General features: G+C 38.6%; 6 protein-coding genes across 12 annotated transcripts in view; 1 reads left to right on the plus strand and 5 right to left on the minus strand.

Annotated features, from left to right (window-relative positions):
* Positions 1-8,897: 8,897 nt before the first annotated feature.
* On the minus strand, positions 8,898-20,024 carry LOC110062528 (autophagy protein 5-like). Of its 4 annotated transcripts, none has more exons than XM_089275639.1 (9): positions 19,893-20,024; positions 18,573-18,700; positions 15,682-15,760; positions 14,960-15,001; positions 13,353-13,430; positions 12,993-13,077; positions 11,637-11,731; positions 10,760-10,808; positions 8,898-10,083 (listed from the first exon to the last, which is right to left on the minus strand). In XM_089275639.1, exons 1-9 carry the CDS (start codon positions 20,001-20,003, stop codon positions 9,884-9,886), a joined length of 867 nt encoding a protein of 288 aa, XP_089131765.1. In that variant the 5' UTR covers positions 20,004-20,024; the 3' UTR covers positions 8,898-9,883. The 4 variants fall into 4 exon arrangements, with proteins under 4 accessions (XP_089131765.1, XP_089131764.1, XP_020625115.1 ...); XM_089275638.1 differs by having other exon boundaries at positions 14,960-15,085; XM_020769456.2 differs by lacking the exon at positions 14,960-15,001.
* Positions 20,025-20,054: 30 nt separating this feature from the next.
* Positions 20,055-22,544, plus strand: LOC110062527 (dimethyladenosine transferase 2, mitochondrial-like). The gene has a single exon (XM_020769455.2). The coding sequence runs from the start codon at positions 20,061-20,063 to the stop codon at positions 21,126-21,128; it is 1,068 nt and encodes a 355-aa protein (XP_020625114.2). The 5' UTR covers positions 20,055-20,060; the 3' UTR covers positions 21,129-22,544.
* A 1,339-nt stretch (positions 22,545-23,883) lies between these two features.
* Positions 23,884-28,154, minus strand: LOC110062552 (uncharacterized). Its single transcript, XM_020769480.2, has 4 exons — positions 27,912-28,154; positions 25,732-25,992; positions 24,953-25,150; positions 23,884-24,476 (listed from the first exon to the last, which is right to left on the minus strand). The coding sequence occupies exons 1-4, from the start codon at positions 27,982-27,984 to the stop codon at positions 24,262-24,264; spliced, it is 747 nt and encodes a 248-aa protein (XP_020625139.1). The 5' UTR covers positions 27,985-28,154; the 3' UTR covers positions 23,884-24,261.
* A 2,657-nt stretch (positions 28,155-30,811) lies between these two features.
* On the minus strand, positions 30,812-41,891 carry LOC110062517 (uncharacterized). 4 transcript variants are annotated; one of them, XM_020769446.2, is made up of 5 exons: positions 41,852-41,891; positions 41,539-41,563; positions 34,906-35,875; positions 34,288-34,350; positions 30,812-32,175 (listed from the first exon to the last, which is right to left on the minus strand). In XM_020769446.2, the coding sequence occupies exons 3-5, from the start codon at positions 35,749-35,751 to the stop codon at positions 31,687-31,689; spliced, it is 1,398 nt and encodes a 465-aa protein (XP_020625105.1). In that variant the 5' UTR covers positions 35,752-35,875; positions 41,539-41,563; positions 41,852-41,891; the 3' UTR covers positions 30,812-31,686. The 4 variants fall into 4 exon arrangements, with proteins under 4 accessions (XP_020625105.1, XP_089131801.1, XP_020625103.1 ...); XM_089275675.1 differs by lacking the exon at positions 41,852-41,891 and having other exon boundaries at positions 41,539-41,665; XM_020769444.2 differs by lacking the exons at positions 41,539-41,563; positions 41,852-41,891 and adding an exon at positions 40,226-40,373.
* Positions 41,892-47,645: 5,754 nt separating this feature from the next.
* LOC110062524 (uncharacterized) lies at positions 47,646-64,645 on the minus strand. Its single transcript, XM_020769452.2, has 15 exons — positions 64,015-64,645; positions 59,728-59,958; positions 59,390-59,622; positions 58,515-58,772; positions 57,826-58,144; positions 56,370-57,519; positions 55,946-56,138; positions 54,991-55,112; positions 54,101-54,305; positions 53,618-53,797; positions 53,306-53,485; positions 52,801-52,961; positions 52,230-52,356; positions 51,814-51,887; positions 47,646-51,198 (listed from the first exon to the last, which is right to left on the minus strand). Exons 1-15 carry the CDS (start codon positions 64,481-64,483, stop codon positions 48,348-48,350), a joined length of 6,753 nt encoding a protein of 2,250 aa, XP_020625111.2. The 5' UTR covers positions 64,484-64,645; the 3' UTR covers positions 47,646-48,347.
* A 2,349-nt stretch (positions 64,646-66,994) lies between these two features.
* The window catches only part of LOC110062515 (cilia- and flagella-associated protein 157-like), a 7,795-nt gene continuing 4,352 nt past the window's right edge, over positions 66,995-70,437 (minus strand). The window contains exons 5-7 of the mRNA XM_020769442.2: positions 69,091-69,296; positions 68,124-68,316; positions 66,995-67,707 (exon numbers count right to left, since the gene is read on the minus strand). Coding sequence (XP_020625101.2) covers positions 67,573-67,707; positions 68,124-68,316; positions 69,091-69,296 — 534 coding nt within the window. The 3' untranslated portion in view covers positions 66,995-67,572. The remainder of the gene's footprint in view (positions 67,708-68,123; positions 68,317-69,090; positions 69,297-70,437) is intronic.

The raw sequence follows: 70,437 nt of genomic DNA on the forward strand, positions 1-70,437 counted from the left end.
GCCTCTTTCCCGCCGATCGCTATTCCTCTTCGTCACTCGCGCGTTTGATTCAAACGTGAGTTTGCTCGCAGGTTAAATTCTTTGTGACCTTTGTGACCTTTGGACGGATAGCTGTGTGACACACTTTGTTTGGCTTGATCAAGTCACGGCTGGGCATGTCTATTCCAGGCAAGTCCAAAGATCGTACACGTGGAAAGCTAAATTCATTTACGTTTAAACCATTATTGAATTTCAATAGAAATCAGACCTTTCACTTAACACGCCAAGCGATTTTTATTTTCTTCATGCAGCAGTTTCTTTTCTTAAAATTTACCTGTTACCTCGGCCTTTGAGGTTGTTAGTTGTTCCTGTTGCAGTGTGAGCTGCCGAATTGCTGAGTGAATAAGAACTCCATAATAGATAGCTGAGGCGGGGAATGGGGGGCGGGGGGGAGAGCGGGCTCCCCGAGCCCCTCCCCCAGATCCGCCAGTGCTGAATTTCAGGCTACATACCGCCGCCGTTACCTACTTGAGCAAGGGTAGCATTGACTGTCTCACTTATAGCGCGAGAAACAGCCTCCGAAATCGATCGGGCAAGAGACGCTGGGTCTGCCATTCATACTTTCATTATTTCTAAATAATGAATTTACAAACTCAGTGAAGTTCATTATTTCTAAATAATGAATTTCTAAATAATGAATTTACACACACGGTTAAATTCATTATTTCTAAATAATAAATTTACAGCCGGCGAAATGAAACTTCATTATTTCTAAATAATGAATTTACACACTCAATGAAGTTCGTTATTTATAAATAATAAATTAACACTTGGCGAGGAGAAATTCATTATTTCTAAATAATGGATTTACACACTCAGTGAAGTTCATTATTTCTAAATAATAAATTTACACTCGGCGAGGTGAAATTTATTATTTCTAAATAATGGATTTACACTCCCGGCGAAGTAATTTATTTATAAATAATGGGATTAACAAACTTTATGATATGTAAATAACTATTTTAGAGATGACCTGATATATAAATAATTGAAGTTGTTTAATTTATTATTTATATATAATAACTCTATGGTAAAAGATTATTTATAAATCAGGACGTACCTAAAATAATTATATACATATCAACGAACAAGTTCTTGTGTCTTATTTATAAACAAATTTTGCGGCATTTCCAATTATTTATAAATAAGAGGAAAATGGCATAAATTCGGTCTAAATAATAAATTTACAAACGGCGCCCCATAGGGTTGTTCAGAGCCCGATTAAACTAACCCAGGAAAAGGTAGAATTAAATAATAATTTTGATTTGAGTTTTGTAACTTTGTGGTGAGGTTTTCTGTATATTGTTTGGCCTTCTGTTTTGAGTTTTAACAGGAGCCATAATCGGGGAAGGAGACCGTAAGCATTGGGATCCGCGCGTACCTTTGATATAGGACAATTATTTTTCTATTTTCAGAACAAATTGCGCCATCCTGACGACATTTATCCGCGCGAATCCACGCACATGTCATGGGTTCTCCCGTGTATGTTGTGACGTTGCGTGATCAAATGGTCAGAGTTGCGAGATTCCCTTGCGGATTTTTCACAGCGATGGCAGGGAATAAGACAGGGAATAAGAACCAGGGAGCTTAGATGCAGTTTTATGCTCCGAGCTTGTGGTAAAGGTGAGTTTTTCAGGCTCGAAAACAAGACTTCAATTTCGCGCTGTGAATGAATAATATCTGCTTGCACTGTATATCTGTTGTGCGTGTAAGCTTTTGCGTTTGTTCTGACTTAGATTAAAGCTTATGTAAAAAACCTCTCTACTCCACAGTTTCGAGTTAATTTGTGAGTTTTTCAAACAATGCCATAACCAAATCCTGTTTTTGACAGTTTCCTATTGTTTCTGATTGTTTAGCGAGTTTGCAAATTTTTTGAAAGGAGTCTGACGCGTACAAGTAGCTCATTTGCATAGTGCAGCGCGTGCACTTTCAAGTCCGAGTCGGTAAGTTTTGAGTTGTCAACAAATCTTGACAAAGATTCTGTGCTGAGATGCTGCAACAATTTTCACCAACGCCAAAAGGCTACTTACATCATGCAACTTACGTTTCTTCAACATAGTGAAATTTTACACCGCGAAAATAAAATAGACTTGTAAGGAGTTTTGATAACTCAACCAACAAAATCGAAATCTTTATTCGAGTTGATTAAAGAAATCGTCATCGTAACTTTGCTGATTATTTCCGCATTGTTCACATATTTTTCAGCTAAGCTTTTAATATGTTCTCAAACATATATCAACCTTAAACATAGTTAAAACCTAGAGATATTGTATGAGTTCGATGTACGTTTTCACACGAAAGTGCGGAAATCCAATTTGTCATGTTTACTGACTGTACAAAACACGCATCGGCGGGCGCTCTTATTCATCGACAACTGAGACAAAGTATTGGACTTTTACAGAAATAGAACTGAGCAGTATCTACAGACGTAAACATATTGTACCTTGATGAAACATCAAGCGTTTCGTACAATTCAGGCGAAACCCAAACTGGCGTTTACTTTTTTCTCACCTTTTGGTCGCGATAGACTCTGGCGAAATCCTCGCAAAAGTGTGGCAAGCTGGGACGGAAACTTTGAAGTCCTGAAATGCTGCTATATCCAAATATATCCAACTAGTTTTTCTTTTTTCTTTTTTTTTTTTTTTTGCTGTGTTATGGAAAAGCCGTTACGACCCTGTTAATCTTCAACTTCTGTGAAATTTAGAGTGGAGTAATGTGGGGCTCTTTTAAAAGCAGCGGAATTGCGGAACATAACTTGTGATTTATAAAGCGGGACATACCTAAATTTGACACCGTCTAACTTCACTCAAATTGGAGCAGCTTACGACGAAAATACTTAAGCAAAATTCTAACAGACATAAACGTGTTGAGTTGCGGGTCAAAAGCATAAAAAATTTCAGGAATTTCGGACGCCATTTCTCCCGCGCGACATCAGCAAAAATCCTCGCAGCATACACGCGCGTGTGGCGTATGCGATGGCGCAATTTGTTCTAAAAATAGAAAAATTGTCCCGTATCATGGGCACAACCCCAATACTCGAAATGGCGCGCGCTTACGGTCTCCGTCCCCGATTATGGCTCCTGGTTTTAATAATCACATATACACAAAACAAAGCAGCAAAAAACATTTGTATAGAGGACAAAGTTATCATTCGGTTAACTTTTAATCCTGGGATAGCGTTAACCGGCTTCCGAATAATCCTGCCCTGCTTTTCAACAAGTTAACCTGACATGAGCCCGCGATCTAATCGAAAACCAGCACTTGGTCAGCGGTCAACTTCAAAAACCAGGTGACCCCGATGAGCTGTAAACTTGAGTCCGTGATATGGTCACGTGATACTGGTCAGTGGATACATTGTCTTGACAGTTGTCAATTGATCATAACATGGATGTCCAATATCAAAGAAGTACACGGTAAACCAAGGCTGCCTGCCTTACGCAACTCCGTCGTCGTCGTCGTCGCCATCGTGCGTACGCGCCGACGAGCACTACCGCTATCCATGATAACCATGAGAAAATCATGGCTTTCCTTTTCTTTCCTATATGAGTATGGGGCTCCGCTTGGGCCTCCGGAGCTTCGCTATTAAGGGGAAATTTCACATAATTTCCTTGCAGAGCTTCTCGATTTCCGAAACCTGCTTTGTTTTCATCCGCAATTACTGGCTGGAATTCTCTAGATCTTGAGGTCCAAAACTCTGTATCTCTTCCTAATTTTGAAGCTAAAATACAGTCAACTCTAATTTTCACTATTCTTACAATAAGTTATTTGATTATCCTTTTTCAAGGCGTACATCTATTGATCACACCCGTCCTAGACTTGGGATTCCATGTCTTGCACCGGAGAATATCTGTTATTATAAAACTTTGTACTTCTCGAAAAAAGGACAGTTTACATCGTTGTGCGTCGCCTATTTGCGAGTGCGGTCTTGACTCTGAATCGGTAAAACACGTTCTTTTGTTTTGCCCAAGGTATGCGGCTCAACGTTATGTCCTCCTTACCTCTGCTGCTAATGTGTTCAGGGAAACATGGTCATCGAGCAGCGATGCAAGGAAACTAAACTTTATATTGTATGGTGTTCAGTCCGCAAATTACGATGTAAACTACGCTTTTTGTCGAGAAGTACAAAGCTTTATGATTAATACTAATGGCTTTTTGGTGGCCACTGACTGATTGTTAAAATAATATATCTCTAGATAACTAAGCTTAATTCGCTGTTTTCAGCGCAATTTTTTTGTGTTGTTTGTGAAGTAAAAATTATAATATTGTAATCCCCCTTGATAAGAGTAGTTGCTTTGGGGAAAAACAATAACAAATATTTTTAAATAAAAATTTGCCGTATGAATTGGAGAAGACTTTAGTATCGCTTTATATTATTTTGTCGTGGGCTTTACGAATGAAGCATTAGTCTTAAAACCGAGTATTGAGTTTCACAAGATGCTCTTGTGAAATGATGCTCTTGTGCATGAGGGGTCAGGGTTAGTTAATTAGTGCCATAAGGAAAGTTAGAAGCGCTCTGGAAACTGGACAGTCATGAACACCCGAAGAAAGGTATATGCAGTGAAAACGTCTTTGCTTAACCGGAGCTCCAATAAACTCTCTTTTGAAGCTACACAAGGCAAGAAAGGAAAAGTAAGATACACTAAAGCAAACTGAAGTGGCAATGATGGCAGCAACCAAATGTTTTTGAGGAGCAGGGAGACACCATATCCTTTGGGAAGAAATTTATATGTAAGGAATCATTCACCTTTAAGTCAGTTAGGTAGATTAAAACTTAAGAACGGCAACGAGATCTTAGTCTACCGATTACTGCAGGAGACAAAAGTTTATCAGTAATTAAATGAAAAATGTTTATTCTTTAAGTCGAACAACCTTGGTAAAGTCTTTTTTCCTAACTATAGAAAGAACGCTTTCCGATGGTATGAAACTCGGGTGGACTGACTCGGTCCCGCCTTTATACTTAACTTGTGAGTTTGATTTTAAAAACCAAGCTGGATTCGAATGTAAGTATATTCCGAGATTTAAGTGCAACTTAATCATTTCCATACCGAACATTTCTCATCAGCAGCAAGGACGTAACCCTTTTATGAGCCATTTTCGAGATTAGCTGCCAAACCTAAGCTGATATTTTTAGGTCAACTTTTTGTCTGAATACCGAAACGTTTTTCTTTTTCCATAAAGGTGTATCTGGCATAAATGTACCTACATTAATAATATTATTGTCTTTCCTGCTTTGAGGTAAATTTTGTTTTTCTGTAAGCATTGTGTTCTTTTGGTCGAGTTGATTTGAAATGGGTTTTCCATCTTGTTTTGTTGCCATTATCAGGTTGCCCTCCATTGATAAAAGACCTGCTTTTGATACTTTAAAAAAATTCACCAAGTGTATTTTGTTGCCATTCAGATCGAGATATATGGTTTATATCTCCTAACAAGAAAGAAACAAACGAATTAAACTGAAATTTGACCACCAATATCTGCGATAAATAGGGCTTCTAACACTTCAACAACGGCAAGTGGTGTCCTGACGTGAAATGCCTTTTGGACAATGACAAAAGAGAAAATGATCTGATCTTAGACAGCTCAAACTTATACAATGATGTGCTGTGATTACAAAGGATTTCACAACATCTGGTCGCTCTCACTGACTAATAACGTTTGCCATTGTTCCATCCTAAAACAATAAACAGCTTATTTTTTCTCTCCGTGAATGGAGGACAGCCACCAAATAGAGAGTAAGATTACTTCTTTCCTTCCCATCAGCCTTACTCGCTTAACTGTTCAATTTGTCGCTAACCCTTGCACCATTAGCCTTTTGTTGTTGTTTTCTTTTTGTGTCTAGCAATAAATCAAATCTGTTACCCTAAAAAGCCACGTAACCATGATAAAAAAAGGCAATTGAGAGGCGTATTTTTGGAACATATTTAACAACATTGCATAACAACAGCTCTGGTCACATTATTGACACGGAAGGCAGTCATCGAAAGAGGGAAACTTGCAATATATATGATATCAAGGCGTAATAAGATAACAGGAAAAAAATGAACAATTAAAGTTAGTGGTGTCTAAAGAAACGGTAGAATGATGAAAACATGTCTCCTAAATGACTAACATAAAGTTCTGCTCTCAACGTCGACGTCAGCTATATGTTTGGCAATATTTGGCCTTCATTAACAAATGAAGTATGCATTTATTTATGCAGCGTGCGTTTCACGGCGGAAGTTCAATGTTTTTGTAACATGGTTGTCCTTTCTCATTTTTTTTAAACTAAAATAGTTTTTCTCCTAAAAAAACTGTTGCTATGAGCAAACATGACTTGCTGTCAAAATGAGATTGAGGTCAAAAATTGCATTTTCCTTTGATGTTTTTTTCCAACAGCAAAGAATCGTTTATTTTATTGTCCACTGATAATTTGTGTCATTTCATGTTTTACTCGTCACTTCGGTTGATATTACCTTGAGCTTGGTCTTAAAGCAAGGCAAGATTTGAAAATGTTCAGTTTAGTTTTTACACGTAAATAGGGATTTCTCATCTTTGATAACTGAAATTCTGACCCCCAGGAAAATATCAGAAATCTAACAAAACGTACTTTATCATAGGAAGGCACAATAATGCAAAAGAAAAGTAAAGAAAAGCAAAGCAAAGAAAAGGTTGCAATCTCTGTCCACAATGCGTTTTTATTTTTTTTATTTTTTTGTTCACAATGTATAAGCTCAGTACGATGAAAGGAACAAAACCTTCCCGTCTGTTTGTTTTCTAATGTATACTCGAAACGCCAAAGGGAAATGTTTAAGCATTTTCGACTATTTTTTTGTTTTGGCGCACTTACCAGTCCTTATCAAAAGAGCTTGATGTTTTGTGGTTATCTGTCTAGGCTACCAACACAACTCAACTTGATTCTGGATCTACTGCAGGAGACACATTCACAGCGAAAAACGAGTAATTAAATATCAATTTCCAGGGAGACCAACAATAATTACTCAATCTGCGAATCATTTAGGAGTCAATATCAATATGTACATAAAAAGGAGATCCATTGTTTTTTGTTTGATGTCCCCAATGTCAAAACCGGGAAAGACCTGTTGACTGTTTTTCATGTAAAACCGGTTTCCACACGCAACAACTATTTGGAACAAATTCATCATTTCCGCAAATAAACGTAAAAAAGATCCCCATTAAATGATCCCCAAGGGCAAAACACAAATAAATGAAAACTTTTTGCTGACGTCTGTTGTCTAAATGCAACGGTGAAAGCGTAACTTAGAATATCAGTCAGACCATAGTCTACAAATAGATACTTGGTTTTACTGCTAAGATGATACGAGGATGGAGCAACACAAATTTTCTTAGTAGGGTCAGTCAGTTCGTTACTTCTGAAAGGCTCTTACTAACATTTCCGAGGTCTCTACAATACTGAACTGTTTGTAACTGCATTCATTATATGGCTGTCTCACAAGGACTGGGAACTAGCGAATTCACGAATTTGATTGGCTGAAATCGATATTGACCGCGGTCTAGATTTTCCCATCTAGACCGGCGTTTCATTTTGCGTTGAAAGGTAGCAAACTAAAATACAAAAATGTTCACCATTTTCTTTTATTTACTTCTCAATCATTTATGGAAGTGCCAAAAAGCCTGATGACAAAAAAAAAGTAAAGAGGACGAGCAAATTTCGGCAGGTTTAAGTTAAGCTCATCGCCGTTCGCAAGCAAAATGTCAGAAAACCAGTTACATTGAACGAATTAAAGTTTTCTTCTTTGCCATATAATAAACATCTTATTATCCGAGCTAAGTCGGTCTGTATGAGAGAATCTTGACCTCGGTCGTGTGTACAGACCTCACTGCGTTCGGTCTGTACCCACGACCTCGGTCAAGATTCTTCCATACAGACCTCCAGCTCGGTTAATAAGATTTAAGTACTGCTTTGCCAGGATTGAAAGAAATTGAGGTACGCCTTTAATTTTTGACAGTTGTTTCGCGACTAAAATTTCATGCAGTGATAAATAGAACACAACTATATTCAAGGCGTTTGCTTACAGAGCAACTTAATGAAATGCTTTAATTTGTCTGGTAGGAAACAAACTCCTCGAAACGGATGGACTAGTAGCAAGCAAATTTAAGGACATCAGGAGGATACGATTGAACAACTTCGATTCATTCAACAGGTGTTGATCGCGAATTGTAAAGCGCAGGCCAAGAAAATGAGAGCAGAGGCTTTTAACGATAAAGGTTGGCTGTTGTGGGAAAGACAGGAAAGTTCTTCGTTAGAGCAGAAAATTTAGCCTCTGAAGAAATCGAGAGGCATGTAAGTGGCGTTATTCACAGTGAGTTCATAAGTGGATTCATAAACACAGTGGCAGCAGTTGTTAATGACTAAGAACTACTCAGTCGAAGACGCCTCCCCAAACGAGCAAGAAAGATCGGGATCACATGTCGTGTTCGCAAACAGCAGTTTTCTGCGCGTCAGCTAATACCTATATACGTACAAATTTAGCTCCAAAAACTTAAAAGCCATGTTCAAGAATGCCGTTTGTTACATGCTGCAGGTGGGAGTACTGGATATCAAAAGTACAGACTCCAACCTGCTCATAAGCGAACTGAACTCGACTGTTGCAACAAACGTTGTAAGTCTGAAGTTGTCCAAGAGAATTCACCAGAAGGCATTTGACATGAGCTTCTTGCACAAGCAAATCACCCACCTGCAAAGTGCTTTTGGTGTTGAAAATAAATCGATGGCAGCGTTTGAGAACATTGTGCGGTATCTTTTGAAGTATTTATCAAATTGGAAGGCCACAAAATCTCTCATCTTACCGCTTTCTGCTCACCGTTCTTCACCCTAATCCTAAAACTTGTAGGCGTTTAGATACTGTAAAAGTAGATTTATTTACTCAAAAGGATGGAATATAACAGCAATATCATCGGAGATGCCCGAACTAGTGCAAAACCCAATACATTCCTGGTATTCAACTCCGCCTCGTGAAATTTTCAAACCAAAGTAAAGTCTCACGACGTGGGCGCGAAATGCGTCTTATCCACAAGTTCTTCACCATTGTATTTTTCATTTGGGACGCCTTTAGACGCGAACACCGTTGCCGTAGATGTTGTTTTATGTGGTCTCGTTTGTTTTCTATCCTCAAAACCAATGAAATTATTTATTTGTGCAGATAACTGGCCTAGGAACTACTGGCATGGAATGTCGATATAGAAACTTTTATTTTACAATTCTGTCACTTTTATAAAAATTTTTTACCTGCTTTTTATGCATTGTTACTTGATTATATGATCACCCTTGCCATAACTATAATATACAAAACAATGTTTTTGAATCCGAGTCTTTCCAGTTATCAGTGGGCTCGCCCAATTTTCTCGTAATTACAGACAGAATTGAACTCCACTCATTCAGATTAGGGTCGCACGTGGGCAAAACGAAATTGATTTCCCTGTTAATTCATTGGAGGGATTTCAGGTACCAAAACAAGTAGCGCGTAAATCGGAAGGGCGTACTGTGCTTTGCCTTCCAATATAATCCATCACTTTTTCTTTCTTGAGAACGCCACAACGGGACCCTGGCCAGAGAACAATGAAAATCCCCGGGGCAATGAATGAAAACCCCAGGGACAAGGTGATTATGAAAGGAAAATGAAGGAAACCTTCGATGCTATCATTGAATCCAGCTACCGACGAATTTCAGCTAAACTGCTTGATACGGCCTTCCAGATAAATCCCTCCAAAATCCCCTTCAAAATAACAAAAACGCCACGGAGATGAATTGTTCCTAATGACGCGCTTACTACAACTACACTGCAAAGAGGTTCTCTGCAAATACTTGAGATGGATGCCATTAGTTGAACTACACGACCCTTACAATGACAATGTACAAAAAATTGTCCGGGTGACTGAAATGTTCACTAATCCAGTGTATAGGAGTCTCTAGAGGAGGTTCAATTCCTTGAATCACAACTCGCCACTCGTTATCAATCACTGCGCTGCCACCGGCAAACACCTCAGGAACGAATTCACGTAACAAGTCACCAAGTGTGTGCTGTTCACCTGCAAAAGGAATCAACATGAACTGAAATCCGGATAGGTGAGTAAAAAGCTGACAGATTCAGGCTGACTCCAGCCTGACCCGAGCCTGAAGGTACTGTATAATAATGAATGAATGATTTTTATCATTTTTAAAGCACGTACACACATCAGCCTTGCTAAAGATGTCATTTGTAGAAAATTATACAAGCTACGTATTGGCCCACTGACTTTCCGTCAACTTGTCATCTATGAAACATCTAGTGACACAATTCTCATTGATCTATTTATTATGGTTGCTTATATTTCAATTCATTAAATGCTATTTTTTTTTTTTTTTTTTTTTTTTTTTTTGTATATCTGAGGAGCTTGAGACATTTTTAGATTTTAGATAATTACATTTTACTTCCTTATTTTAGTGTCCACAATTAGTACTGGTGACGGACTAGACTTTGTATTAATTAACACTTAAAATTAAGGTTCTTGTCCTGTTATCTTATCCATGGATGCAACTGCTGAAATCAACTTTTCAAAAATTCCCAAGAACAAGATATGAACTAAGAACTTGTGAAACTTAGAATTGAGGAATTCATCAATTAATTAAGGAACCCATGTGTCAATTACAGTAAACTTTGAAGAATTTACTCTATAAAATCCTTGTCATAAACACTTTATTCTTATTCTGAAAGGAGGCACTCACCATTTTCGTTGACAGGTCTAAACAACTCTTGGATAAATTGCTTATCAGACTGCAAGTGAAATTAAAGAAACGTGTCACATACAGAACAGTCATGAGTCCACCGAGCAAAGCCACCAACACCCAGCACCCCATCAAAGAAACTACTACGTGAGACTCTGAAAATAACCATACCCCCTACAATGTAATACGAACAAAAACTGAAATTTCTAGAGGGATTTAGTGGGGGTGGGGGGGGGGGAAGGAGGATCAAACCAAAACCCTCCATGGGGGGTATGGATATTTTCTGGAACACATTGCTGAAAATAGACATGTTTATGTAACTATCCTGTTACATGTGGTACATGTATACATGTTTACTACTTCATGCTTTGTAATGTACTTGGTAATAGGAGAAAAACTGAAGTAATCTTTTTAATTCCCTTTATTTCTAATATATTCTTCCTAACTGGATGGGTTTACCTAAGAAAAAATAAATTATGACTCTGGGGGTGTAAGCATTACTGTGTGCTCCTTACTTAAAAATAAGCACTAGTAAGTAACTTAATTTACAATTGTCGCAAGTGTGAAACAAAGAAATAAAGAAAAGAGTTGAATGGAAGTCAAGCCCAGAGCATTCAGCAGTAGACCAGTGGGAGGCTCTAACCAAATTAGGTTTGTGTATGTAACTAGTAAATGCAGCTCCTCTTATTATACTGCTGTTTGGTGATCACATGAAAATCTGAAACAAAATGTTCAATTATAAGGTGTGTATGGCTGGATATTGTCTAAGTACAACTTCTCTTTGGTGATCATTATCAGCTATTGTAAGAGCTTTTCAAAGACTTAGTGCTTAACCTTGTTAGTATGTTTCAAAAGGAATAGTTACTTAACACATCACCTGAAATATTCTGAAAGGAATGAACTTGAAGTACGGGTCATCCCCTGTTCTTTCCATCAGACGGCGGTTCACAGCCCAAAACTGTTCAAACTTATCTGTTGAATAAAATGTAATGCCACTACAGGCTCCAGCATTTACATGTACATGATGCTACATAATCTCTGATTTGCCTATATATATGTTTGCATCATATATATAAAGATGAGCTAAGGTAAAGGTTTAGTCTGCATATGAGCCAAGGGGCCCATCAGGCTGGGGCTCGTCTGGGGTCTGTAGCATGAAGCGACTAGGAATATTTGTACTCCCCCTGGATGGAATAGTAGTCCATTGCAGGGCTACCCCCAGCATTAAATTTGACGCTTACCTACTCATTTATGCACCTGAGTGGAGAGAGGCATTGTGAGAGTTAAGTGTCATGCTCAAGAACACAACACTGTGTCCCCAACCAGGGCTTTAACTACACTGTAGGACCACTTGCTCGAGAGTCAAGCACACTAACCATGAGGCCACTGCACCTCAACCATATGAAGATGAAGTGTACTAATATTCATAGCATTCCCATTATATTTTGATCAGTATATGTATGGAAACTATGTATATGTTGCAGTTAAAAATGTTCAGTAGGTAATTTTTTTTTAACTAGGTAAATTTATTATTTAACTAGGTATTTTTTTTTTTTTAACCAGGTAATTTTTCTCTTGCTCTGTTTCAGTCAACTAACTAAAAAGGGTTTTAATTTATGGGGTGTGGTTAAAAATAGGGGCCTGGTATTTTTAGGGGGCTCTAAAAAGAAAAGAAAAATAAAAAAAGGAGGAGAAAAATCTCATTTCCTACTCTTCTCTTCATCTCTCCCTGCTCCCACCTACTTCTTCTTCTCTTTCACTATCTCCCTATTCTACGCCTACCTCTTCTTATTTTCCTATCTAATTATTAATTTCAAAGGAAGAAGGAAATTACAAGTACCTACCGTGTGTTGAACCCAAGACCTTCAGATTACATGTCCATCTCGATCTCCACTAGACTACACAGCTCAAGTTGAAAAAATTTCTTTTTTTTCTCCTAATTATTGCTTTTTTGGGTCCCAGACTCACCTCGGTCCAAATATCCAGGTAAAAAAATTTGTTTTAAAATTACCTAGTTAAAAAAATATTACCTAGGTAAAAATCAAATTTACCTGAAGAAAAAAATTACCTACAACATATATGTACAACCAAAAATTCAAATCTTAACCAGGTGGATAATTTAAATTAATATATCCTACATTACTTTACAACATTTACATGCTATAAACACCCATACAGCATGGACTCTAGGTATTTCAGTCTTATTCTGGTAGTTGATCTGTAGAAAACTCACCATTACTCAAGCCCAGCCACAATTGCTTGTGATCTTTCTTTTGCATTGAATTTATAACTTGGGATCTGTGTTTCAAATTATCAGCCTGCAAAATAAACGAAAACTTATTGCTGCACAAAATCCACCACTGAATAAACATAGAAAACAAAACAAAACTATGCCTTTCATAAAGACAACAAAAAACAGTTCAGTATATACTGTCTTGTAAAAGAGTCAACATAAGCTAGGTACGTAATAGGTTAGGTTGCCAAAGAAAACTTTTAAGATCTCTTAAAAGAGTAAGCAAGAAGCATGAACCCTTTACCAAGTATTGTCTATAAAACACCTTGCAATTTTGTGACATTGATATTCAATAATTACCTCCTTGACAGCAGACATAAAATGTGCTTCTATGGCTTCCTTTCCAGAACACCTCATTACCTCACTCTCGGGAAATCTCTACATATTTAAACAAAAACCTCTTGTTAACCTACTGTGAGGTTTACATGTATACCATAAGTTATTGAACCAAGAAAGAGAGTCACATATCAAATGGCCAGGGATACTCATCATCAAGCACTTAGGGGTATAAATCAAGGATTCTTGTCTCACTTAGGGTGTTGATGACAAATTGTGACTATTTTAACTATCAAAGTATCTTTTAGGGTGCACTCCAAGAAACTAGATGCTCTAAGAGCGTTTACTCAGGCTTCGTACCACAGTATTAAATCTTACTTTACGAAAACGCGTATTAGACACAATAAAAGCAAATTAAAGAATCAGGATATTTTGGCACAAGAGTTCCACTTAGATATTTACTATTCAAGTTGCTTGGTTGAGTATCCTCATCCTATCGCAAGTTGTGAGTTTAAACCATTTTGGTTCAAGAATGAAGCACAGCTGTCTACGCATCGATGGAGAAGTTGTTGGCAAAGAATTTTCGAGGTCTTTTTACAACTTATGGCGATTAGTTTGTACATGCTAGCAGAAATTGTACGAAGTTTGTTTACTGGTCGTGGCGATCCGAGTAAATTGTGTAGCTGAACATCTTTGCCATGTTGTGATCTTAAACCCTTTTCAAGAGTCATATCTCCTTTGGAGAGCGAATAATCCCTTTGGAGAGAGCCAAAACGAATCATGATAAACTCCTTCGCAAAAACAACGGTCCTGTGACTAGGCTCAAATTGCATTGCACATAATTTGCATAAACTTTCAAGTTGTGTATTTTGCGGATAACTTCCAAGAATTTGCAACCCTTAATGCAGTTTACATGTATGAAGAAATATTCAAGCTACATATTTTTATTGAATCAAGGCAAGAGTATTTTTAAAAGGACTCTCATTTTTAAGGGAAGATGTGGCATTCTGTTTTGCTATTTATTTTGGTTTCATGCTTGTGTAGTCCATGTCATGCAACATGATTTTCTTTTGCAGTCAGACACAGTTTTCTAAAAGAACTGGCGATTGCTAAGACTGCTAAATATATTTGAACTACTAGTGAAATAACTGGATTAACTATCGTCAATGCAGATTTCCTTAGGACTTGGCAAGAACATTGGTTCATCAATAATCCCACACAATTCCTCGCACAATCGAAGGTTTAATTCTCCCGCACAATGTGCCTCCAAATTCACACGTTATGTTTTTTTTCCTGTACCCTACTAGAAAGCCAACTAACTTGGAGGTAAGATATCTAATTCAAGTTACCAAAAGTCTTATCTTTACAACTTTGGAGATCGACATATTTTGCGCAGTGCAAGAAACAAGTGGCATGTTTTTAATGAGCTACGAGTCCAAAAACGTTTTCATATTTAGCTGGTTTTATTGCAATATGATTTGCTTTACTGCAATGTTCTAAATAATAACAGCAGTAGCCAAATACAGTCATTGACTGCCTATTTTTTGCGAGTGTTTTCATAGATTGAACTCATACCGCAATCAGCTCAGTTGTTATCTCATGAGAACATTTTGAGCGTGAACTTTGCTTACCTGGCTGGCTTTCAAGCAATATAATTCGTGGACCAACCCTTTCTGAAAACAATCGACATCTTTGTATGTGAGATGAATGTATAAGGCGCGATTCTTGCCAAAACTTTCTTCACAAAACACCGCATTCTGTGACAAAGAGCGAGGAATGTCACGTTTCTTGTCCCCAGTTTCCATGGTCTATACATGGAACGCCTGGAACCATGACCCCCCTTTTGGCACCAAAACGCTTGCATTTTATGACTCGGGCTTTCCTACGGAAGCCCGAGTAATACTACTAAAAGAAATGCCTGTATTTCCATTTTTAGGCTCCATTTCCCCTGGTCTCATGAGTCCAGTTTACTTGCCCTAGCTCTTTCCTATACAGCAGCTGGTAATCAAGCATATTCTGTTTAAAGTGGTATCTTTTAGGGGTCAAATAAAACTCAAGCAACATCCAGATTGATCTCCATTAGGGGTTTAATTCAAATTTTCCAACAAACATTGACGCGACCTTTTCACATAGGTATGGGAGTCCCCTTCCCCCACCCTGGGGTTATAGAATGAGTGTTTTGCTCTTCTTTTATAAACCACGTAAAGTACATACATGTACAGTTTGTATTTGGAATAAAAGAACCATAAATTGTGGAGAAGTATGATTTAGTTATTACTTTTGAACATACTGATATTTCTTAAGACAGAACAGGACTTTTTGATTCAAAGATATGTACTGTAAAGTTCATTACCTGAAAGTGAACTGTGAGATTCCATGGTAGAGAAGCTGATGAACCATACAAGTCAAACAGTACACCAATAGGATAATGCCTACAGTGATGAATTACATAATTATATCAGCATAAGAACTAATGTGTAATGCACAAATATGTTGGGGGACTATGTACATGTACATTTCAAGCCACTAATAATTGGCCTCACTCTAAAATACAGGTACATTATAAATGATCTGTAATTGTTATTAATAGGAGGACTCTTATAAAGCTAACTCTACTAGTCTCTTAAAAGTTTTAAAACATCGCTGATGGTTCCATTTGTCTATATATGTACAAAGAATTACATGGCTTTGCATGGTATTAGAGCTTTAGAAAGGACATCCAGCTCTCTGCCTCTTTACAGTTCAAGATCTAACTTTTTGACTTTTTTTAGCACTATCTTTTAACCCATTTAATTTGTAAGGTATCTCATAGCCTATCAAAAAGTTGCTAGTATAAACGATTTGTATTATCAATATTAAACAGATCAAATGTAATAGTTGTAGTAATATATTTTTTGAATATTTCTGTAATTTCTCTTTGAAACTGTTCTTCAACTTACCAATAGTATTTCAATCTGCAGCTACACCAACCGAGGTCACTTAAACAAACTGACCAATCACAGTGCAGGACACAAACAATGAATTCAAACTAAAGTCGTTTTAGCCAATCACAAACATGGGAGGACGATGGTTTGAATTTTTCTATTATTTATTTTATTTCATTTTTTTAATTTAATATCACCACTTACCTATACAATTTACATTACATTGGCTAATACAATAGATGTAATACAGCTAGGGGAAAAGAACAGTACTGAATAAACGAATAAAAGAAAAGAACAAGTTAAAAAAAAATAAGAAGAACAAAAAATAAATTACAAGATATAAATTGAAAGGCACCTAAGAATTACTTACTCACTTTGTTTGAAATAAAAAACTGGCTTTGCTGAAAAAAAATTTATTATATTCTTGTAACTAAATGTTCTGAACAGCAAAAAAAGAACTAATTGAGATGTTTCCGGTGATAAAGATGGCAGTAAATCGAAAACGTGGCTTGTGCAAGGTGGCTTGTACCTTCCCAACAACAAGTTGCCTCTGACGTTTCATGAGAGAGTTCTTGATTTATATTACGAATTAAAAACGTTTCTCAGTGGCAGATAGCACTGTCAGTTAACCAGAACCAAATTTATTATGTTATTGTAACTAAATGTTCTGAACAGCAAAACAAAGAACTAATTGAGATGTTTGCGGTGATAAAGATGGCAGGAAATCAAAAACATGGCTTGTGCAAGGTGGCTTGTACCTTGTTTCTCAGTGGCAGATAGCACTGTCAGTTAACCAGAACAAGCTTGCACTTTGTCCAAAATGTTACAAACTTGTCTCTTAATCCTACAAGGTCTGTATGTCAGACAGAAAATGATGGACAATGTTGTTGACTTTATTGAAATGGAAAATGTTTATTGAAATGTTGACTTTATTGAAATGAACTCGCATGAAGGAACGTCCAGCCATCGCAACTAGCCCTGGCAGTCACACTGGGAAGCGAAACAATGACTGATGATGTTTTGAAATCCACTTGAAGTTGAAGGCTCAATTTTTTGCTGTAGAGAACTGTAGAACACGGTGGTTCCAGACAACAGAACAAGTGAAAGAAGGAACAAAAGGCTGCCGAGTTGTATCTTTTTCATATTCATATAGTTCTATTTCCTGTCAAATGTAAAGTATTTGTGTAGTAGATTGTGACATTTCTGAACTAAACCACTAAATATGTGAAGTAACAAAACAAGACGTTTGAATTATATGTTTCAAACCAGCCAAAGGCTCTGTTGTTTGTTGTAGTCCATGACAATTTTAAGTTGTTCTTGCCATCGTAAATGTTGGTAAACTGTTGAGATTGAGTTATATGTATTTTCCATAAATTCATTCTATGAGGTTCATGGTGTTCACTTCTGCACATGTAATATCTTGACTGTATAAAATATACATGATGTACAAGGCTCGAAAAAAGCGCCATCCCATTGCCCTGGACTAGTAGATTTTCCTTCTGGGCAAGTAACTTTACATTCTCACGTGCCCAATGGGCAAAAGACCAAGCAAGTCATCCACCAACTAAATCGTTAAAAGGGCAAAGTAAGACTTGCCATGGGCAAGCAAACTTTAAGAGATACTTGTCCCAAGGGCAAGTTGGAATTCAAGTTTTTTTCGAGCCCTGCATAATGTATAAAATAAAAAAGTTGAGTTGTTACTAGGAGTTGAATTACTTTTGCAAAGCACATAATATAACTGATTACACCGCTCATTTTCAGCATGCGTTCCCAAAGGGCTAATCTGGCAAATGGACATAGTGCCAGAAAAGTTGATCATTTTTAACACAGTGGGATTATGAAGTTCTAATCATAGGTTTCGTAGAGCCCTGATTGCTGCTCAGGATAGAATTCAAACCTGCTTGGCATAAGTTCTGGCGATCTTTTCAAGCAAAGTACTGATACAGATAGGTGAAACACACCATCATGACAACTGGCGTTTCCATTTTTACAATCCTTTTTTAGTTTTCTTTCGAATGCTTCTTTAAGCCAACTCTAAATACTCTCAAAATTAAAAGTGTAATTCTGTGTTTTTCTTCTTTGCAAACTTTGTTATCGCTGGTTGTTTCTCAAACAACTTTAGTTTGAATTCCTTGTTCGTGTACTGCACTGTGATTGGTCAATATTGTTTAAGTGACCCTGGTTAGTGTAGCCACACTGTAAAATTATCATCTTTTTAATTTCAATTTTAGCAACAATGGAGCTGTCTTATGAGGACCTTACACTGTGGTCCTTAAAGTGGCCCTATCTTACTAGACTTTTCAGCTAAAAAGTCACTCACCATTTTAATGGTTGCCCATCATATTCAAACCACATTTCATCTACACTTTCATTACTGATTGCCCTTTGGAAATGCCGCTGTACTTTGTCTGTCACAAGGGTAAGGTAGCTTAATCTAGGCACTAAAAGCTGAAAAACATGATTCATTAATCGACACATTACTGAGACAACACAGCATACAGTTTGAGCAAAATGAGTTTATTGAAAAGTGTGAGGGTGGGAGTGGTGAGTAAAAGCTTACATCTCCTTTCCAGATCTTAAGAAAGATGAGGCCCTAAGACCCACTTGCTTGACTAAAAGAAGCATCCAATATCTCTTTCACTAGTTAATTAGCCATCATTAATCAATGATTTCTCAAATATGTTAAATAGAGTGAATTTACCAAACATCCCTCTGACACCAACATATACATGTACTTGTACATAAATAGCAGTGTCTTGGCACATACACTGTATGATGTTTTGAAAAAGGAAATATCTCATTAAACACTGATCAGTATACACATATTCTTCCCATATCAACCAGTTTCTAAATTACAACATACACAGCAATTACAACATACACATAATTTTATGAAATAATATATTTGTGGTGGGTTTCTAGCCTGTCTTAAAGGAAAAGGCTTTCTTTGGCAAGATATAATATAAACTAAGAACAGATACACTATGCTTTGCCTTAAATAATTTGTACATGTGCATTTTCTCCCACTTTTCAAGCTCTGGCTTGCATACAATCACCAGCTCTACTCAAGGAAAGCTGGAGAGTGGTGGCTGTATATACAACTGATAATCTTCCTTGCAATGATGAATAATTGTCCATGCGTTAAAACATTTTAGTGCCACAGCCTCGGATGTGGCACATATAAGACAACAGAGGAAAGTGCTATCTGTATGGGATATTTGAATAAAGCCAGTTAGACCAAAGATTAAAAAAAATCAGATCCCTCGGGAATAATAAAAAGTTGTTTGTAACGTTTATTAAATTACATGTATGTGGCTTTTAAACTTGAAAAAATTTTACCATCTAAATCTTGGGGGCTGGGACATTAAAACCTCAGGTGGGGAACAGTTTTGCCTGCTCAGTGGATGGGAGTTTGCCCGGGGGTTACTGGGGGGGGAGGGGTTGTTGACATTTTTTCCAATTGACTAAAGCATTAACGACTGTTATTTTTCAGTTATTTTCTGCATTCTGCGACAGGACAAAGAGTATTGAGCTTACTACTGCTGCAATCTTCTAGGAAATCCTGCATGTTCAAACGTGCCTTTCAACGACAACACAAATTTACCACACAGCAAGGAATATTGATATGGTGGCTACTTACATAGTATGGATCTGGCTGTTCTACAGTTACCACCTCATCTGAACTTAGATTGAAACACACTGGCAATCGGCCATCCCAGATAGATCGTAGTACTTCCCTGTCTTCCGCCATTTTGAAAGTAAAACATTCCCAGAAGTCATTTCGCGTTCACGTGTATTACATCACAACATGGCGGCACGCTTTGGGCACGTTGCTCGTCTGTCGAGAAGTCCTTCTTCAAAGTGTTACTCAACAAGTTCCCACTTGGTAAAGCATGACATTTCTTTGTTTAGAAGGTTGAGGAGGAACTATAAATACATTCTGGACGAGAACTTGGCCGCGAGAATAACTCAAAGTCTTGGAAGGTTACAAGACGATGTTATCATTGCAACTAATCCAGGTACTGGGGTATTAACAAGAGCGCTCTTCGAAGCCGGGGCGACTCATGTTATAGGACTTGAACCTGAAAGGAGATTTCATCCTATTCTATGGGAAATTCAACGTCAACTTTCAGATGAGAAAAGACTTGATGTGATTCATGGCGATTTCAGTAAAATTGACCCTCACATACTGACAGATGACATTTGTACACCTCCAGCCATTGCTTCTGAGGATGTTCTGCGCTTCGTAAAGCCACAATCATGGGAATCCGATAATTTAGCGGCGAGATTTGTGGGGGTTGAAGCTGCTATTAACCCATCAGTTCTCCACAGGACTATGATTAGACATCTGGGTTCTATATCTGCAAGAAATGGAATCTTCCAGAAAGGAAGATGTGAATTGGCATTTTTCTTTGAAGAGGATCGAGCTCAAAAAATCACTGCCAAGTTTGGGAGTAAATATTACAACAGACAATCAGTGATTGTGGAATTGTTGTGTGATGTGAAGGTGTTACTTAAAGAACCGTATTCTCTGTTTTACCCTGTACATGGAAAGCAGAAACACAAATATCTTACATTAGTCAGTATTGTGCCAAAGAAACAGCCTGCTGTGAACATTTCAAGTGGAGATCTGCATTATTTAAACTACTTCATAAGACTTCTGATGGTCAAACCGAAGAGCAAAGTTGTAAACACAATGGAAACCATCAACCCTGGTAGTGGTGTGATTTGTGAAGAGCTACAATTCCCTCATGATATGAGAGTAGGAGATCTGTGTCCTGAAGACATTGGTAAACTTGCAAGTGCCTTTTTCCAGTGGGAAGGCAAATCACTCAGTTTTTTCTATGATGTGGGAAGTAATGAAGTATTAGAGTAATTTGCTCTAGGTATACCAGCATAATACTAGTGGACAGGAGTTAATGACTGTGTGCTAGGATTACCATGAGCTGTTGACACTATTCCTTATTGTGCAGTTCCAGATAATATCGATACTCCCGCCACAGAAGGGTTGGAATTTCTGTGGGGGGTGGGGGTGGGGGTGTGTTCTTTAAGACCAAACCCTTTAAAATGTATCAAGCTTAATTGGATTTTCCAGAGGGGTGGGAGGGGGGGGGGGGGGGGTCTTGGAAAATATCCCTTTTATGGGGAAGGTATGGATATTTTCTGGAACTACACATTTCAACAACCAAATTTACAAATTAATGACCAATAAATAAGTGACTAAACGTTTTTTACATTTTCAAATGATAATGATATATTTTCTGAACGTCTATCAAGTTATAGAAACAGTTGTTTTGAAAGCTTGATAGCAACACGAGTTACATGTATTTCCTTCTTAATAGTATGAGCCAAAATTTTGTTCCAGTTACTACCGTCTCTTGCATCTAAGTTTGAACACATGACGCCAAAACATGCTCTAATTGGGTGTCAAACATGGCATGATTGGTCATCAAACATTTGAAGTTTAGCTTGACATGAACTTTCCTGCTCAAAATGTTCACTATCTTGATTTGATCAGTGATTGTTTCCAATTCTCTCTTCTTCTCCATGACTTCTTCTGTTTTCAATTTAAGTTCATTCTCCTTGCTCTTGATATAACATTCAACTGGGGACAACATATCGAGTTTGCAAGTCTTACTGACACCACTATATGAGCTAGTTTGGTGAACTTGATGCCTCAAGCTTTCAAACAGTTTTATCATGCTTGCACTCTGGCTGGGATTGCCAGTAAAGGTAGCTGAGATGTCTCTTCTGGAATGAAAACTAATCTTGGACTTTCATCAATTTTTTTTGACACAAAAGAGGAGCAATGCTCTGCAGTTTTGACTTTGGGTGTATGGAGTTTTGTGACCATGTTTAAAATCAGTCATCGATGTCCTTTAGGGATTTATATTGAAGGACTCTGAAAGTCTTGCTCCGGCTAAAATTTCATGGTTATACTACTGTATAAGTAAAACCACTTTCACGAAAGGGGTATGCATATTGACACAGGTCAGGTTCAATTTCTCTGAAGAAGTGTTCAATGTCAAATCTTTCTGCCATTTCATGTGCTGAACTTTTAGTGCAAAAGTTCACGCCACGATCTGCTAAACTTCAAATGTTGGATGACCAATCATGCCAAATTTGACACCAAATTAGAGCATGTTTTGGTGTTACATGTTCATGCATAGATGTAAGCGACGCTAGTAGACATTTGCCATCTACAACTGAAAGCAATTGGGTTTAGGAGTTGTATTGAGCCTCACCAACCCAACCCTTCATTTTCAAAGTAAAATATGTCTTCCATCACAAATCTGCTGCAATGTTGTGTTTTCAGTGTACACAGCTTCTGTGACCAACTGTTTCAGAATTTCCTGGATCTGTCTTGGCACATTGTAGTGGTCATCCCATGGTTGATTGTTTGCTAGCCATGTTTGCCATTGCATTGCCTTTGAGAGGTGAATTATTCTTTATATCTGGCTGTAAAATTCCTAAGAGTTTCCATTTTAAGGGAGATATTTTGTAGTGTCTACAAACACAAAATAAGATATCAACCATCATTCTTTTTGTTGTTTTTTTTTTTTCCCGTATAAAGGGATCAGCTGTACCTTTTTGACTATTCACTCTCAGGAAATATAGCTTAATCCATTGTCAAAAAACCTAACTAGTCAATAACTTCTAATATGTGCCCTATTAAGTACCCCGCAAGATATTGATTCCCTTCTCTTTCTGCTTGGTGAGATTCACAGTTAGTTGAGGGGCACATAGTAAGTGTCCCAATAATTTTTTAGTGTGTGTGTGTGTTAGTCTCCTTCGCAGCCGTTATTAGGGTCGTCACGCAACGCTTCTTCCCCACTGTGGGGGAGAAGCGTTGCGTGACGACCCTAATAACGGCTGCAAAGGAGACTGTGTGTGTGTGCTAAATAAGTGTCCCTATTCCTCCAGGTGCCCCTGTACTAATAATCGTTCTCTTGGTTTAAGTGCACCAATTCCAATAAGTGCCCAGTTTGCAAAATAAGAACAACGTATAAAAAGAAATTTAAAACCCTGGCTTCAATTGACATTATCCTGCATTGCAGAATCAATGGTATCCCTAGCGTCACAATTGCTTCTTTCATGTCAGGGTTCAATTCCTTCAAATGGAAGATCTCACTTCTAGACACGTTTATTTCAAAAAACACAAATAAGCCTCCTTTAAACATCAAAAATAAAATGAATACCCAGCTGCTAAATTAGGCAATGAATAAATTCTTGAGCAGAGTACACATCAAATGATTTTATCAGAGTGACTTTTTTACAATATGTCAACAACAGAACTTTAAATTAGTTCCTGATCAGCTTTTGTCATTTCCAGACGATTTTCTGTCATTCCCAATAAAGCTGATTAAAATTTTCTGTTATGCCGTTTTGAAAACAAATTTAGCCCTGTAAGACAAGTAAAAAACTGTGGTTGTATTCCAGTGACCCTTGCCATGAGGTAAGAAACAAAAGCATAGGACCCCTAGTCCAGTCACTCTCTGTCACGAAACGCTACACCCTGGGGAGAGAGGTACGTGACAGGGAGGGTCAGAACTGGACTATGGTGACCCCAGCCAGAGAGGGCCGTAGCTACATCAATGAAATGGACACTGCAAGACTCAGAGACTCCTGAGGACACTAATTAAATTTCTTTTTTAATGACAGTTTCTGGAGATTTTATATTATTTTACAGTTTATTTATACATTTTACAACTGTTGCTCAGTTTGAGGCGAAATTTAACAAAAGCTCGTGAAAGCTTCCGACATTATGGGGATTCAGTGAGAGAGAGAACTAAGGACTAACAGCGCATGGACTGAGAATGAAGCCGTGAATGATTTGCAATACAGATGAGAATGCTGACTTTTCTTTATCAAGTATATTATCTAAAACGGTATTCTTACACTTGTAAAAGATATATTGATTATTTTCTTTTGCAAAGGTTTGCGAAAACGTTGAAACTGAACATTTGTTAAATTTGCATCACCTAAAAACGTAGAAAATGTGAAACATACTATCCTGACACCAACAGGGTTCTTGGTAGCATGCAGATCATCACCAGTATCACAAAACCCACAATTAGCCCCGCTAACATGTTATCTTGAAGTTGCTGCTGTGTTTGAAGCTGCTCCTCAACCTCTCTTTTCAGTTTTTCGTAACTTTCACTTCTTTTCTTTAACTGTTCTTCGTATTCGTTGAGTTTCCGCTTCAACGAGCGTTCTCTTTCACCTTTGAAAACAAAAAATGCTTTTAATAAAAAAGGAAAAAAAATGTCGAAAGCATTCAGTCACAGCTTGCCCTATCCACTCTTTTTTTTCTGAGAATATTGTTTTTCCGGCCGAGGCTGAATATTCTTATTTTTCTGCCGATTTTAGGCTGACAATATTCTTGTAAATATTCTTAGATTACAGCTTATGACATTTCTGTTTTCGAATGTATTTGGTGCCTCGTTGGTGTTAAAGTAATTTTGGAGCATAACCTGCAGGCCTGATATGACGCACAAAACTTCTCGCAGCAGAAATGTTTTAAGCATCGAACACACGGCTAGTGCTGTTTCTGTTGTTTTTTGGCTAGTTTGCCGTTTAGAGAAAGGCAATATTACGTATTTTATTCCAACTTTCAAGGAGAGTTCGAATTTCGCGCCTCTGAATGAAAGATCCTTCAAAAGAAATACAACAGTTTTTAATTGACCAGAGAGTACTGACCTTTTTTCTCGTCCAACATTTCTCTGATAATTTCGATCTTGGTGATGTTACTCTCAAGCCGCTCTTCGTGATTTTTCAGAATCCTTGTGTGATGCTCAAGTCTACTCCAAGGATCACCTGACTCGGTCCGCTCGTCATCTTCGTTGGTTGATCCAACCAGTAGATCAAACACAACATCTTGCAGGTTGGACTGAATATCTGAAGCAAGAAGACAGTGGACTAAACAAATGAAAATGACTCTTTCTAACGGAGACTTAAAAAAACAAAGTAAATAAATTACAATATTTAGAAAGAGAAAGTCGACCGCATCAACCTTAGCTAGTTTTCATGTGACTCCTCTAGATCTATCCTGGTGGAATTGGAATTTAGTGTTGGGTTTGCAGAATGAGGAAAACCGGAGAACCTGGAGAAAACCCTAGCAGCAAGAGAACCAGCAACAAACTCAACCCACATATGACACCGGGCCCGGAATCGAACCCGGGCCGCATTGATGGGAGGAGAGCGCTCTTACCCCTGCCACCACCCTGCTCTACTCTCCTGATTTTTCAAGAATAATCTCCCGGGACATAATGATATATCACTACCTTGGGTACCTTGATTCTTGACATTTTTCTTTCATTCCTGACAAGAATGAGCTGTTCTCGAAACAGAGCTTCTTCGAGACTTGTCAACTCCATGGAAATTATTTGCAATGACAAATTCACCTTTCTTCCAGTTGTCAAGGATAACCAGAACATTTGCACTAACTTCCTTTAGATAAAGATGATTTTACTTTTTACCTTTCTCGGTTTGTTTCTCTTTCTCCTCGTGCTCCGCGGTAAGTTTATTAATAACATTTTCTATCTCTTTTATCTTAACACCATGGTCCTCCAGAAATTTTCTTTGGTTATCTAACAGACACTCTAACGTTTCCAGTTTCTTGAACAATTCCTCTGTGGGTAAGTGTTCAATTTTGTGTACTGATCCATAATCTCTATTCTGTTCCTTGGAGTCTCCACTTGTTAAAGACTTTTTCTCTGGACGACTGCTTTGGGACGACGCTGTACATTAAAATTCACATCGATATAAATCAGCAAGCAGTGGACATACTATGAAAACAGTTCATTTTAGGTTCAGATAAAAAACGTAAACAGTAACTGAATTCAATTCAATTCTTTTATTTACACCATATAGGGGATTTTAGATACAATGAAAGATATCTTGTAATATAATATTGGCCGTTTTCACACTAGAGACGGATAATCCGTCTACGACGGGTTATCCGTCCATTACGGATAATTCGTCTTAGTGTGAAAACGGAACGGGGCTCATTTTAGACGGATAATCCGTCTATTTTTATCCGTCCGATTATCCGTCTATATAGACGGATAATCGGACGGATATAAATAGACGGATTATCCGTCTCTAGTGTGAAAACGGCCAATGACTTTGTAATATAAAAAATATCTTTGTAATATAATAATGAATGGAGGAAATAATAAAACAAAACAAAACAATTTAAAGGTAAAGTAATGAAAATAGTAAAACAAGTTAAAAAATATGAAGCCGTAAGGAAATAAAATTTCTTTGTGAGCGGTGGTTAAAGTAGCAAGAACTTATATAGTCTTCATGCTCTCTTGTCGTCGGTTAAAGTGACATGACGAATTAAAATCATGACAAGATAAGTGTTGTAACTGATCAAGACAAAATAAGCTGCAACTGTTACAATGCGTTGTTCCCATAATGTTTTAGAACCAATTCATCAAGCCTTAGTGGAACGCTTGAGAACTTCAGTATGTTTGTACACAAAAACAATTTTAGTTCAGTTACGTTTACTTGTACTAGTTTTTAAAACGTTCATACCTTGAAGGAAAACTTTATAATGTAAATACGATCGATGAATTTAGGTTTGTATTGATGAATCATGGTTTCCTAGCGCGAACTTTGCTTCAAGCAACGCTTCCCTTCAATGTAAAAATATGAATAGATAATTCGGACGCGGCGTTATTGATAATGAGTTTCACAGAATCTATGGAGGACAATAATAAAAAAATATAGAAAAATCTACTCAGTAAACATCGTAAGAGAGAGAAATTTTTTAAAATGAATTACGCAGAAGTGCCGGATGTGCGTATACTCTTCACCAATACACAGCTAATAGGGATACCTTGAACACAATAGCTGGTCAACTAAAAACTGAAGTCTATTAGTGAACAATGTGGAAAGTTACCAATTAAGAATTCACAAACATATATGTGAAATGTAAATTAGGGAGCTAGTTTATCTGTTAAAGTGCTAATCTTCATGGACTAATCGGAGCCTCAAGAGATATTTCTTTCGTAATAGATGACAGTTTCATAAATATTCATTAGATGAAATTATGCAGCCAGTATGGATCTCATTCTTATTATCGAAGCAGAAATGACGCTTTCCGACAAAGAAGATAAAAATTTGGATGAAAGAAGTTTCATTTTGCTCTACAAGGAGGTGCATCATTTTTGAAATGTCGTTCCACAAAAACTCTGTATTTGGCAAGTAGGAACGGTTCAAACCTCAAACAGTTTAGGTCAAGGTGTCCATCGAAGATCAATTTAGAATAATTCAGTTGCTTTCTGATCTTCGCTGCAAGTGCGGGAATTTAGCTGACATTAGGAGCATATCTTCTGCCAAAGTATAAAAATATCTCTAGTTTTGGGCCAAAATAACAATGTAAATATATGCTGCAATGTCTGTTTTTGAAACTATCTGGTGATAATAACAGCACATGTATGAATCCAACAACATCACGGAGTCACGGAATATGCAACGTCCGTGTCACCATTTTCTTCGTTTCAGTGTCGTTTGATTGTAAGTCCACAAAAGATAAATTCATGTTTCTGTCAAATTTTGAGTATTTTTATTCGAAGCATTTTACCACAAACTACCGTTTTTTAACTGTTATCATAAAAGTGTAAATGGCAAATAAAAGTGATATATTTACCCTGTTTTGCCTTGTCGTGCGATAACTCAAGTTTTTCGCGCCATTCCTTGATTTTCACCACCAACTGGCCCATTTGCTCGGCGAAGATTAACCGGGTTTCAGACGGATAGCTTCTTTCAAGAGTGCAAAACAGCGCCTATCTAAGTCCCAGAATTCGTCCCCACTAAGTAAGTTGTAAAAAGACCACATATGTTTAACATTCAAATTAATTCTTTCGTCTGGAGTCTCTTGTGCTTCATGTTGTTTTCACTCAAGGGATGCAGCTGTGAATTTCTTTGCAGTTTCATTGGTTAAACGATTATTATCTCACTTCATCATATTGCCTGAACGATTCAGCGCTAAAATTCATCGATTGTTAAAATTTCCTTTGCGTGCAGGTGTAGTGCATGTCAGTTTATCTATTTATTTATTTACCCGGTCGCAAAGATCGCGTCGTTTGAACTATGTTAACAAGAAAATATCAACTGGCACGAAGACTTCAGAATTCAGTGCATGCTCAGTAAAGATGATTATACTGCGCAAAAATTTGGCTCAGTTCTTTTTATAGGTTTGTAGAATTTCGAATAATGCACTTTAATATTTGGAGTCATTGTTGAGTCAAAAAATAAGCAGGAAGCATTGTTAGCATCAATATATTTGTATTAAATAATTTACCTCTTGTCGGCCTAGTCATTGAAAATATTCAAAGTCGTTTTTTATTAGCTCTTCGACATATCCGTTAGCCGCTATGGTGGAAAAAAGAATATTTGCCTCTGAATAGTTCACCTCTTTCTTGTTCCGCATCTAAAGCGAGCTACCCTAGGCAGCCTGAGGATATGGTCAAACAATTATAATATTTTGGAAAGTGGTAGAAATGTATTAATCTCTTCAATAAATTTCCCAGTCATCTACACTAAGCGATCGGCGACACCATCTGCGTTCATCCAAAGATTTGCATACGAAATTGAAGAAAATAATTGCAAGAAAACAACCTGGCAAAACGATTGTCCAGTTTTGAAAGGAAAGTTTGACGGACAGGTTTGGGGCGGTCCCTTTTCGCAAAACTATTAGCAGATTCATGACTAACATGATGACTGGACAAATTTTAAAAAGTACTTTTAAGTTTTAGCTGTATCACGCTGGGTGCATAGAGAACCACATCGTGCAGAAAGTCAGCTACAACTCTCGCAAAGTTCCATAGTTGAACGATAACAAGTTTACAAAGAAAAAAAAAGGCTCTGACGTTGGGTATCGTATACTCTCCAGCTGTAACTATTTAATTAATTGTTTGGAAGTGATCTACGTCTTTTTTTTACCTCGCGTACTCAGAAGGATAAAAGGATGTTTCGTGCTAGTACATAACCATTGAACCGGGATTAAACCCGGTATTCAAAGGCCTTATCATCAATATTTTATCGCGATAATGGTTTGAGTAACTTTAGAATTGAATAGCATTACTGTTAATCTTTTTAGGATTAATTAAGGATAAATTGATTAAAATCGCTGCCATGCCCCCGATACACTTCATTCTCCCGTTGTTGTTGTTTTTTTTATTCCTATTGCAATTACAAACAAAAGTTATCCCATTATTGTCAGTTTATCGAGATTCAACAGTTGCTATCACTGTAAAATTTCGCTTATAGCGGACTAACAACCTAGCTACTCTCATTCTCAGACGGTCCGGGTCGCTCGCGGCCACGCGCTTTCGTCCCTGATCGATGACAGCAACAGGATCGTGAGATTCAGTATCACGTGCAGCGTGATACATGCTCTAATTAACGTTTTCACTCTGTAAGTTTATTTCTAATCGTATTAAATTTTTCCGAGCCAAAGGGCTCAAATCGATTAAATCTAGCCACGTCTAAAAAATTGTGAACACGGATCTAAAAACTAATTTATTTAAGAAAAAACGCATTTTGCTGTTCTGTTGACTTGTTCCGCGGGGTTTTAAATCGGATCCGTAAATTGGGCAACTGTTTAAATTTTCGATTCAGTTATTAGCCTGTCACGGTGATGGGCTCCTGATTTAGTTCGATCTGAAGTTAAATCACAAGAGCTCATATTCTACGGCCATTTCAACTTTAACAGAAATGATATACACACTGGGGTTATAAACAAGACAACACAACGCATGTTAAAAAAAACTTTGACTAATGACTTGAAGATTCGTATGCTTCAACAGACATCCGGAGAGAGTGGCGCAGGGTAGAATAAAATCCGGTTTAACTGCTACGAAGAAAGACTGGAATCTGATTATAAAAGTAATAACAATGGTGATTTACTGATAATTTACAGGCCTATCGTAAGGTTAGCTGGAAAATATTTTAACATGTATACAAGGTTGGTAAAGAAAAAGTTTCTTGCTAACCACAGTTTCATTAAGACCATTTAAAGCTGCGTTTAAATCCCCCTAATCAATAGTGTCTCTTGTGGACCTACAATCCACGGCCTAGGTCCTTGCGCCCCCCCCCCCCCCCCCCCCCGTCCCGGTCTGTGGTACGCCTGGATCAGATAGCAAGAAAATGCGTTGACAAGCTATTTTGGGAACAATAGTTCATTACGAGAATAGAGAAACCCCTCCCCCCGACAAAGTTGTAAACGAGCAATGATGACTTCATTACGACAAACAACATTGAATTGGAGGGGACCGGGGCGAACTGGATTTCTCTTACAGACATTACAAAAGTGGACAAGCGTGCCAAGACTTTTGTCAGGGATTGTAGCTTGCAATAAAGGCTCGTGTGAGGAATATCATTTAAAAGAGACTGATGTCATCAGCATTTGAAAACACTCCTCACATTAACCTCAGTTGCAAGCTAGTCCCGGTCCAAAACCGAGAACACGAATATGGTCTATAAACGTCATGGAGCTTGATATGTAGATAGAACCCTACCCTGAACTAAATAAGCATAATAAAAACATTGTAATTCAAACTTGTTTTTTTATTATTTTCCTCAACAACAGCAAAGCGCCATTTACACAACCTTCACAAACTGATCATTATACAAAAAAACATCAAACTTGAGCTTGTGATGATTTCAATCACGGCACTCGCGTGCGAATAACTTACACTAAAGCAACCGGCGAAGTAGTTCGATAAGAAGTACTAACGCCCCAAAAACAACCCTCACTCTAAAGTAAACTAAAGTTACTCAGCATTTTTATCTTCTCTGACGCTACTATTTCATTTTCTACTAACACAAAACTAATTTGAAAAAGTAAAGGAAGTTAACTGTTTGCCTCACTCAATCCAATGTATACCACGTTAATTTTACGGTATATTGTGAGATCTTTTTTTGTTATAAGTACTCTTTGATTCAAACCTATTTAAGCTAAAAGAACCTGAAAAATGTTACACTAGCAAATTTCAAGCTATCCTAGACTAATGTATTTTAAAATCTATTCATTAACGCTTAACCAAACCTTTACATAAGCCACATAGTACCTTAACTAAGGTTTTATAAATCATCGAATACAATCAATAGTATAAAATATCTGTCCTATGATGTCAATGACTGATCATTCTAAAATCAGTCTCTTACACGCAAAATCGTATAATGGAAATACGAAAAGTTTAGAAAAATACTTGATTTGGGAATAAATATAATTTTCTCTGTGAACAATCCTGTACACTACTGGGTTAACAAATCGATACTAATTTGTATAATTAATAGTAGAAAGCATAGCCATGTATATAAACATAAACGTTCGTCTATTATTTGGTTATAATTAAGACGTGAAAATATAAATGTTGTCAGCCGCTTTATGTTGTTATTGTTTGATATTAAAGTCAACTTCACTCATCTTCAGGAGTGGGGGAAAAACGCGAACGGCGAACAAATCTTTTTCTTTTCTTGTCGTTTATGACGTCACTTCCGCCTGGCTGACTGTTGTGGCACACATCACCCACATACGTCACATCCACGTGTTTTCCTTTTTCTTTCCGGATGACAAATCTCACTTTCACGTTACACTCTGGTCGCTTGCATTCCGCTCCTCCTCTGAAGAACACCGCTGAGTGGATTTTGCGCGAGTTTTCTGATCTCACGTGATTATTCTTGAAGCGCAAACTGCACCATGGGTTGCTTTCTTTAACTTTGCTGAGAAAGATTCGAGTCCAGTCCCCACTCAACAATCGGCCTCCACTTGGAAATGTGTTGATTGGAATTCTCTTCCAGTCTTCTTTCGTCAACTTAAATCTTGCGGTTGTTCCATCGATGTTCTTTCGAAAATACTTTTCGGGTTTTCCGTCTTCATCACCTGCATCTGATGAATCAGAATCGTCCTGCAAGAAACGAATTTTTGTACGGTACAAATTATTGAGACGCTCCAGAACCGGAAAATTCATAGTGACAGCTATCAAACAGCAAACAGGGGTTTTTGCTAGGCACTTTCGTAGGATTTGCATCAGCACAATCGCGGTTGTGTGATACGAAAGAACTTAACCGTGACAGTGTAGACTCAGTAGCAACAAATCTATGTCTCTGAGACAGGACTGTACGCGCAGTTTCTCGCAGTTGCTAAAAAATTAAACTAAGCGCGCTATTTTTTTGATTGAATACACTCTCTCTTTTTTTATAAGAATACACTTTGTAAGAATATCGAGGCTGAAATTTGCAATGAAATTTGCGAAATTATTAAAAGGAATATTTTAAGAATAGATCCGAGGCTGAGAATTTTGAAAATAATTTATTTTTTGTGCTGAAAATACAATACAATTATATGTTTTAACTAAACTGTATAAAAATTATTCCTTCCCTAAACGGCAAAACTAGTGAAAAAACAACAACAACAAAAGCAGCACTAGCTGTATGTTTCTGCAGGAAGTTCTGTGTGTCCTATCAGGCTTTATTGCCTGCAGTCTGGCTCAAAAATGACTTCAACGCCATCAAAGTCGTGATAGAACAGATGATTTGACGTTCTGTCGGCATAGTCCGCTTTTTATTCCTATAATAATTAATTTAAAAATATTCACAAGAATATTTACCGCCTAAAATCGAAAGAAAAGTAAGAATATTCAACCTGGGGCGGAAGATAATATTCTTATATAAAAAAAAGCGTAGTCAAAATGAAAAACTTGGCGAGTGCTCTAACAGAGATTTACCACGATGGCACTTGTTTTCCTGTCTAAACAGAGACTAGAAGAAGAGTAGAAAACGGAAGTAAGTTTCTTAGAAATTATGCAACAAAATTTAGGAAGACTATTTTACTTTCAAGCTTATCAGCGTCAGGAGACCGCTGACAAGTTTGAGCTGTAACTATCTTTGCTTCTGTTTTAAGTTAATTTTATTGTTAAGGTCATTGCTCACATTTGCATTGCGCATCCTTGCTGCGCATAATTTATGGCGTCATTAGCGCGCGCTTGTGCACGCGCATATTGAACACATGACGAATTTGCCTTGATATTGAGCTCTGTCAGTTGAAAAATGGCTCTAGCTCACCACCGAGCATGGGCAACCCCAATTTTTTTTCTAGTCGTTGTAATCAACTAATCATAAGCTTTGCGTGAGAAAAGACTGATCTAATTTCTATTGCTGAAAATTGAATAAATAAGAAAAATAGCAGATACACTGTAGGCTTTTCTATTTTGCAGTCGGTAACCACGTCAAGAAATTTGGTTCAAATTTTTAATCAAGGATTTAGCTTTCTGTCTGAATCAAACTTAAACGTTTATTTGTGTCCGACACAATGTATTGACTGTAGTTTAATGCGTGTTCTTATGAGTCCGGGCTTACAAAGATGTTACAATTACTGGGAATGCGTTCTTATAATAAGCATTAAATAATGCCAAAATGGGGCACTTTCAATGCCTCACTGCTCCTTAATGAGCATGGGCACCCCCCTTTTTTATTTCAAAATTGAAGTTATCATATGACAAATATTCAGTGGACAAAGTTTGAACAAAAATCTATTGTCACTTTTATTTCAGAGGAATTACCTTAAACCTCCAAACTTAAATACGTTTTCGGATTGGAGGAGAACGTGTCACGTGTCGTGGGTTAAACTCAGTAACCCCTGGGGAAGAAACGACTTGAACTTTCGATTCGCACGTGATCAGATCGTGCACCTTGAAACCGAGGCGAATTTGTTTTACCAGCTGGCGCCAAGCAAGTAATGTTTTCGCAGCTTGTTTCTATTTTTGAGTCGGGAGGAATAACAAAACACTTAATGACTGGCCCCAAAGGAAACAGTGAGTTTTGTTTCCCCGAGGGTCGAGGGGAAACAAAACCCACTTTTTCCCTTGGAGGTGGTCATAAAGTGCTTATTGTAAATTATATCACTGCCAAAAGCCTTATAAGTCGCCCGTCAGGTATATATCGGCACTCAGATACACTCCACGAGGGGTGGTTGAAGCACAGGTTATATAAAACAAACAGGTTTTAAAACAAAGCCTTACCATGTCATCAAATTCCTGGTGCTGGAGATGATCTACTCTGATGCCTTGGACTGATGACTCAACCTGAACGTGTTGAAAACAAAATCCCAGTTTGTAGTCAGTTACTGCAGACTTTCCAGAATTCATTCGTTGGTTACATGTAATTAATCGATTATGGATGTACTTTCTGAAACCTAACAACTTTCCAAGACTGGCATATTATTCTACAACCTTGAGACACTATAATCCCTTCCACAACTGAACAAAAAACGAAAGTTGACCGTAGGCTACAACGCTACAATATCCAAGTTGCTGACAACACTGACTTAGGACCTTGTGTTAGAACGGGCAGAAGTTTGTTCCAGCATTAACACTGTTGAAAATCTCTCAGGTTTACAATAAGAGATCAAATCTCATTTTTCTTTACAATGTGAGGCAGTTAGGTTAGGAGAATAAAGAAAATAATCTGTTAGGAGATATTGCCTAGATTTGCCAGTTAGGAGAATAAAAACTTCGAGAAAGTTTATGATGAGTCTAGACAAGAACGGCTCTGTTGAGCTAGGACCAGGGCAGGACCTTAACAACAAAGAGGCCAATTTTTTTCCATGAAAAAAGGTGCAAGTTAATATAACTGATTACCTTTCCAGTAACATCCGAAATCAATCCATTCCAACTGGCAGGAACCATGATGACTGACGGGCGTTCATTTCTCAAACCAAAGGCGGGAATATGCGATGAAGCTGGAGTGGACTGATGATGACAGGAACAGCTACAAGAATGCTTTGGTTGAATTCCGATCTCATAGGTTGTCAACGCCCTGTGGGTACCCCTGTATGGATTCATTTGGTAAAGCGGTGCTTTCTCTTGGCTAACCATGTTATAAGCTTGCACCTCTCCTTTAGGGCCCAACTGATCAGATGGCAGTGTGCCGTACGTATTTGATTGGTAAGCAGGAAATCCCTCGGAAGCACCCGCCTGTTTGGTCGTTATTCCCTCATAGGATTCAGAGGGGTAACCATGCGTTCCACCGGTCCCCACTTGAGTATCTACCCCCCTGTCTTGACTCCCCACGGAATAATAATACACTTCATGGCCACCGTTCTCATAAACTGGAACAGCCGTGTACACGTTCAATATCTGTCCGTCACTCATTTCAATTGCAGAACCACTCGCACGATAAGCCTGCTCTGGCAGCTGTGCCTCCATGACACCAATCGATTTCATATCGTAAGGATTCGAGTCGTTTGTCGTCGTTCCTTCGTGGATACTCGTATCCACATTGGCCGTCTTTTTGTACTGATCAAGGCGAGTAGTCGTCATGGCTACAGAATTGTTGTTATCAGGGGATACAACAGCATAATGTTCCACCTGTCCGTTTGAATGGTTTTGAGGGTACATACTCTCTACTTCCCGACAGTCAACTTCATCAGAGCCGATAGGTTCGAGTTTTGGACAAACACTTGTAATGTCGTGCAGTGAATACATGACGATGGACGCTCACTGATTTGTCTGCTCCCCTTCCAAAGCCAATACCATAGGAAATCTCTAAAATGCCTGACGTTCCACCACTAAAAACATATCAGCTGTTCAACGGCAATCAGGCGGTGGACTAAAATAAAATATATATATATAACCAATGCATGACTTATAGCAAGATCATCAACTCATCCCTACTGTAGTCAAAAATTTACTCCCTGTAAATCCTTTAGCTGCCAATTTTGTGACTCAAACGTAATGAATTTTACCTCTCTCTTGGATATTATACATATAAAGCCGAAACAGTGACTTGACGATGGAAAACACTTCGTTTTCGAATAGCTCAATCTGATAATGGATATTAGAGGTAGATGCCGTCAATCTGTTAAAATCAAGATTTGTTTCCGTTTCGTCTGAGCAAAATGGAAATTAAAGGGAGCAAATTTTCTTTCGGACAATATCTTTAACAATGAGGGTCATGTTACAATTTCTGACCCAAGCGCCTTTTTCTGTTAATAATGCAGTTTCAAATTGTTTCTTACACGAGAACAGTGGCCATGAAAAGAACAAGACTATCTAGCTAATAACCACGTATTTATATCGAAGATTTGCCGATTTTATAAACAATTTCTTCGCCATTTCATAATGGGTAAAAATCTGCTAGCTGAAAATAGGAAACGTTGAAAGTCATGTTCCTGGTTCTTTTATCGCATCAGGTATTCAGGTAGCCTGCGTCGCAGACAGTGTTAACCGCCGGTATAGTCCTATATCGGGGATTTTATGACACGTCCGGCTGCAACGTAGGCTAGTATTCAGGATATGTACTTGTTCTCTCGTCCGTATTTGAAGAGTGTATCAATTCTAATTTTATTTCGGCTAGGACAGTTTCTATCCGAAAACATCTTTTATAATACCCAATGTAGCTGGTTAAATTTGCATCCCTACTGACAAGCCTGTGTTCGTGCCGTGACACCGCCTACTCTTAACAGTATTTTAGAAATTAAAATTAGCCCGAGGCGATCCGGTTTGAGTTACCATATTCTCCCAAGATGCAAAATGGGAACTTTACTAAGAGCACTACTGAGAATTGCCATTTGATCTTTGGGTACGTGCAGATAATTTCCAGAGTTGACCCAGAATTTCGTTTTCTCGCCACAGGAAGGAAATTACGTCAAAGCAAAACTTAAAAGGTTGGAATAATGGTTTTCAGTTGCCATCAGCGTTCTTTTTTTTATCTTAACATTTTAAAATATGAGCCCCCGTTGTTGATTTGTCCAGACAGTTTCAAATAAACCCTTTCTTCGTTACTGGGGCCATTACAGTTTCCATACAGCAAAAATTTGTCAAACCATAACTAAATAACTACTATTGGTCGAACACAGTCTCGCAGAAATTGCAATATCAAGTCGAATATCCCTTGCCCATACCGCTGTCGCGTGGTCGCTGTCATTCAACTACATTGCGTTTGTGACGAGACAAGAAGACTACAAGAGGAATAACTTCTGTTGTTTCAACACAAATAGAAATAGCTTTATAAGTTCCGCAGGAAGATAAGATCATGTGACGATAATGTGATGGACTTAAAACGGCCATTAACCACCGTAATGTAATAACAAATATTCGGGATATTAAATCAAATCTTTATTTGGCTTCGAAAACGTACTCTGTTATTCATAGCTCTGAGTCACTAAAACTTTTACTTTTCGTTTCAGGTCAATTATGACAAAACTAACGAAACAGGAATTTTAGAAGCATCATACCTAAAATTTCGCAAGCTTGGCTGACGTTGTCATATCGGTCACGCAATTGCTTCGGCAGTTGTACTTGTTATAATTGATCCCCGTTCTAAACTTAACGCTTCTAAAGTCCGTTTTGCAAGCATTTGAGATCAGAACACCTAGCGCAGTTTAGGAATATACACTCAGTTACGATTTGTGATTTCAGTTCCTAATCGGGCGCAAACGGAACGTTCTGCCCAACATTTTGACCCGCTGATTAAAACGAGTTACAATGTCATCGGTGAGCAGTGACGCAGAGCATAAAGTTATTGTTTCTCATGAGTAAAGTGAATAATTTGGACTTAATTGATCGAATGAAAGTTCTCGATTATCAATCTGTATAAGATCAATCGAGAAACACAGCCTAGCGCCTCCGCTAGAAAATGTGTATTTCTAATCAGTTAACCACAAGGAGAATTTTAAGAACGTCGGCTTGTATCCGGCATTATGAACCGCACGTTCAAACAAATACTTAAACTCATGGCTTGAGTCACGTGAAGATTATTCAGGCAGATACGCCACAGCTTCAAAGGAAAAGAAAACTCGAACGTTTCGATTAATAGACGAATTTGACATCACGGCCCGGTACTGAAAAAAAGTAACGACTTCAGCATTGTGTAAACAAGAACTCATAATTATTCACCTCCACGTGGAATGAATTCACCCTGACATTAATCACAGGTTCCGTGATTTGCATCAGAATATATTTAGGGATGTATTCTAAAACCAAACCTTTGTACCATCTTCAAAATGGGATAACTACGAAATGACAACTAAACTGTTGAACTTGATCTGAAGATTCGACTGTGGGGTCTAACTACAGCCGTTGGACTACAGGAATGTGATTCCGTGACTCGAGCCTGCTTTAGTGAACTCAAAACAAGCACAGTGTCAAGGTCTAACCTTCCTCTGCTAAATATCATCTGAATCTGAGGTCTTAAAACACTAAAAAAAAACTTCTGAAACTAAGCTTAATAGTATACTCTGGTCTTGCCAGGGTTTCGAACTCTTGGGGTTCTCAAATTAATCATCAATTTTTCCGACCGTTCGGCATGCACAATATTTAATATAATCAGTATACATTTCGAGAATCACCGACTGAAAATATCACTTTGCTATGAAGCATATGGATACTAAACACCTCGTAATGGTCATTAAATAACAATTACGACTAAATGAAGACAGTTTAGTGACGGTGTACATATCATAAGTTAGAAGTAAGCGAAAAAAGGCAAAAACGTACCTCGATGCTGGAGGCGTGCCGTTCTCACACGGTTGTCGCACTATCTGAATGGTGTGACACAGCAACAGTGATGACACTCATGCTGGGACAACCGAATGAGTTCATGGGAGGGTGGGTGGGGGTCAAGCAATAAGCAAAAGGGCAAGTGAGGTTTAAAAATTGTTTGAAAAAAAAAACCAGTCTACTTTGGGTTTGCTTGTGTCGTAGATCTTTCTGATCAGCATTCTAAATCATTTAGATCGAATTCGCCGACTGGTGAAATGTAGAGTAAAATTTGACAGATTTGTTTGAACGCAGTATGTCGTTTGCATCTCATGTCACCGTTACTAGTTAAAAGGAAGTCAAAAATATATTAATAGGCGAGGGCTGAGGAATCCTTGTCGAGAACATTTCTTTGATTGACATCATAACCGGAAAAAACGGTTGGCACATGACTGAAGCATGGTCTAGGTGACCTATCGATTTATAATCAAAAACGTGCTGAGTAACAGGAGAGCGTCGATTATTTGAAACAATGCTAGGCAATGTGTGTCTTATCCAAGGCTTTCAGTACATGCATCACGAGGAAGTTTAAAACTGCACGTACAAAGAGCGACGCGCTGCAGCGAAAGCTAAAGGAATTTGACTCAGACGGGTGCCGGAAGGCATTCTACACGGGTGTAAACGCAGCCAGCCCAACGACGGAAATGTTAAATTCACTGAATATTACTCCTTGAGCACAATAGTGTTTTGTAACGGGCAGCTAATTACAAATTCAAATTTCGTTTACAAATGTGTAGCTTCACTGATCTGATAGCAATCAATAGCGGTAACAAAAGGGCTAAAAATTATTACAAATTCTTGATGACGAATGAAGCAATCAATAAAACGAAAAAACCATTTGCGTGTTGGCCGTTGTTTGTCTTGCTCCCCATTGCTTTCATTTGGAATTCTTGAAAATAAATTTAGATTTGACGCTCGATTTGCATCACAGTACAAACAATTCCCTCCTTGATATCTTCGTAGCGTCAAGCTGCAAAGATCTTCATCCAAAGAAAAGTAAATAATTCAGATAGTCTTGTCTTGGTGATAAATCGATTACAATGACCTTGTTTGATCACTTTTTCCAGCGGAATGTGATTGATTCCGGAATTCTAGACCATTCTATCTCGATTATGGAAGTGTTTAATACACCTCCAAAATGTCTTCCGCTATTGAGTGTCTGTCTGCCGACACTGACCCCGAGATTCAGAAAAAAATACTGCTCACCACAACTTACTTTCCTAAAATTAGGAACATCTAGTTGACTAGCGTTTGGTACATTATCATAAACAATAAAAACGATAAAGGAGGGGAAATTCATTCTCAGATTTCGGCGGAAATAAACGCAATCGAAAACATGCTTCTAACGGCGTTATTTAGCAGAATGAGTCCCACTTTCGAATGCCTACGTACTCACCGTTTTGTTAATAAGGATACTTACTTAAAACTTGTAGCTGTGTGAACAGTGAGGGAGAAGAGCACTGCACATCTAAAAGAACCACAGCGAACTGAAACTCGTGCTGTTCTAAATCGCGACACAGCAAACAATATCATGTTATTGACTGCATTGTCGGACGGGCGACTGGTGTAATTCAGGGGGACTGGAAAGTTGTTTTCGTAGCGGAAGAGAGAAAAAAAAGCGAAGAAGAAGCCGAAAACTTTTAATTATACACTGTCCAGGTGGAGAGGTACTCAGCAAAATAGTGAAGACTATACAGTATTAAGCCACGATCTCACGTAACATGAGTTGTAACCTAAGTTCGCCAATTGCCCATAGCTTGTACGGCCCAATACGAAAAGGTGACAAAGTGAATTCTTAGAAACCCATACTAAAGATTTGTTTTTAACTCCAAGCAGTAAGTAAGTTAATTGTCTTAACTGTCACAGAGTATAGTCAGGAGAATTGGTTGAAACTTTAATAATGATAATTAAAAAGAGCAATTAAAATTTATAATGCACAGACTTCCAGGTGATGCTCAGTCGCGCATAAAAATTATAATACATTATAAATTTAAACGTGGAGGATAAAATGAAATTACTTTATAATACGTCGCTGGATAAAAACATAAAAACGATCCAAAAATATTAATAAATTTAACGATAAGCTGAGATATGAGATCTGCTAAATCAGTACTGACAGCTGTATAGCTAATGGGCGGAAATTTTTAACTGACACCCGAGTACCAGATCTTTTTTCGACCCTGTTTACCGGATTTAAATTCAATCGCCCGACTGACATATCCCCTAACTATCAATCCTAATATTTATCATTCTCGTTAAATTTTTTTCGCTCTTATTTCCTCTGTATTGTTTTTCAGTCTTAGTACTATTAAAGAATATTATTTTGTGGTTTAAATCAATTTGAAGGAAATTGTCAAGTGGTGCTCGCTTGTGTTGAGAATTGAAGTCGCCAAAATGCGATTCCTGTTTATATATCGGCATCAATTGGTCTGCTTATCAGCCTCCAAAAAAAAATATCGAAAATCATTTAAATGTAGACGGACGGACAAACCTGTTGACTGAGAAGAATTGATACCTGGCTGTGCCATAAGGTCTGATAGCAATATAAATATCATAAAACACGTGTGTACACACAGTCATAACCGGTAACAATCTGATTAAAAGCCGTGCTTGTTAATTTTTTGTTAATAATTTCCTCTTGTGTACACGTGTTTTTTTTTTCCTGGTCTTGTAACTGTTATTTTGTGACTGTTAACTCCGAATTGAATTCGAAGGTGAATATAAAGTACATACCTGTTTTAAGCGGCGCTTGGATGAGCTGAAAATGAAAGTCAAAATCGTGGAGTCAGCAGAGGAACTTTAAAGCAAACTGGTGATCTCTGAAATCAGGTGGAAAACGGCCCGGGATATCACTTCTTCAAGAGCTCAGGTACCTTTGACCAATTGTATTACAGCATCATTTAGTAGCGTTTGTAAAACTGAGGTCACGAATGAAAGTTTTTATCACTTCCTGTTCTCAGAAATCTCAAAATTACAATATAACTATGAATATAGTGAAAGAAGTTTCCTGGAACCGCAGGTTTAAACAAAAGAATGAGGAACTGACCTTTCATTTTAATTCACAAGAAGGCGTGAGGACTCTCTTTCCTTCAGTTTCCTAGAATCTTAAACAAAGAAGGAAGCTTAACGGCATCCGTGGCGAGGTCATGACAAAACAAAACACCCGAATTGAATACATCTAGAGGTAACCTGAGATGTTAATCCTGGTTAAACTCTTCAATCTGTTTCTCGAAAGCCCCGGAAACTTTTCGGGCACGTAAAGCGATTTTTAGTTCATCTGTATCTAAAAACGGAGAAGTGTATACGCCTGAAACTTCTTGAATGAAGAGAACCTCTGTTCGTATTCAGAATACGTGAGTAAAACAGCTCTGTAATCATTAGGTTTGAGATTTTGCTACGGCTTTCCGGTTGCGAAAACTTTTCGGGAGCTTCAAGCCCTCTGTCACGCACGTGTCAAAGGAAACGTGCGAACTCAGGAGTGGCTTTCAGGGAACTGTCTCGCGCTGCGCTTGCTTGAGTAACGGGAAAAAAAAACAGTAACGCAAGCGATTTTTTTTCAGTACGGAATTGTGACTTTTACTTAATCCAGAAAGCTCATACAAACTGTAAACCCAGTCCATGAACAAGGGGTGAACACAAGAATTTCCCAGTAGCTCGGTGGGGACACACAAGCATATACAGCCGTAAAATATCGCTTGACGTGGATTTTAGTTTCGATGATATAAAGGACCGTAAGGTTGACCCTGTCAGTTTCCAGTTTCGAAAATAGTGTCAGAATACGTATTTGTAAGGGTGGGGGAAACTAATCAGCTGATTGTCCACTAGTCGGCAATTAACTTTCATTTTCCATCCTGTTGAGCAAACAAAACATAATGATAAAAAAAAAAAAAAAGAGTAATCCCTGACACACCTGAGCCAGCAACCCCCTGGGAAGTCCATCAGTTGAAAATCAAATTTGGCCCGGTCTTATAGACTACAAAATTAATGTAACGAATGTTGAAGGGTCGCGTTCATTTCTTACTGCCCCGTAAATTTCCTAAAGTAACGACGCCTCGAAAGTAGCAAACCCCCAAAAGTACCGAGCCCTCTGACGGAAGCGAGCCCAAGGGCTGCTAATTCCGAAAGTAACGTTCGGAAGTTCACGATATCCGCATGATTGCGATGAACAGGCGATGGAAATGAAAACAGGAGCGGGCAGCTAGGCAGAGCCCGTGTCTGTCTGCTCTCCCAAGTCCCTTAATTTTCGCGCCTTTTCTTGCCGGTCTTCCGTCAGAAATTAAATATGTTCAATTGTGTAAAGCAAGAACTGAGCCTACATAGAACCGCATAGCAAGGACAAATGGATCGGGCGTATTAGCCAAACAAAACAGGCGCTTCGCTAAGGCTATGTTATAATGAGACCCTGTTAGGGATAAATTCCGACAGGCGACATGGCCTTGAAACGGCGACATGAGAGCTATGAATTGGCGACGAACGACAGACTACTCCAGCCAAATAGAGAAAGCGACACCAATGGCAAGATAGACCGACAACGAATTTCGGAACTGAGAATGCAAACATTGTTTTAAACGTCTGAGTCGAAGTGAAGATGCATTTCCAGAGTTTTATATGTGTTTTCCTCAGTCTCTCACGCGCGATGTCGACGGGTCGTGAAACCCAGGCTTTCTTTCATATGCTAAAACGTCCACGTCGAATAAATCGAGTCCGTCATTGCTGAGTATTTTTTCTCACTCTCAGCTGAGTGAGCAGTGCCCTAAAACGCCTAAAAACACGCTTAAGGAAAAAGGAAAGAGATCTTCGACCGTCTGCTTCATACTTTTATTAGTGGGTCACCAGCAAAAGAATATAAAGCTGTATTATCAACAAATGGCATTATGGAAGGAAAAGAGAGACAGGGGAAAGCTGCCAAGGTCTTCTCGTCTTCAGCAGAAGATAAGGTTTACGCCAAATTCAAAGCTAAGAAGATTATAGATAGGAGAGATTATCTGATTGAGGCCGTTAAGATTTTGAGTTAAAGAACGGTTGTTGAACATAATAATAATAATAATAATAATAATAATAATAATAATCGATATTTAAACAGGGTGACCCCTTCAGTCGCAGGACTGGTATCAACGGGGGCCCTGTATAACGCAAAATAAAAAGAGCATGTATAAATAATATATATAAACATGGTAAAAATTGCCATAGGTTCGATTGTACTTTAGGTCCAAATACAGACTGGAACATGGCTGAAAATAGGAATTCCACCTGGAGGTTAGCAACCTCAGCGCTCGAAAGCATGCCCAAGCCCTTAGAAAGCATGCCCCCAATATGCCCCCAGCCCCTTGCAAAAGATTGAATTCGTTTGCGTGAGCCTCATGCTCAATGCGTGAGACTTGAGAGCACTGTGTCGGTTTTTTTCAATAAACAAAGGTATTACGATGTGTTATACGTGTAGCTTTGTTTTAATCGAACAAGGTCAAATTTTCCGACACAACTCCTCTGAGACGAAATTCCGACAGGCGACATAGGAATCTTGCGAAATGCCGACATGGCTGGTGGCGAATTTCAGACAGGGGACATGGGTACCCCCCTAACAGGGCCTCAAAAATGTGAATTCGAACTAACGCCAGGAAAGAATCTTTCGTCCAACAATTGACTTGCCGAACTACGCAGCTAGCTAAAGAGCAATTGATTCGGTAAACTGGCTTTTATTGCCCTTACATCAAAACCAACACGGTTCGTAACCTGCGAGGTGGATTGCACGCTTTCATCGATCTTGCCACTTTTTAAAACATAGTTCCTATTTTTCTTTTACCGACAACATGGAAAAATCTAATAATTCTTCCGGAGATGAGGAAGATTATTCCTGTGAGCCACCAAATTTCTAACTCAAGTTTTTTTCTGGCGTCGAAAGCCATTTAGGAGGCTAGCAACAGTTTCCTTTACCTTTCTAACAGCTATATTTTGAAGGATGAATACTACCACTGTATAACAAGTGATGCTACAATAATGGTATCATACAAATTTCCAGTCATTGATAAACAAGTTGCAGTCATTCTTTTTATATAACAGGTTACCATAGCAACAATATGATCTGCTAAAAACACCCTTAATTTTAGCTTTAAGCGCTTATAACTCGAAAACGAGTTCGGTGACCCCATTTTCTATTATTGAATTGTAATTGGCATGATAAGGTGCAACTTTTTGCAAAGTTTAAAAAAAACTTCTGTGAAGGGGGTTCAGAGCCGCCTTAAATTTTCGAAAAGTTAAGGTGGCTCTGAATCCCCGTCACAGAATTTTTTAAACTTTGCAAAAAGTTGCATCTTGTCATGCTGATTACAATTCGATAATAAAAAATGGGGGTTACGTATGCCGAGCTCGCTTTTGAGTTATAAGCGCTTAAAGCTAAAATTAAGGGTGTTTTTAGCAGTTCATATTGTTGTTATGATAACCTATTATGCCACAAAATTGACAGCAACATGTTCACCAATGATTGGGCAGGTTTTTTTGCCATCAACCGATGTAGAGTAGTTACAATGACCCATCAAAATCTAAGTCTTGGAAAATTAATACTGGAAACTATTTGGAGCCACCTTCATTTTCCGTGAGCAAAATTTTACATAAGAGTTTTAACAAATTTGTGTTTTAAATGAAATCTTACGTACGAAATACCACGTTAAAGGTAATAGTTTTACTGAGCTTTAATAAAGGAAGTATTATCAAATATTGGTAGCCGTCTGCTGAATTATTTCAGTTTCCGGGTTTCACTCTCGCTCGATCGCTCGATCGTGAATTGAACTCTTGAAGGAACAGCCACTTGAAAGAACGGCTCAGTGCATCGTGCACAAATATAAGTTTACATTTCTGACATTTTCCTTTAAACCTCAGTTTTCTATTCATTTAAGCTTATTTAATTTTACCAAATAACTAAAGTAACAGAGATCAAAAGCCATTTTAATTTATATGTTCAATTTCAGCCTTAGACTCGCAACTTATCAATTTAAAGCGAAGTGGAAAGGAAAACGTAACCAACAAACCTGCTATTGAAGAAGAGCATCTCAAACAGCTCAAAGCCAGGGGTGTTTGTTCGCTTTCTTCCCCCCTCTTGCTTTTAAGAAATGTCTAGTTCCATATTGTTCTTTCCTTTTGCCGAAGAGGCCGTGAAGGACAGAGAGCTCAACCGCCAAAAGCTTCAACCATGCACTACTGAACATATGCAGTTTGTCTTCAATTCCTCGGAAAACAGATCCAAATTTAATTACGTTTTGAGAAACACTTTTACCGACTGCAATTTTTGTTTGTTGTCAGCTTGATATTTAGGATAACTGAGCAGTTTTAAGTTGTTTGTTTGTGTGGGATCGAGAAAACGTAAACTAACTCACCGCGATCCAATTAAGAAAAATGTTGATGTGTCGCTGAACATTTTCGCGCGGTTGATCGTGCTTTTAACTTCATTTAACTTCATTAACTCTATAAAAGAAATGGTAAACGTTTAGCGTGCAGCTACCGAGAGTATGGATGCTCTTAGGAGGTTTGCTAAGCACTCAAGAAGCTTAAGTCGTACCCTGCTTTCGACTCGTGGATCCACAGCTAGTTTGAAAATGTTATGATGAAATTCATGATCAATAACAGGACAGACGCATGTTTTCGCTCTCGCTCGTTGACGCATCGCATAAATTTATGTGTCTGTCCGCTTACTGACAACGAAAATTAGCCGATGAGCGCGCTAGAATTTCTGCAGTTATCGTAAAAAGCTCCATAGTTGCACGCTGTACGTTTACCACTTCTTAAGGTTGACTCCGTCATTTCAAGTCATGACTCGAGCAAAACGGGCTTTTTTTGTTGCTTTTAGCGCACGTAATTTTCAGCTGAAGTCCGGGAGAAGTTAGAACATTGAGAAAGGTACTTCAAGTATGCGAAGTGTTAGTTCCTGATCAAAGACGAGCGCTTCAGATGTCAATATCAGTTTGACACAATATGACGACGTAAATTACAAAAGTGTTAACTTAATTAATGTGTTATTCGTGTAGGGGTGATTTAGGAAGTATATGAACTCCCTTGCGGGGTAGGTGAGGTAAATGGCCTTTGTGAAAATACTAAGAAATTGCTTCTCTTCACTCCCCAGAGACTTTTTGGTGCTTATTGTGTTTGAACATTTGCAAATTCTGGGGGTAATAGAAAGTTATTTTTTCGATCGCAACATCCAAAACGAGCATGGCGTCCTGTGTCGAGGTTTCTAGATGGTATAATTCCTTAAGGTCGGTACACATGAGGGGACTAGTCTCTACAGCAAGTCGCGGGGACAAGTCCCATCGTGTCAACTGGCCATTTTTGCTTCAAAATCTAGTCGCAGGGACTAACTTTGGTCCCTGCGACAAGTCCCACGAATTCAAACCAGTTTGAATTTTTGGGATAAGTCCCTGCGACTTGTTCCTCAAAACGCTTCGTGTGAACTGCACGTGGGACAAGTCCCTGCGACCAGTCCCTTCGTGTAAACTCTTCAGGGGACTAGTTGCAGGGACTAGTCGCCTCTAGTCCCCTTTACTTAGAACCAAACACACCTTAAAAGAGTTCGAAATGGTAAGGAATAAACATCAAGAAGACTCGACCTACGATAAAGAGGGTAATAATGGCTTAGACGCAATGACAACCTTCTTCGGGCTCATGGCGCGGACTTCCAATTGCACGGTCTGAATCAATGGCGTGTTACAGATACCTTATTACTGCCTTTATCTAAAGTTTGATAACTCCGCACTTTTAATCATTTGTAAGATTTTTTAGTTCAGTGTAGTTTTTGAAATGTTTGAACTTGGAAACCTTTTTGGAGTGAAACAATTACCACAACTATTGCGAAATAAACTGACTTTTGTATAACTTTATTGAAAACTTTGGCTTCTGCCATTATAAATTGTAAAAATATTCTACACTGTAATAATAACGAAACAAAGCCGATAACCAAACGGAAATTAATAAACTGCAATGAAGAAAACAAATGTCAAGTGGATTTTCAACATGAAAACCAAAATTGGGTACAGTAATTGTTTTTTTTGTTCATCCTGCGAAAACAAGGTTTGAGCAGGGCTTGAACCAAAGTCCCTAAGAAAAAATTATAAGGGCGGACCATTTTACTGTTGAGGGGGAATGGGGTGATTTAGTGTAGGCATGAATTTTTTTAACCCTTTCATGCAGTACGAATTTTCTCCTCGGGGCGTGTGTATGTATAATTTTTTTTTCTCCGTGTAACAAGCTTTTTTTCGGAGCAGGGAGAACGTGCACGAATTTTTTCTTTTTTTTGGTACAAGTATGCTTGCAGGCTATTTTTTCAAAATCACCAACCCACGTGTACCGGCCCCTCAAAAGTCAAGATGGTCCACCCCCAAATACGATTCAAGTCCTCCTATTGGAAACAGTATCATTTCAACTGCTCTGTATTTAATCTAGACGATTCTTTTCTGTTCCTTCTACTGACTTAAGGGCAATTTAAAACTGTTTCAGGTTTCCTAAGACTGACATCTCCGTTAGAAAGATTAGTCGTCAAGTTAGGTCAACCGAACTCTTCATTCATATTCGCCGGGATGCTGTTCTGGTGACTCCAAGCTACCTGAGCTTGCTCGTTTCTCCAAATCGTATGAACCCCTCCGCTTTTTAAAATGCAACTGAAATGGACTTATTTTGACAGGGGAGTGGCCCTTTCCTTTGTCAACTTTTTCGTCGATTTGTTCCGCCTTAGCTGTTACCCCGTTGACCTGGTTGGTGGGATATTTTCCATTTGTACATATTGCTGGCGTTTCTTCGACGCTTTCTTCGTGATCCTCAGCCAACACTTCTAATGGCTCACTTGATAACTCAAAAGATTTCTTTCTAAGACCGCGGAATCGGAAATGTCGTTGCTTGGACGATTTAGCTACGGAACTATCTGAAGTTGTGTGAGCCACTTTCGACTTTTCAAACGCTTCTTTCTTGTTCTTAACTAGATTTCCGTCACTACGGCTCTTAATTTGCAGGATGCTTCTTCTTTTATCAGCAGGTTTAGATTTTGGTTTTGATACAGCGGCGCCCAGTATCTGTTGTTTTCGTTCTTCAAGTGAAAGAGAAACTGCTTCTTTCCTTTCCACTCTTTCTTTGGATTGCTGTTTGCCAATATCCAATAACGTCATCTTTCGACTTTGTGAATTAGTTTGAGTGTAGTCTGAATTGGCGCTTTCTGTGATGACTGGATTGTCATCTTTCGTAATCCGAGAATCAACCTCTTCGTGACAAGCTTCCTGTTTGGCAGCTGATGGTTCCTCGCCGTCTTGCACATGTCCATGAAGCTCAGAATCACCAGGAAACCCTTGCTTTCCTTTCGGGACGCCATCTTCCTTGGTTGTTTCTTTCGTGTCGTCATCAACGGCATTCCTCTGTGCGTCATTTTCACTGTAGTGAGACTGAATTTCTTTTGATAAGTTGATGATTTCATCTCTGTTTTCTACCAAAACATCATCAGTTTCATCAGCCTCTACAAGACGTGTTTCATTTTTTTCCTTTCCAACTTCCGAGTTAGCATGATCGTCAGCAGCATGTTCCACCACAGGCTCGGGTATGATGTTTATCATAGTCCAACTATCATCTTGATCTTGAATCACTCGATCGCACGAGGTCATCTCAGTGAAAGTAACACTCTCGTCAATATTGACTGGATTTTCTTGGTTATTCACACCAGAATTTTCTTTAAGAGACAAGGTTTGTGCTGAAGTGCCTTTTTTGATGGCATTTTCAAGTACAGGTCTGGATGGCTCGGTATTTACTTTACCTTGCTCTGTGATCGACCTTTCTCCTTTACCTTTAGAATTCTTTGATAAAGGTCCACGGTTATTTGCTCTTCCAGTATTCTGACTTCTATTTTTCATTCGAGTCTGATCAGCTATTCTTAAGCGAGGCGGTTTTTTGTCGTCTTCACTGCTAGATGATCGACCAGATCCCTTTTTAACTTGACTCAGTCTGGTCGTCTTCAACCCGTTTACTTGCTGTTCCAAGCTCTTTGATTTAGCCACTGGAGGCCGCGTTCTTGATCTTTCTATATCAAAGCTTTTGGTCTTCAAAGCAGGTCGTTTGTCCGTTCTTTTTGGAGCTTTTGCAGCCAAATCCCGTTTATTTGGTGCAGTGTCTTGTCCATTAGTGCTATCCAGAAAAGCGGCGTTCTTCGCTTCTTTTTGCAGCTGAGCGCGTGTTTTAACAGAGCTTTCTCGCCGGTCTGTTGTGTTCTTTTGGTTTCTCTTTGACATGTCTTGACTTATATTCGTAGTCCTATCTTTTGGCCTTCTATTGCTGGTCACCTGTACTACATCGACGCTTTTCGCTTTTGAAATTCTGTCACGATTTGAGCGACCATTCGCCATGGAACTCCGTTTAGAGTTTTCAAATGAATTGTCTAAACTCTTGCTTTTCTCTAACTGCTCTGTTGTTTTCCTGGTATGGGGCAATGGAGGTTTAAAATCACTTTTTCGATTTTCCCTTTGACGAGGACTGTAGGGTTTCCTGTCTATGATATTTTCCTTGGCACTCTCGGAGGAAGAGTCGCTGTTGTCATGGATTAACAAGTCTAGCGTTGCACAAAGAGCTTCTAATTCCTTGTCCTTGTTCTGGTCTCGAACTTTTCCTTTCACTTTGCCATTTTGTGGTTCTTTCTTTGTTTCTTTCTCAGACTCTGTCTCTCTTTCAGAATCTGTAGAGCTGCCTAAAGTGTGTATAAGATTTCCTAGCACAGAGGAGAGCTGGTCTGCTTCCTCTAGCACGGCTTCCTGAGGTGACCGTACTGATTGGCGTTGATGCGGAACAGTAATTAGTTTGTTTGGCTTTATCAAGTCTTCTTCATCTGATGAGCTAATGCTTCCTTGGTTGGGCTTCTCATCAACAGGCACAGTTTCCAGGTGCAGTGGATTCTCCATAACTATATCACAGGATGTTTTCTGTTCCTTGATGCTACGCTGAGAGAACCTCCGTATGAATGGCGAGAAAGTTGATGTCAATTCGTCATCATTTTCTGAAGACATATGAAGCGCGTTTTCGCTCACAGAACGACGTAAGTATCCTGGTTCATTCTCCTTCTCTTCCGCATGGCTCCGTGGTTTCTGAAATTCATTATCCTTAGTCGTCGATTCTTTCCTCAGAGTAGAACTAGTCTCACCATTTGTTCTTAAGATGTTAACTTCATCCATTGAAACAGCTCTTTGTAATATCTTTGATTCTCTGTTCTTTACGCCATTACTAAACTTGTTAGTCTTGAAGGAATTGTTTTTCGATGAAACTAAAGCTTCTTTCAGCTCCATTATTCTCTCCGCCAGATCTGTCGAGCTAGCTCTACGCAGGTTTGATTGCTCTGCTTTTGCTGGGCTACTGTTTTCTTCCAGGCTCTTCTCTTCTGCCAAACTGATTACAAAAAAGTGAAAACAATCAACGAAACTGACTCCACGAAATCCGCAACAATCAACAATTTATATTTATATGTCTGATTGGTTAGTTAGTCTGAGTTGTTCTCTTCCTAGTTTTGACTTAGTCAAATGTAGTTTTAAGTCTTTAACGACTTCATTCTGTTCACATGAGACTTTTTGCGCATTTCTCTCCCACCCATACCCTCTGTCCTATCCGCGCCTACTCGCCCCCACGTTCTCTCACTACCCCCCCTTGACTCCCTCCCCCATCCCACATTCCCTCCCTCCCTTGCCTCGTTACTCCCTCGCTGACTACCCCCTTTCTTGAAGTATTCGTTGCTTGTGTTGTTCGCCCACTTCACCGCTTCATTAAGTAGCAAGCTGTTCGTAAATATGATAGGCTTAAACGGAAGGTAAGCTGGTGCTTTAATTTAATTAAAATGCATCATATTGTAGTCTAACAGGCAGACAGAGACTATGATTTTTTTTCCAGTCATTCAACACTTAGGTGGGGGCGGGGGCGTTTATTTAAATCCTATATGTGAAACAAATCCAATCGATGTCAGCATGCAATTTTTCAGGTCAATACTTGATATTAAAATACAAATCATACCTTAGGTACTTGTTCAACAGCAACAAAGGTCCTTCAATCTGTTTTGACAAAGGAAAGATGAAAAAGCTCCCAATCTGAAACAAAGACAACCAAAAATGATTTTATTACAAATTGCATAAGCCTCTCTCAACTTGATCACTATAAAAATCAGGAGGGCCAGATAATCTGCCTTAGGACTGGGTGACCCTTATGACTAACCACTGATGGCACTATGGAACAGGAATCGACTGAAAGTAAAGTGTCTTACCTAAGAACACAACATTGAGTAACCATTTAAAACCCAGACTTCATGCACCAACCATTAGGCAAGGGCGTTATAGCAGAGAGCAATTGCAAGATTTCTTTTATAACTTGTGAGGTACAACAGTCCCAGAAACACTACAAAAGTTAATTTTTAGTTAATGTTGCAGTTTTACCTCCGTCCACCCGCTTGCAGTCATAAATAGCTTGGCATTCCTCACGGTCCACACGTGTTTTCTGAACTTAGCTCTTCCTTTGAAAATCCTGTAGTACTTCTCTTCGTTTGGGTGTTTTTGAATTTGCCTGTAGAAATATAGGGAGTTCAATAACATGAATAGATCACAAAGTAAACTGAAAACGGAAGCAAATCCTACGGAATTGAAAACAAGCTCCATGAATACCTGGGCTCTAACAACCACCAATCTTCGTACCCAGTGTCTTTGCTTTCCTTGTGAGAGGGGGTGAGGAAAACAGAGACACTGGAAACGAAGTTGAGTCAAAGCTAAAAAACCCTGCAAACTTCTTTCAGTTGGGACGATCCAAAGGAAAGAAATTTTGCATCTCAGCTGCTTAACAATATTTTAGGACGATCTTTTCCAACGCTGATCACGCTCAGTTATATTATTAGCTTCGTGTGACGCGATTAAACGGTAAATTGTTTCACTAGCGACAACAACTTTGATGACCTGATCAATGTACAAACCCCTTAGTTCTAGTTCTAGTAAAGGCAAAAAAATACTTCCTTACTTGAAGATACTGATCATGTATTTGATGGAATTTCTTGCCCGCAGAGCTGATGTGCTGTTCAGTAGATTCGTTAATTTTTCCTCCATCAGTTCAGACGGGAACACAGAAGATCGACGCCTTCCCTGAGAAGGTTTTGTATTAATGGACCGCTCCTCTGTCACCTTGAACGAAGCAAACTCTGCCATGTTACAATTTTAGCATCTCTAATGAAATTGTCTTCAACGTTATCCTTCTCTAGAATATATACATCTTATCGAAACACCATTTCGTTTTCAAAATACTCCTCCATGATAACCCTTACACGATAAATGACTTAGATTAAGGTTCATCACATTACAGTAAGGCTTGTCTCTGTCAGCGACCAATCAAAACACTCTTATATTAATATTGAAAGATCCGGCTTTGAATCCAAGGCGCTACAAAGGAGTCAAAGGAGTCAGTTCCCTTGTCTCATTATTTCTTGCAAAACATCAATGTTTCTATTTTGCATTCTTCAGGTCCCTACCTCTTCGCTTTTGCGGGAAATACTGGGGGCCTCCTTGTTATGTTCTTTATTGTCCGCGTTGTTTTCGGTCACTACAGCAATGGCTGTTTTTTGCCAACTTGGAGAAGAAAAGTCTCTGACAGCCTCCTCGTTTTCTGGGGTGTAAACTGTACTTGCTGTTAATTTGCCATCCACTGTTTCCTTTAATAAGAATGAAAACACGAATATATGTAAGCTGTTCTGTCTTTAAGGTGACTTTGGTCAAATATTGCAACCAATTTTCAGCCTCTTGGAGAAGACCTCCAAAGTACACCAGTTTCTTTTCATTCCTACCTCATCGTTTGTTTTTGACACCTCTGCAGGTTCGTTTTCTTTACTCTGGTCGTTCGACTCTGTAACTTTTGCAATCACCGTTTTTTGCCAAATGGGAGAACTGAAGTCTTTGACTACATGTCCGTTTGGTGAAGAAACATCACTGTCGACACGAGACGAATCATCTTGGAAATCCTGCAGCTAAACATAAAAAGCCAACAATTAATTAGTCAACTGAAAAAAATTGGTGTTTTTAAATTCCAGCTTCTCTGTAATCGACCTTAACATTCTTCCTTTAGATCCACTCAGTGTTTGGCAAAGCAATAAAAAATGAAATCCTGCCGTCATATTTCCGTTTAAAACACTGCATCGAACTGTGTTTGACAACGGTCTGCAAAAAGGCCGATTTTCTTAGTAATATAATGTAATTTTTAGATGCAGCACTCTTCTAAATCATACACTCTGAAAAAAAAAATCGCCTGACACCGATATTTCAGTTGTTACCTTGATCTTTAATCTTTCCAGTGAGGGAGAGGGCAGTAACTGTTTTTCATCTTTTCTCATCTGCAAAGTCTTCTTCTTCTCCGAAGGAGGTGTTGGTTTCACCTCAAACGAATCCTTGTTTTCCTCGGTGGAGAATTTCTCGTTTACGTCGTTTTTCTCGTAACCATTGTCAATTTTCCGCGGCATTTCTACAGAACCATCAACACTTTAAAGAGAAAAATAAAAGTTAGCCGGAAGGGTTATTTATTCAAAATACAGTTATTTTTTTGGTGTAAACTCGACACAGCTGACAGTTAACAGCTTGGCTTGAACAGAAATGATCATAGCTATTATGAAACAAGCACATGAGTGAGAGCAAGTTTGTGTACAAATAACAGTTTGGATACTCGGCTCGTTAAGAAAGTAGTTAAAGGCTGGTTTTCATTAACGAATAAGCATAAGCTAAGATGTTTATAATTAGCACCTTTTGTTAGAAAAATCCCTCACAAGAGCTGCTAATTATCACCATCTTGGTGGGTCTGGGTATGCCGGCTTATACTTATGCTTATCTGCTAGTGAAAACCAGCCTATTGGAAACCACATGCTGTAATTTCTTTTTTACTTCCACTGAAATACTCACTCCTAATATGAAAAAGGTGTTGATGGAATCGTGCAGTTACATACTCTCGTGGACAAACCTGTTACCGTAGTAACACTTATGACACGTCCAAATGCTTGATGGCGCTTTAATATTACTACTACCCAGTGCGGTATGAAAGCCACTTAAAAATGTCTATATAACATTTAATAACAAGCACATATCAACTAAATTGACAGTCATCGCTAGCAAAATTAACGTACATTTTTCAACACACGTTCCCGAGGCAAGTCGAGCTAAATGATAACATTACCTATCTCGTGGCCTTTTCAGTGGCGTTGCATCTCCGTTCATCTGATCAATCAATGGTTTCATGTTGTTTAACGTGTTATACCGATTCACAACATCGCGTACACGACCACTGCTTCTTCCAAGCTGAAAGCGGCAAAGGAATGAAATTAGATCATTGACAAAATCGCACTACAATTTAAAATAACGAGATCTGAAAGATTTTGGCTGTACTGCGCAAGACTCGAGAGATAAAGAAAATTTTTTTTCGATATATTAAAACCACAGGCAACCCAAGCTCAAGCTGTGAGCGGTGATTATCTTGTGTAGATCACCTTACATAATAGCGGTCATGGCGAAATTATAACGCTTTGTATGGGAATATTTATGCTCGGCTTTTGGAGATACAAATACTAGAAAGCTCTTCATAAAAACGCATTATCTTACATCCACAGTGCATTGCCTTTTGTCTGTTCGCTTATTCTGCTGCGGATTTGAAGCGATTTTAGCGAGTTATCGCTTCCTAGGTTTCTCAAACCTAATAAGCGATAACTCGCTAAAATGGCCTCGTTTTAACAAAGTAAGCGGTGAGGCAACAAGCGATACACTGTGCAAGTTATAGACATAGACAAACTTTATTTAGACTCGAATTTGAGAGCAACTATAAAGCTAATATCGTCGAGCTAAATAATAAAAAATGTTATTAAAATACAAATTTATGATAAATTTATATTATAATAGTGTGTACATTATGACAGTTCTCTTACATTTTCGCCATGACTGCTATTACACAAGATGATCACAGCTGGAGCTTTGGCCGCCTGCCATTAAAACTAAGTAAAAAATCGCAGGTGGTTGTGGGGTAAATGAACACACTCTTTTGCGGCTTTATTCCAATAAGACTCCAAGCCGGGATCGAATTTAATTTTATAACCGAAATTGGCAATTATTTAGTTCTAAATTTAACTAGCAATTCTTACCCATGATCCCTTCCGGTCCATTCCATTTTTGGCTATCAGTCCATCCACCAAAAGCGGCGTTGCCATTAACAACATGGCAGCGTCTCGAACTGCTGACGTCACTGTGTGCTCTTGTAGCTTTTCGTTTTCTTTGTCAAATTCAGGGCTCAGTGTTGACAGAACTGGCATAGCACGCCTAGCTGAAGGTGATAACCTGTTGACAAAACCAAAGAACAAAGAAGATAAATATGTGCTTTAGAGGTAAATATGGCGACCTATACCCTACTGGAATAACCGCAGAATCACCCGCGGAAGTAAATATAATATTATTTCTCGCAATAACAAGAAATTTTGGAATGAAGGACATTGGTTAACAGTATCGATGTCTAGGGCAAGTAGATACGCATTTACTGTACATTTCATGTCGTTTACAATAAATACTTACGCAGCAATTTCATCAAGCAAGCTTTGTTTCTTTGATTTCTTGTTGGGCGGTGTAGTTTGTGGTTTGGATTCGGTTGCTCTCTTGTTGTGCAGATTGTTTGCTTGTTCTCTCTTCTTTATCTCGTCATCTTTTTTCTTTCTTCTTTTTTCCTCTTCTTCTTTTCGTTTCTTCTCCTCATCATGTTTTCTTTTCTCTTCATCTTTTTTCTTTCGTTCTCCTTCCTTTCTTTTCTTTTCTTCCTCCTTGTGCTTCTTTTTCTCGTCTTCTTTCTTAATCTTTGCCTTTTCTTCCACTTTCCTATTGTCAGCTTTATGCTTTCCATTTTTCTCTCCTTCTTTGCTATTTTGATCGTTTTCGTGATTTTCCTGGACATTTGCGTCAAACGCGTTCCCTGTAACCTTCCCATTGCCTGTATTTTCAATTGTACCAGTCTCACCTTTTGATCTTGCCTCCATTTCCCTAATGATGTCCCGAGCTGACCGTCTTGTGTATTGCTCTCGGGAAAATGAACCCGCGGGACGCCTTCTCTCCGAGTCTTCTCGTGCGAAGTTCTTCTTTTCGTCCTCTCTTGGTTGAACACTCTTCAGAGTGACTCCGTTTCCAAACTTTCTCTCCATTTGTTGGTGTTCATCTCCATGTTTCCCTTTGAACAATTTATTATCCTTGTCAGAGTGATAATCCGAGTCCACCGGAGTCTTATGTTTTGCTTTCCCTTTCCCAAACCCAAAAAATCCTCCTTTCTTACGACGTGTATTTTCCTTCACACCCTCCGAATTCTCTTTCGATAGACTTTTCCTTGTTGTTTTCTTTCTTCTTTTATCATTGAGCTCGTCGCCTGAACTATCTATTGTGGAGCTTCTCCTCCGTCCTGCTGAAGGTTTGATTCCTACCCGCCTTGTTTTCGATTGGAACACTTCGTCGTCGCTTCCAACCGAACTTAACGTATGCGCACGAACTTTGCTGTCAAGCGGAACGGAGCGTGTTGAGGAAAGTGGCTTGTGTGACACCAGGTTTTCCATGCTAGATCCTGACGTTGATCGTATTCTATTTCCCGCAACGTCTGCAGCAAGATGAGAACTTGCTCGGCCACGCTTCCGACCTTTATTTGAGGTAAACTTCGCTCCGGTGCTGATCTTTCTTCTGCGAGAGGCTGGGAAAGGAAAACGGTTTTATAAGCTTTTCCATGATACTCTCAACAGAGCATAGCTGAGCTAATGTCATCTGTTTTAATCTAGTAAAAGACTTTCCAGACCAAGCTAGGGCTGACAGATTGACAGTCTTTGCGCTTAATTTTGGTTCGAACTAGCCAACCAGACCAAAGTCAACCCACCCCACCCCCACCCCCAACCCCTGCCACCGGACCTTCCTAGATTGATCATGAGACAGAAAAAAAACATCAGAACTTTCACTGGACAAAGCCAGTTGTCTAAGCCACCAGGCCATCAGGCTACCCTACCTTTGTTCAAGACTTCTGTCTGAGGACTTCCAATGCTAAAGTCAGCGTTTACAGGATCATCAGTATCAAACAGGTGATAAACCTCACGGATCCGCTTGTGAGTGATGTGTAGATACCGGGTACTTGGGTTGATAGTATATTTAGCGGGATCTTTGTGAAGATTCTCCGCACTGGTTCCTGACAGCAAACGGTAGATGTTCTCTCTCTCACTGAGAATCTGAAGCGGTGGCTTGTCCTGCGCGAATGAGCGAATCGTCCATGCCGCATCCAGTGCGCTCAAAACACCGCGGGCGCAGCCAGAGCCTGTTGGCCAAAAAGGCTGAGAAAAAACAAAAAATATATATTTATATCATTGAGTGCAATCGGGACAGACATGTATGAGCTGATTTGAAAAAAACTGCTGCCGTTCTTAGGATATTTCTTAGGATACTTCTGTGCATCACGAACAATTTAAAGGAACATTTTTCTGTTTTATCTAGTCGAGGGTAAAATTGAATAAACATTACTGGCAGGAAAGACCTTAGTTAAAATTACCCCAGTTGCCTTACCAATAAAAAATTCAATGATACGTCAAAAAAATGGCATCCTTTTTAAATGACAGGCTTTCCAGAAGGAAACCACGACTGATATTAAGAACAAATTTTACTTGCAGAAGAATTCTAGAAATTATATTTTAATTTGATACTGACCTCCAACAAACTGTCTCCCACCAGACCCACCAAAAGTTTGCTTCCTTTCCTTTCAATGATCCTTGCAGCATGTTCAGCTTTCTTGATCGACGTGAAATCAAACGCAGCAATGTCTGGTTGATTATTGCCTACAATCTTGAGCTCGAGATTCTTCAGTGTACCTTTTGTAGCATACTTCACCACGTCTGTTACATATTCCAGTAGTTTAGATTGGTCAATGTTACTTGGAGCAAGAAGCTTGACTGGAGGGCTCAAGTCCTGCGTGAAACAATACAAAGAAATTGCAATTTTATCAATAATGATTTCTTGGCATAAAGTAGATGTTCGTAAACACATTGGCGTTGCGTGTTTGCTTGCTTGTTTGTTTGTTTGTTTGTTTGTTTGTTTGTCTTTGCCTTGTTTCTGCTGACGATAAAGCAGACTAGCAAGCTAAGGAAATGGAGAATGCCATAAATGCGTGCTTTTTACAGTATTAGTAGTATCTTTCCCAGATGGATAAGTAAGTGAAACATTCCTGTTGCAGAAACGACTGCATGTGAGTTTAATTCCGACTTGCCTCGTGTGAAATACATGAAAACTTAACTCCGACAAGGTGTGCCCCCACATTTAGTGAACTGTTCCTCAAAAACGTGGGAAATGCCATTCCCGAACCACTAAACTTAAACATTTCCTGGAGGGAGGCATTGCCCCAAAACCCCGCTAGCGGCTCGTATCGAAACTTTCTCTTCGGTACGTGCGTAATCAGTAAAAAGTGCGTTCTACGTTACTGACATCACTGACATTGCAATCTGAATAAACTTTTGCATTGTGCAGAGCTAACCAGCTTGTTTTATTCAACTACAAACACATGACACAAATTTTGGTGATTACAATACCTGTTTAAGAGCTCCTCTTTTGAGTAAGCTGGCTTTCCCAGCTGTCATAACAAAGTAGTGTGTTTCATCTTTGTAGTAAACAATATTTTCAAGCTTAATTCCTTTTTCTTCTAACAGCAGATCAAAAAACTGTGGATTAAATTGATACGCAATGCCGCTAATTTCCTCAACGTTTGCTTCTTCTTCTGTGCAGTGATTGACGAAGTTTGCCGTTATGCCAATAGCGAGTGTACCTAAGTAAAAAATCAAAACAAAAATAATCAGTCCCTCGGTCTTATTTTCCACTAGCGCCATTTTCTCTCAGAAAATAACATGACTAAATTCAATTCTTCACTAACCTCTCATTTCAATCTGTTGAAAACCAGGAATAACGTTCTTCTTCCCATCAGCTCCAATAAGAACATCAAATTCGTATTTACTGACGGGGTGGGACTCGGGAGACACTTTGCACTTCCATCCATCTTCCAGTGAGTTTGGTTCTATCACGTGATCAAACATGACGCCAGTGTACAGTTTCGCGCCAAAAATGAGCGCAGCCTTGAGAAGAATCCCTTGGAGCCGGCGAATACCTGAAAAAAAGTCAAATGCTGCTTGAGACTATTTTCGTATTCTCGATATCGGACTGTAACTAGCTTGCGATGAAGACTCGTGTGTGGGAATATCATTAAAAAAAGATTAAGACGAAATCCGACAGTAAAATGAGCAAGTTCAGTTTTTAATGAACAAAAACCTTGTACCAGAATAACTTAAGCACAGTATTGTTCTTTTAGCATTTTCTAAAAGCTAAAGGTATAAATAGTTGCCTAAAACAACACCAAAAACAATTTTATTTCCCATGGGAACTCGAGAAAATAAATTTCAAAGTTCAGAGAAATTGTGCAATCACAGGTAAAATTTCATCATCAGTTTCATTTTACCAGTACTTTCAAGTGTTTCATATAATCTTCAAATTTTTTTTTGACATTTGGTGTTGTTAGAATGACTTCTTTTGAGAAGATATTTAAACTGACGTTCCACAGAAGTTTGCAATACAATGTAAATAACCTCGGTACAAAGTTTTTGTCGACTTTTTACTCGAACTTCTGGTGGATTGCTTCTTAATTTCATTTGCATTTGAAAAGACTCCTCACATTAGCCTCGGTTACAAGCTAGTCCCAGTCCAATACCGAGAATACGAAATTGGTTTATTGAAGTTTTTACTCGAAAATGCGCCGCCTCGACTAAGCGCCGCCTCAAAGGAGCGCCGCACATGACAGCAAAAACATTATAAGCGTTGCACCCTGAACAACAACCCAGCGCTAATATTCAAAGTCCGTGATTCCTGAAGCGACGCTTGCTTTTAGAAGCATATGTCTGTGCAGCTACTGACTCTAACACGGAAAACATAATGACACTTTGTTGTTGCTACCGTTTTAAAATAGAAATAAGGGTTGCTATGATTTATTCAAAAGTTTGAAACGTGTTTTTAACAGGCATCGCCTTTCAATAAGCGACTCATCAAAGTCGAAAAGTTTAAAAAGCAGCTGGCGATTTTTCAAGTAAATACGGTACGCTGTTTACTGATCTTTTAGTCGCTTAACTTTTGTTATGTACTGATGGAGGAGTTGATTGCATCATCTCTCCCTTTGGATACAACTCCTCCGCACTTTCAATGGTCACGTATATTTGAAAGCTGAAGTCGAGTAATGAATATTGAAAAATCAGATAAATGGAGAATATTGGCATGAAATTGTAACCGATTATTGAATATTTCGATTTTCTGGCTATGCAAGAGAGATAAATACTGGTGTGAGGGAAATGAACAACCAATATTGACCTGAAAAATGAACATTAAACACTTATGGACACCCGGCTAATAATATATCAGCTCTGTGAATATTCATTGCGTTACGTTAAGGACATGAATTCGCCAAACCCGAAAGTTTCAGCCAGCGATGAGAGTGTTAGTAGTAATTTTGAATTTCAGTTTACGTCGATATCTTAATGTGGATAAACGTATGTCACTGATCCATTTTGTATAAAATAAAATATAAGAAAACTCCCCTAGACGTTGCAAGCGTTCGAACATGCTCTAGAGGTCTTTAATTCATAGGACAAGTTCTTTGCAGACGTAATAATTAATGCTGAGTTGGTAAAAGAATGCGGAAATCTTACCAAGTGAACAAGTTCCTTCCTACGACTTTCGATACAGTAAGGAACAGGCTAATTATCAAAACTAATGCGTCTAATATTATTAGTAGTTTAGAACCTACGTGTTTTGCAAGTCACACAGCTTTTGGTCGGTGACTCAATATAGACATTCCTCTTACACGTTTTAAATGGAGACCATAAGAAATTTATTTTTACAGTTACAAGTATCCGGGGAAGTATCAACATGCTGCCGTTGACGAATAGAACTTCAAAGGGATAATGAAATTGCCCTAAATTGAACAGGATTGAGAGGTCTGATTTATCTGCTCTGGAATCCTCCTCTAATGCTTTGGAATGTTACTAAATGTTGTACATACTAATCTGTAGAAGCCATGCTGATACTGAGTCATAGAATACAATACAAAACTACAATTCAGGTCAACGACGCTATTTTCATATCGCTTGTTTTCTCAACTTCTTCCAAAGCTTAAACCGTAATATTGTTTTGATACTTAACTAGAGACCTCGAACTCTGTCCAGAGCCATGATAAAGAACAAAAAAATAGGGTACATTTTAGTAATTACGATTTATTTGCGATTCGTTTTTGCAAAAAGACGTGTGGTAATTAACAAGAATTCGCGAGTTCGTGGGGTGAGCAACTTGCAAACGTCACGCAAAGTTTATCGGCGAGAAATCAAATTTGAACGGACGGATGCAACTTCCTAGCCTGCGAACAAGCTAGCGGAGAGAGCTCACTCATAGGTCACCAGACTATATTCCTTGCTGGGAACGAAAAACAGAAAAAATCGTATGATTGCACAACCCAGAAATTTGTTAAACAAACGATTTAAACTGAACGGCCGCTAATTAAAGTTCTGACATGCAAATAAGACATGCCCAAAGCTCAATTATATATTAATGCGCCAAAGCTGGAAGGACGAGAAAGGACAAATTTGAAATATTTCCTTTATCATTCTATTGATATACTGAGAAAAATAAAAACGTGATAAATAAAGCAGGAATAAATTTTTTTTTTAACACCTGGGGTTGATCAGACTTCAATATTTCACAAAAACGGTAATGTAATTAAAAAAATATAATTATTTTGGTTAAACAGAAATAACAGACAGTCAAAATAAAGAGGCGAAAAATAAACAAATCGCCAATAAAATGCATATATTGCTTTGATGTCCGGTGAACTTCAAACACCTGCAATAAACGTCTAAATCATATTCAGAAGCTGCTTCTCTTGCTGTATTTTCTTTTTTCAGTCACAAAAATTGGTTCAATTAATCTTGTTGAATTTAGAGCTGAATGCGAGATGTTTATCTCGGATTGTTACAAACGACCACTAGCAAGCAGAGAAGAACTCGGTCACGCCAAATGTTTCATTTTTTTTTTTGTACGCTTCCGCTAAGACTGCTTTGAAAGTTGCCGTGGCTGAAACTGACCTCTAGATACCGAAAAATGTAAAATATCTTGATATATACATTATCAATAACAAAAATAGAAAGAGAGAAAGAAACTATTTCCGACCGCCAGGATTTCTGTTCAGTAGCTCGAGGGCAGATAGATCATGTTCAGACCAACATTTTTAGTACAAAACAGTGGTTACATGATGAGGAAACAAGTTTTTAATAAAATATCAATAAAAGTCACGATTATTATTTATACAGCTTTCTCAGGCAAATATATTGGGTAGGGAATTTGAATGTATGATAAGGCTTGATGCTCACGTAAAATCCTGTCCAAGCTTGTCAGCCGCGTGTATTTTAAAATCCCCACAAAATGTCATCACTAAAATTAAATACGCTTGCGTTTCAAAAATCTGATCTCCTTTAATAAAAATCCCCTTGAAAATTATCTCCCAGTCTACGGCGATTTGATAAACAACTCTCAACAAATTCACAAAGTAAATGATGTTGTTGAGGATTACGAGGGCTTATCGTGTCGCTACGAACAACAAGGACCGCGCGATCATTTTAGCTTTCTGGGACATTGGAGAGACAAGATTTCGTTGCAGAAAAAAATTCAGCCGGTCTGTTCATTAATAAATCCATGCAGTGGTTGAGCGCAACGTTGTTGTGATGCGATCATCCGTTCCAAGCAATCGAATTGTTTCTTAACAATCAGGAAAACATATATTTGGTCCGCAGTTATGACAATAAGCAAGCCAGATCTTTGGAAAACAATTGTATGTAGACGTTATATTAAACCGTTGTATGTTTCTACACACTTGGCAGATTTCCTGTTACTGTTAAGTCAGAATTAGGAATGGCGAAAGGAAATACCGATATTATATTGTTATTAAATAGCTATGACGAACGATATTTCAATTAGCAGATACGTAGAGGTTCAGTTGTTAAAACATATGCGCGCTTATTACTTCTCCAATAAATAAATCATATTTTACAAACCTCAAGTTCTCAGTGAAAATATACGTAAATTACTAAAACCATTATCCACAAACAAGAGATATTGTAATTATACTTACTGATGTGATCGATGGAACCTGAACAGAATTTTCCGTAGAATTTCTTTGCACCGAGTGAACGGAAATCCGTGAGTAGGAAAGGCCACAAATGAAGGACATTATTTCGTACAAAAGATTCCCTCTTCTCCACAATCACAACTTTTGCTCCAAGCAAGGCGACTTCAATCGCAGTTCTCAAGCCGATAGGACCTGCGCCGATGACTAACACATGAGTGTCTTCGCATATTTTTCCTTTTCCATACTCCTTCTGATTAGCCCGACTGTCTAACAGTTCCCACAGTGATTTGCACCTCCACGATTGAAGTTTTCCTTTAAGCTGCGAATAAAACTCGCGCGGATTGTCCGCTTTGATTCCAAGAAGCTTGACAAGTTCTCCAAAGGTGCTCGTTATTTCTGGACAGTCTTGAGCGTCCATAAACTTGAAGAATAAATCTTCGGCCGTTTCCTTACTTTTACGGACATTTTCCATCCTATTGCTGTGGAAAGTAATTCGATTTAATTCATGCGGGCTCAAGATAACCGAGTAATTCAACAAGACGTAAAACCAGGACAACCGATCGCTCGGCACGGTATTCGCGCATCGCAACGGATAAAAATTTCAAATTCAGTAGCAATATGATGTGTCACGTCTGTTTACGCTCAGCAGTGGTCACTCAACTGAAACAGCTTTGTTTTTCAAACAATTGACAGATGTCATCCTTGTTTGAAAGATCTTTCAGATGACCGCGGCGCGGAGAGAGAGAGAGAGAGAGAGAGAGAGAGAGAGAGAGAGATGGGGTCGACATTTGTGCGGTGCCGTTTTATATCCGGTTTGTTTTGAAAGCGAGATAAACAGTTTTGCTACAGCGAAAAGGTATAACTTTAAAGCTGGTTACATACTCTAATTTATTCTGGAGTAATTGGATATGAGTGTTGTACTGACCCTTGCACGAAGTACTTTGCACAACAAAGGCTCTTTCCTCAGGAGACAAGTGTATTCAATTGTTTCATCATTTTATCACGTTTGGCATTTCTGGAGTCTTCTGGGACAGACAACATCAAACAATCAGGTTAAGAAACGCTGGTTGGTATGTAAATGTTTTTGTTTTAGGATCAAAATAAAAATAGAATGTATGAAAATCTGAACAAGTCTGACAATAGTGATCACGCCCGTACGACTTTCTAACCAGTTCACAGTTTAAGTGTTTTGATTGTCATGCAATTCGTGTTGACATTGCCCTGATATGACTAGCCGTGCATACCAGATATGTATCTAAACGTCAAACCTTTCACGTAACCTGACTGTTAAGGCAAATACAAGAGACGAAAGTTTGGAATAGTTACGTACAGAGGTCTCCTATTTCTTCAGCTCAGGCTCAGTTTGGGACGATCAGTAACAAACTGATAGGGTTGCGGGATTTAGAAAGCCACGTATATGTTACTGACTCTCCGCCCGAAACGGTTACAAGAAAGAGCGGGAGCTAGTAGACTCTCTCCTGGCCTGCATGAAGCAAAACAAAGCTTGACCCCCGCAAGCTTGGAATACAGGAAAAGTTTGTTTCTTCTTGCCAGAATCCAGTTTGTTCGCCTTTCATGCTTGCAAAAGTAAGGACTGTGACGTTGATTCTCCCCCTCACCCCTCCCCCACCCTCTCTGCCCCGTTCAGTCATTCAGTTGTAAAATTGGGCCGCTCTTAAACGTCAACTCGATAGACGAACTACCCATGGCACGGCGGTAATTGTGTCAGTGTACGGTTTCAGTCGTAGCACAAGTCAAGTTTGAGGCTGATTCAAGTTCGAGTAACGAGTAAAGATTGGTTTAATTTGAGTATAATAATTGCTATTGTCAAAAAAGAATTGTCAGGTTTTGTTTTGCATTTTGAATCAACATAAGCTTAAGACTACCGGTATTCCTCGCTTAGCCTTGTCATCTATTGATTTTGCGGAGAACTCTTGATGATTTGGTTGGGTGATCTTAGTGGAAAAGTCTTCGGGAAACAGTCGATAACAAACGGCAAGGCTGGAAAATCATTTCTCGCCATTTTAGATAGCTTTAGATTTCAAGCTCATTCCACCAGACTTGTCAGAGTTGTGACCGGTTCCTCATTACTCCTGTCATGGTTACGGAAGGTAAGACAAACCCGTTGATTTAAGGAATTTGTGTATCTGTTTCACGATTGAGGCTGCTTATAAGTTGTTACCAAACGCAGGGCAGGGTGTGGCAGAATTGTTACGAAGTTTCCTAAACGTTTGTTGCGTTGCTAACGCTGATAATGTATCCATTCACAGCTATGCAGTGTTTCGAAAATCTTGGACAAGATTTTCCATAAAACCCATACACACGGAAAAATATACATTTGACGTCATTATTCCGTCGGACTGGACACACCGGTACCCATGAAGGTATACGGTGCTCATCGTCAGTGAAGTATCTAACTCACTTTAGGTTTCCACCCATGCCTGTCGTGTGTGCCCGTTTTGGCCAGCTGAATGCCGATAGAATGGCCTGCGCCATCTTGAACGCAAACTCGGTGGCCAAGTTATTTGATTTTCATTCAGTCAGCTATACCCTGCCAATTTATTTGGTAGCCGTCGGTTTCGCCCCATGGCGAGTTCGCCCCCACCGAGTTCGCCCCCACATCGACTCAACTTGATCGAGTTCGCCCCCTACCAGATCGAGTCGAATATAGAGATTATTGCTCGTTCTTTTATCCACTGCCTTATTAAATTACTGGAGGCGAGGAAACTTCGCTTGGTGGCGACCAGGAGTTCGTTGGTGGCAAGACTCCCTGATGGCGAGATGACATAAACATACATAGACTGAAATAGTTGTTCGAAAACGTTAAATAACTCGATGACAACTACGTAAACACGGACACAAAATTTTGGGGCAAAGTCGAAAAGTTGGGGGCGAACTCGAAATAGAAATTTTATAGTGGAGGCGAACTCGCCATGGGGCGAAACCGGTATCATTCTTTATTTTCCTTCTATCAGAAGATATGTAGGCATCAAAATAACCTTATTTATTGCAACAGAAGATATATTTACAAATTTAAAAAGGTCGCACCTTGTAAGCCTTCTAGTTTGGTATTCACTCGCCAACAAACACAACAAAAATGTATTCAAGCGACGCGGAGTAACAAACTCTATTCATATCTTTCATTGGATTATAAGGCGTATCACCAACTTTATAAAGCGACATTTACACCAAAAGCGGAGAGAAAAATATATTCATTGCTCACGGACATGAGTGAGAAAATTACACTATTTACAAAGTGGGATTTTGATGGAATTGATACAACAATGTGGCTGAACTGGAAATATGTGTACATAGTTTGTTTGCGCATAAGTTAGAGTTAGTAAGTCATACTCCAGTATGGCCTTGAAAGCGGCTTCCACATCGAAGGAAACTTGTACCAGTTCATTCCAGAGAACGGTGGCCTACAGCAATCTCTTGTAGTGAATAAATCCAACTACTTCGCAAAGTAACTAGACTAAAGTCATTCACCACGGAGACAGGGTGGTTTCTTGCAGAAAAACTAAATAGAAAACCTGTTGTCTGTACTTGGCAGCGCCCTGTTTAAGGTATTCTTCCACGTGACCCGCTGCCAACAGGTAGCTCTGTTCTGATTGGTGAATGGTAGTCACGCGATATGGAGTGACTAGAGGAAGTAGGACTTCGTTTGGAAAGGAGCTGATCAGCGAAAAACATGGCCTGCAAAAAAATAAAGAAAAATACAAGGATTACAAATACGGAGAAATAGCTTTCATTAATTACCACGCCATAGTTCACTGAACATAATTTCTAATGCATGGCTCTTATCTGTCAGGTTACAAAAAAAATATTTTATCATTAAAGCCTCGATTTTTTCCACGTATAGTGTAAGTGGGGTACTGGGAAAGATCGTAAGAGAGACGTTTACTCAAGAAATAACACAATTTAGAGCTTGAGCACGTTCTACACTATTGGCTACGAAGCTTCAAAAATGTGGCTAAAATCCACCATGCTTGTAAAATGTAAACATTTACAGTTGATGTCCACCTTCATTTGTATGCTACCCAGTATCGAATTTACAGGAATTATGAGACCAAGAACTTCAACACTTGTGTAAGAGATGTGTCGACACTGACCTTCTGTGCACTAACAGTTTGTACACCAATACTTCTGGTCTGCTTGCTAATGGGAGCCAGTGGTGAAGAAGCCCCGGTCCTCTCTCCAAGCTTTGGATGGGACCTGGGAACTATTCCCAGGTCTCCCAGCTTGTAATGTGGTAGAGGGCGGTTCACTGCTGCTGCTACGGCCTGTACTTTAGAAGCTAGAGTTCTAATATAGAGCCAAAGACAATGTCAGTAATAAGACACCTAATATCAAAACCTTCAGTATATATAGATGGCCTGTATAGCCTAGCAGTCTTTGTCATATACAGCATGTCTGCCTGCATGGTAACAAGCTATTAGACAAGAGTGAACTTTAACCAAGGAGCTATAACAAGACTAGAATTCATTATACTCCTTGCTGGACCAGTGAAGTCACTTACTAGATAACTACTGTACATCAAGTTTTGTGCGACAGGCTTTTATAAAATGGGAACTTCTCTTGAAATTTGAACACAACACTAGAATTAAAGAATTCATCATATGACTGCAAAAATTACTTCATTGTGATTGGCTAAGAACAGGCCAATTTATCGCTAATCTTTGACCAGGACTGCAGTGATCACTAACACATTTGCGGTTAGAATTTTCTCAGTAAGTCTGATGGCTCATACGCTGGTAGTGTAAAAACTTGCATTCATTCAATAGACCTTTTTTGTACTCTTGATATTGGACTGGAACCACCAGTAGCTTCCAACCGAGGCTAACGCAGGGAGTCTTTTCAAATGCAAATGATATTAACCCCAAACTACATGTAGTTTGACTTCCAATGCAATACCAAGAACACAAATATGGCCTATTTTCTATATAATTTGATCTCTTAACAGTTCTTGGGGCTTTGCTGAAGTTATTTGTCAAACCAAAAAAGTTATTCACCATTAACTTCAGTGATCTTGTTCCTTGAAACACAAAAACTTGCAAAGTTTCTCAAGTAATGACTTACTCCTTCTTTTTAGGTATATGTCTGCCTATATCTGGACTAGGGCTTGAGTATCCTCTAGTCTGGCGAGTTGGTATAAAATCCTTTGCACTAGGACCCACACCAAATGAAGCTGCATCATTCAATATTCCTAGAAGTGTCTGCACTAGATTTTCACGTTGAGAAATGGCCTCTGCTTCATATCGCTTTCCGTCGACAACAGTGGGTGCCTAAAAGATCAGAGAAAAAAAGGAAACCATTCAAACACTTACAAGGAACTTGAGCAATGAGTTAGATATTATACATGTACTGTATATGACTTGTAATTACGTCTGAAACCATTGTTCAAGAATATTACTCACTAGGAAGAAAACTTGGCAGTCTTACAAATTAACTCAATCCACACATGTCTGTGATTTCAGCAAGACTATAACCTTGATAAGTAGTTTCTTAAATAAATAATAAATAAGTAAATAAAAATTAACATGGATATACGCTTAGCTTGAGAGCTAGTTTACAGGTATTCCACCAAATAACTAATGAGAACCTGGCAACTAATCAACGCCAATATCACAATTCATCAGGTAAAAATCACAAATTAAATACTAATTAAAACTATTCAAAATAAAAACTAGTGCTAAAAAGTCACAACATTTCAACCTCTCCGAGGTCATTTCCAAGTGAGTAAAATTTTTCTAAATTAGCATAAACATGTTAAAAACAAGTTATAATATAGATAAAAATGTAGCAAATGCTAAAATGTGATAAAATATGCGAAAAAGTGTAAAAAATATACAATGGAAGAATAAAATAATCTTAGCAAGAATTGCTCTAAACAAATAATTTGGCACGAATTGAATCGCACTGTTTGTTTAGCGTTGGTTTCAATTCTTTGATAAAAAGCATTTCAAAAATGAGGCAATCAAATTTGTTGTGACACTTTCTTAAGATTCGAAAACTCTGTGCTATGTCTTCTGGCTCCATATGGTGCTGTTCTCTGAGGTGGTTCCGATTGCCGATCCTTTGTGTTCTTCAATTCGTTGGTGTAGGTGTTGGCACGTGTAGCCGACATAGCCTACATCACACGGGCCACACTGAAATGAATACACCACGCACCTTATTTTTGAAATGTTTTTTATCAAAGAACCGAAACCAACGTTAAACAAACAGTGCAATTCAATTCCCACCAAATTATTTGTTTAGAGCAATTCTTGCTAATCACTATGTTATTTTTCCATTGTATATTTTTTACACTTTTTCACATATTTTATCAGATTTTAGCGTTCGCCACACTTTTATCTATTATAACTTGTTTTTAACATATTTAAGCTAATTTAGAAAAATTTTACTCACTTGAAAATGACCTCAGAG

This window comes from Orbicella faveolata, unplaced genomic scaffold (assembly GCF_042242905.1).
Source record: "Orbicella faveolata isolate gen_17 unplaced genomic scaffold, um_ofav_v1 contig_37, whole genome shotgun sequence".
NCBI lineage: Eukaryota > Metazoa > Cnidaria > Anthozoa > Scleractinia > Merulinidae > Orbicella > Orbicella faveolata.

Excerpts from the sequence above, each read along its gene's own strand:
- LOC110062528 (XM_089275638.1), bottom strand. The coding sequence starts at position 20,003 with ATGGCGGAAGACAGGGAAGTACTACGATCTATCTGGGATGGCCGATTG. Across the intron at positions 18,701-19,892 it reads AACAGCCAGATCCATACTAT|CTTTTAGTGCCTAGATTAAG; the intron begins GTAAGTAGCCAC and ends CATGTTTTTCAG. Across the intron at positions 11,732-12,992 it reads GTGGCTGGGCTTGAGTAATG|ATAAGTTTGAACAGTTTTGG; the intron begins GTGAGTTTTCTA and ends TTTATTCAACAG.
- LOC110062527 (XM_020769455.2), top strand. The coding sequence starts at position 20,061 with ATGGCGGCACGCTTTGGGCACGTTGCTCGTCTGTCGAGAAGTCCTTCT.
- LOC110062552 (XM_020769480.2), bottom strand. The coding sequence starts at position 27,984 with ATGGGCCAGTTGGTGGTGAAAATCAAGGAATGGCGCGAAAAACTTGAG. Across the intron at positions 25,993-27,911 it reads GCACGACAAGGCAAAACAGG|CGTCGTCCCAAAGCAGTCGT; the intron begins GTAAATATATCA and ends TTTAATGTACAG. Across the intron at positions 25,151-25,731 it reads AGAGAAACAAACCGAGAAAG|ATATTCAGTCCAACCTGCAA; the intron begins GTAAAAAGTAAA and ends TTCTTGCTTCAG.
- LOC110062517 (XM_020769446.2), bottom strand. The coding sequence starts at position 35,751 with ATGTATTCACTGCACGACATTACAAGTGTTTGTCCAAAACTCGAACCT. Across the intron at positions 34,351-34,905 it reads TTTCGGATGTTACTGGAAAG|GTTGAGTCATCAGTCCAAGG; the intron begins GTAATCAGTTAT and ends CAACACGTTCAG. Across the intron at positions 32,176-34,287 it reads ACCAGGAATTTGATGACATG|GACGATTCTGATTCATCAGA; the intron begins GTAAGGCTTTGT and ends CGTTTCTTGCAG.
- LOC110062524 (XM_020769452.2), bottom strand. The coding sequence starts at position 64,483 with ATGGAAAATGTCCGTAAAAGTAAGGAAACGGCCGAAGATTTATTCTTC. Across the intron at positions 55,113-55,945 it reads TGGACCGGAAGGGATCATGG|CTTGGAAGAAGCAGTGGTCG; the intron begins GTAAGAATTGCT and ends TGCCGCTTTCAG. Across the intron at positions 51,888-52,229 it reads CTGCAAGCGGGTGGACGGAG|ATTGGGAGCTTTTTCATCTT; the intron begins GTAAAACTGCAA and ends TCTTTGTTTCAG.